At 38.4% G+C, this 72089-nt stretch overlaps 2 protein-coding genes, 1 long non-coding RNA gene and 1 other non-coding gene across 4 annotated transcripts; 1 reads left to right on the top strand and 3 right to left on the bottom strand.

Annotated features, from left to right (window-relative positions):
- Positions 1 to 39415: 39415 nt before the first annotated feature.
- LOC149800425 (B-cell lymphoma 3 protein homolog) lies at positions 39416 to 57796 on the bottom strand. Its single transcript, XM_089960061.1, has 4 exons — positions 57138 to 57796; positions 45143 to 45219; positions 42713 to 42823; positions 39416 to 42200 (listed from the first exon to the last, which is right to left on the bottom strand). Exons 1-4 carry the CDS (start codon positions 57228 to 57230, stop codon positions 41228 to 41230), a joined length of 1254 nt encoding a protein of 417 aa, XP_089816187.1. The 5' UTR covers positions 57231 to 57796; the 3' UTR covers positions 39416 to 41227.
- LOC149800427 (uncharacterized) lies at positions 42908 to 55198 on the top strand. The gene is made up of 2 exons (XR_016421379.1): positions 42908 to 43012; positions 54715 to 55198. It is a non-coding gene; the product is annotated as an uncharacterized LOC149800427 (long non-coding RNA).
- On the bottom strand, positions 55764 to 55835 carry Trnad-guc (transfer RNA aspartic acid (anticodon GUC)). Its single transcript has one exon. It is a non-coding gene; the product is annotated as a tRNA-Asp (tRNA).
- A 1568-nt stretch (positions 57797 to 59364) lies between the features above and the next one.
- Positions 59365 to 61534, bottom strand: LOC149800424 (uncharacterized). Its single transcript, XM_089960060.1, has one exon. The coding sequence runs from the start codon at positions 61334 to 61336 to the stop codon at positions 60092 to 60094; it is 1245 nt and encodes a 414-aa protein (XP_089816186.1). The 5' UTR covers positions 61337 to 61534; the 3' UTR covers positions 59365 to 60091.
- Between the last annotated feature and the right edge of the window lie 10555 nt (positions 61535 to 72089).

The following is a 72089-nucleotide window of genomic DNA, read 5'->3' as shown; positions in this document are numbered from 1 at the left end:
TTTCCTTTTTTCGTGTGGTTTTTTTTTTGTTGTTTGTCGGTTGATTTTTTTAATTGCTGTATGTTCTGGACTTGTGCTTGAGGTTGTTTATTAGTTGTCTGTTTGGAATAAATGGTTAATTCACTTATGTGGGTGTTCCCTTCTGTTCGTTCTTGTAATGTAGGTCATTTTATTTTTAGTGACTGTCCCACTTTCTCACAGTTTTTACACTTCCTTTGTAGATGCAGCCATTATACCAATATTTCTCCAGTTCCGAAAGTTATCTTTTGTGTGTCATTTCTGATTTCTATATATATATCAGTTAGGCATTCAGTCAACCCAATCGTAAAATAAGCTGAGATGATCCGAATATATTGTATTTCTTTTTCAGGCAAAAATATTCCGGCAAACAAAATGTATGATCTTTCTGTAAATTGCTACGCCGACATACTTCCCGATGGATATTTTTGTCTCACAGAGATAAGTCCGAATGGCGTCTGGTGAAATAAAAAAAAATTATTGGCATACGTGCGTCTGATAACACTGACACGTTTGCGATTAGGATCGATACCGACTAACATAGTCGAAGTCAGATATAATTTTTCAAAAAACTATGACAAGACACATGGTTAATCATCGTCTAGTCTGGACGACAATTTTGGGATAATACATGTTTGATTTCAAACGGGTCACAAAGTACGCAATCAACACTAAGCTCAAATCGAGCTAATGAAACTTTCGATCATTGTTACCGATACTAAAGATTCATCGATCAATGTTACCGATACTAAAGTTTCATCGATCATTGATACCGATACTAAAGCTTCATCGATCATTGTTACCGATACTAAAGATTCATCGATCATTGTTACCGATGCTAAAGCTTCATTGTAAATCAGGTCCTGCTCCATATTTATGTCTCCCATAAATATGTGCCGTCTAATGACAAAGTAATTGTTATAGTAAATATCAAATTGGCATGTGTTTGTTTCCGACTGAGAAGCTGATACGAATATGACAACTCATGGAATATGACAACCCCTGGAAAATACCGCTGCTGTTTCCTGTATTGCACTAGGGATAATGTTTAAACCGTAAATGTTTCAAAATACGTTAGACAAACCTGGGCTAATGCCTGATGCCTCTTTTGAAATTTAACTTTCTAGATAAATTTTAAACACTGCAGTCACGGTAATCTACCAAATGTCAATTATATATTATATTTGTGGTTTTCACATGTGTGCATATGTGCCCGGGATACATTGTGGCTGTAACACTTTCACACGTTATATGTGGTATGTTGTGGTTTTTACATTTGTACACGTGTGCCGGTATATTTTGTGGTTTTACACTTCCACACGCGTACCTGGGTTACAGTGATTTTTACACCCCAAACAGGTGTACCTGGATTACATGTTTCGTTTTGTTCGTTCATTTGAGCACATGTACCTTCGACAAGGAAGAATTAAAATGGAATCTAATTAAAATCATGTCTCACTTTAAATATAGAAATAACAAACACAGACCTCTTCCTAATGGTAGAGCAGACATGTAAAACGTACTATTTATAATTATTATTGAAGTCGTACTGCTCTTTACAAACGGCATTATCAACGTGTTTGAAATTACGCTGCATAATACATTTTACAGGTTACGTGTAGGATGCGATGCAAAACGGTCACACCACTAAAATAAATAGTTGCATCAACATCAGACATACGATTTAAGCATCTTGATTGTAAGTTATGATTCCGAGTTGACAAAAACCACATTGTAGGCAGAAACCTTATTTTGCGGAACTGTCGTAACATAACACTTACATTGTTGCTAGGACATGTGTCTATATTTGTGCTTTGGAATTATTGTAATTTTTATTCAATTCACTCTACGTCATTTTCTTGTCCAGAAGAAAAACAAAAGTGTAGATTATATTTTTTAAAAAATGCAAAAATGTAATGGAAATGCAAAACATTTCAGGGATACACCAATTCCGTAAAAGTTATACCAATCTCGGATCAATGTTCCCGATCTGACTGGTGTCTTTGCTCCCCATCCTCCCCATCAACTTTTCTCTATGATAGTTTTAGGTCCTGAAGGCTTCCAAACCACCATGAACTCCGGGAAACCTATGCAGATCACTCCGAACCTGTCTCTGTATTACAATTTATTTCAATTTAGCATTGCAACACGCACATACATATGCATCATTAAGATATGCTAAAGGTTGTATCAAACTAAGATGATTATTTTAAAATTTATCTTAGATCATATAGATATTACGTGTACAAGTTGCACATTTTGTCTTTATACTAAAAATTAAAGTAAATTAGCGGGAGTGATTTTCAATCTTTCATTCCTAAAAATATTTATCAGAGCAAATATGTTCATATAAAATAAAATTCATTGTCTTAAAAGGCATGCACTAACATAGACGCTGTTTAAAAGGGGAAGGGGGGGGGGTCTTATGTGAAAATTGAAAAATCAGAAAAACGTATACAAACTTAAACATTGGTAATAATATTTATGTACTAGTTGCCCTGGTAGCAATTCCAGTTACATCATTATATTTACGTACTAGTTGCCTTGGTAGCAAAATTCCAGTTACATAGTTATATTTTCGTAGTAGTTGCCCTGGTAGTAATTCCAGTTACATCATTATATTTACGTACTAGTTGCCCTGGTAGCAATTCCAGTTACATCATTATATACACAACGTTTAGGGACACAGAGAAAAATATTTAAACACGAAATGGACAAATGTTAACAAAGAAATATTTGTTAGTGATCTGACTTAAACAACAAGATATGACAGAAAACCTTTAATGGAAATGTTTTAATGGTTGAGTATTAACTGCATTGAAAACAATGTCATTTACATAAAATACTAACTGAATAGACTATACCAAGATGATTCTTACAAAACGGGATTTGAAATAGTAATACTGAAACAGCTCTAATCTTATGCATCGTACACGAAAACACACACACACACACACACACACATAAACGACATAAAAATAACGAGCTACTTGTAATATTACAGTACCAACTGCTCTTGAATAAATAACATTTACATAATATCTGGAAGTAATTACCGAATTGGGCGATGGAAACGGATGGCAAAAATAGCACAACATAAACATTTCGGAACATATTTGTTACTGAGCGTCAGTTGCACCGGAAGGAATACTAGTTACATAATATGAAAATTCGAGAGGACAGTACAGTAAACGAAATCTGCTTAAATTTTAGAGTACTGTACGCTAATATAGTTAAATATAAGAGTACAGTACAGATGGCATATGTTGTTTACATCTGAGATTACAGTAAACATAACATGCTTAAATCTTAGAGTACAGTTGGCATAATATACTTAGATACTAGAGTACAGTACAGTGAGTATTATATCTTTAAATCTGAGAGTACAGTATAGTAATAAAATGACAATAACAAAATCTTGCAGGAAGATCTCTCATAATATTGGTACTTCTTGTTATGAGTTCGAATGTTACTTCCATTTGACGTAATACCATTTACATAAAATGCATATAACTTTAGTATAGTAGATACCCCAAAATTATTTATAACTTTGGGACGTAAAAGTAGCACGTTATTGATAGTACATAAATTTCAACCTAAAAATGCCCTTTTTATCACCTCACGCTGAGATAGCGCTCATAACAAATGGATATTTAGCTTGTTTCATTTTACGAAAGATATCCAACGATATCTCTTGAAAATAAATTTAGATTGAAATACATTCTTATAAGCATTTGAATCATTTCGTAAACTGCAAACATTCTGAATCAAAATAACTGTAAAATATGTCCTGAGTAATACAAGTAAGAGATACAGGAAATAATGTAAATACGTCCATTTTTACATCTCAGTTTTCAGGTGTTGAGAGCTAAGGAAATCTTTAATCTGTGGTAGAGGTTGTTTGTTTTTTTTAGCGTGGTGAATCCGTTGAACTATACGTAGACTTGTTCCAAGAATAAAGGCTATCAGATTCATTAGGGAGGAACTTAAGAAAATATGAACTCATAATTCATTTTGAAACAATGGTGATGATTCCATCTCTGTGCTGGATAACGGTAATCGTGATGGGTGGGTGGGTGAACAAGAATCATCTAAACTCTTAACAAAGGGAATACAAAACAATGTGTTGTGTTGAAAAATAATGCATTTAATATGTTTATATGACTTGAAAAATATGTGTTTAAATAGTTTCTGAACTAGTGAATAAAAGTAAAGTGCCCTCTTTTTTAAGTGATTTGCACTTTTTTCATGTATCATGTTGCCATATTTTCAAATCAACAGGTGGCACATTACCACCACGTGATCGATTGTAGGCGTGGTCTTGTAACTCGTGGCTTCTTTAGAGTTGTCAGTTGTTAGCTCTTTTCGAGTCTACTCGAATCTAACGCCTAACGCTACTTCATGGTCCTTCCAAATAGTATATTCCACGACTGGAAATCACACACTCGATAGTTTGAGTTTCAGAATATTTTTTGCTTACCAGGGATAGCATTACTTTTAAAGGTTGCTTCTGATTGCTTGATAGTGAAAACTCAAAGTCAGATTGCCTAATAGTGGAAACTCAGTCAGATTGCCTAATAGTGAAAACTCAAAGTCAGGCTGCGTGATAGTGAAAACTCAGTCAGATTGCCTGATAGTGAAAACTCAAAGTCTGATTACCTGATAGTGAAAACTCAGAGTCAAATTGCCTGATAGGGAAAACTCAAAGTCTGATTGCCTGATAGTGAAAGCTCACAGTCTGATTGGCTGATAGTGAAAACTCAAAGTCAGATTGCCTAATAGTGAAAACTCAAAGTCAGGTTGCGTGATAGTGAAAACTCAAAGTCAGATTGCCTGATAGTGAAAACTCAAAGTCAGATTGCCTGATAGTGAAAACTCAAAGTCTGATTACCTGATAGTGAAAACTCAGAGTCAAATTGCCTGATAGTGAAAACTCAAAGTCAGATTGCCTGATAGTGAAAACTCAAAGTCAGATTGCCTAATAGTGAAAGCTCACAGTCTGATTGGCTGATAGTGAAAACTCAAAGTCATATTGCCTAATAGTGAAAACTCAAAGTCAGGTTGCGTGATAGTGAAAACTCAAAGTCAGATTGCCTGATAGTGAAAACTCAAAGTCTGATTGCGTGATAGTGAAAACTCAAAGTCAGATTGCCTGATAGTGAAAACTCAAAGTCGGATTGCGTGATAGTGAAAACTCAAAGTCAGATTGCCTGATAGTGAAAACTCAAAGTCAGATTGCCTAATAGTGAAAACTCAAAGTCAGGTTGCCTGATAGTGAAAACTCAAAGTCTGATTGCGTGATAGTGAAAACTCAAAGTCAGATTGCCTGATAGTGAAAACTCAAAGTCTGATTGCGTGATAGTGAAAACTGAAAGTCAAATTGCCTGATAGTGCAAACTGAAAGTCTGATTGCTTGATAGTGAAAACTCAGTCTGATGGCCTGATAGTGAAAACTCAAAGTCTGCTCAAAAAGTCAGATAGCCTGATAGTGAAAACTCAAAGTCTGATTGCCTGATAGTGAAAACTCAAAGTCAGATTGCCTAATAGTGACAATTCAAAGCCAGATTGCCTGATAGTGAAAACTCAAAGTCTGATTGCCTGATAGTGAAAACTCAAAGTCGGATTGACTGATAGTGAAAACTCAAAGTCAGGCACAAACTCAGTTAGCTAAGCTTCAAGCCCGATCTCAGTGTAATTTTCAAAGAAAAACACCTTATCAAAACATCTATTAAAAAAAACCCCGTTATTTCGCATTGTTCTGACCGATTGATAAGGAAACATTGATCATTGTCAGTCTCGTAACATTAGTTGAACCAAACTTCATGCAACGTATCCGTTGTGTTGGATCCCTTGTACACATTTCCATGAAAACATCTCCTAAACAATTTCCCCGTGCTTTGTCTAGCGCTGTATAACCTTCATACCTCACAGTTTTGCGGTTAAATGACTGAGATTCAGCCAAAACTTTTTCAATGCCGAGGTCCCCTTCTCCCCTAAACACAACATGAAGAACCGTATTTCTTCTTTGATCCTGATGGGTGACAGAGGTGCCTTTCTCCACAAGCCATTTAACAATTCATGTTTGCTGCGTTAAAACCGCCAAATGCAGCGCAGTCTGGAACAGACGGCTTTGTATGTCCAGTAGATTTGAAACTGTGGATGCGTCAATGAGACTCGTATGATAAATCTTGAAGAACAGTATCTCCGTCTTCGTCCTGGACAACGAATGCTATCCAAGCCATGTCTATCCATGATTAGTCATTCGGGTCAAAATTATATTTTGCAAATGTCCAGAAGGAAAAATTCAAAGTCATGGCAGAGATTATGGAAATGTAGGGCTTTGCTTTGCTCATAATGTTCAAACATTCCTTTTTGATTCATTTTGCCGGGACGAAGGCTGTTGCACGGTTACACATTACAGCGCACATTTTCATGGCGCTGATGAGTTTGATTTGTTGTGTGCAATACTGTGTTAGGTTTGATTGTCTTGTCAAGGCTCACTGCAATCAATAAGTTCCTGCCAAAGAACTTACATGTGAACTGTCTTGTATTTCGGGTTGAAATGATAACACTCGCTTGTCGATTGTGGGATTTATTACGAGATGAAATGGTATGAAATAAACCAGACTCGAAGGGTATAATTTGTCCAAATTATATTAAATCCCCGGTCTTTCACTTGCGTGAAAGACAAGTGCTCTACACCTTCAAAAGCCCGTGCTGTTCGAGATGTTGTCCGTTTCAAGAACTAGAGTAGAAATGCCAGAAGATGTTGTCCGTTTCAAGAACTAGAGTAGGAATACCAGAAGATGTTGTCCGTTTCAAGAACTAGAGTAGGAATGCCAGAAGATGTTGATCTAACGGGGAATGGATTTTAATACTCGTGCTGCATAGGAATCATGCGCCGCTATCAATCACTCACTCGCTCACTTACTCATGACAATCACGCACATTGGTACACGACACGAGTCTTTGGTCACACACAGATAATCATGTCAGAAAGTTGTTGTTGTTGTTGTTGTTCTGGAGTTTAACGCCATTTTTCAGCACACGATAGGCTATGTATGGCGGCCAGTATTAATGGTGGAGGAAGAACCCGGAAAACCCCCGGGAAGAACCACCGACCCACGAAAAGCTACTGGCAAGCTTTCTCACATACCCATATTGGCCCAATGATAGACTCAAACCCAAGCAAACAGAGGTGAGATGGCAGTGATCCGTAACGGAGAGCGCTTTAGACCACTCGGCCACTCGGAGCCCCACGTCAGAAAGTAATGTAATAATTGATTTTGTAGCAAGAAATGTATCAATTACAATAAACCAATTCTGCATGGAAATGTTCTCTTAGTTGGTCATTCTAATTATTATAATCAAATTTCCTATTATTTATATACAAACCATTACATCAGAAAATCAGCCAAAACTAATATAACTAACACTTCTTACCAAAACATGAACATTGGCAATATAAATATACAAGCAGCCTCTGGCTCATTTCATTTCGTGTTTATGAAAGCTTTGCACCTACCCACCCACCTATCTATTTATTTATTCTACGCACTCCCCACATCCTGCTGTTAGTATATTACATAACTCTTACTTGCGATTTCAGTAATCGGTTTATAAATTATCAGAATAATGAATTACTAATTGAAACCCACAGTTAATTCTTATTTTGCAGCCGGAAGCCTTCGCACATGTGTCATTAGCTCTTATGGTGTGATGTGGCAATCTGATTAAAATCAGACCTCCACTGACAGCCTTGAAAGACAGTAGAGATCTGATTTTAATCAGATTGCTTGATGTGGGAACGTATTATTGTAGTGAGAACAGAAATACGCAAGCGTATAGATAAGATGCTAAATAGGGTTTTCCCCGTAAAATTGAAATTACCCATTGAGGTACGTTTGCTGAAAAGGTCATAATAGCTCTTTAAGTCTAAAGGGCCCTTAGGGGTTTTCTCATACCAAAAGAAACTATGACATGTATTTTGCTTGCTAAAGGCAAGTTAACTAAACCTATTATGGCCACATTCATCACACAAGGGTAAGTGTGGATTGCCCGCACTGAAAGGGATTGGGTGGTGTCGGGTGAGGTCGTTAGCGACTGTCACATGTAATGTTGTGTTCGTCAGTCCGTACCATATTTTTAAAACAAATTTGGAATTTTCCGTTAAACTTCATTGTTAAACAAATAAATGAACGTGTCTTGCTGAGATAGTCAAGACTGGGCAAGAATCAAGCCCTGGACCATATTGGAACAAACCTTGTAAGTTTCGGGGGTGGGGGTGGGGTGTTTTTGAAAGAAACAAAAATTCTACCTCTCAAATATCTTGATAAACAATGTTCTTTCCCTGATTTCCAGCACACTATTATATCGATTATATTAATTGAAACACTTAAATTATCTTGATGAAAAATACATTCTGGCTAGAAAGAACATCCCGTTCCCCAACTCCGAAATTTAAATGGTCAATCCCAAACTCGTATATTCAAATCATATTAATGCCAGCATTTCTTGCGGGTGTGAATAGTTCTCGTGGTGTATACCTGGACTATCTATGTATGTAGTGAGGCACGGAGTGGTGGTGATGGGAGGCAACTGCACAATACTGGCAATACAGTGCCGAGCAAAGTGATGGGTTATAAAAATGTTTAAAGGCAAAAACCTCCAAATAAATGTAAACATTAAACATTCAAGGAAAAAAATATAAGGGGTAATTATTTTACAAAAACTTCAGGAACACACGAGTGTGAATAGGAGCGCTTTGAAATAAATCAAAGATAGCAAATAAACAAAAAGTAAGCAATATGTCATTAAGATAGTTTCCGTCGTACATGCCCTTCTGGGCGCACGCGACGTAAATCCAATCAATCAATCAAGATAGTTTTATAGATATGTCTTGTGGACGTACATGAGGTATGGGATGGGGTGGAGAAGGTGCATCTTGTGACTGTACGTTTACGTGTATGTGTTTCTATCGCTACAAACTGTGTAGCAGGCAGTCTTCACGGTCCTTTATACTGCAGTGATTCTGCTGATATCCTCATCGTTCCCATAACATGTCAGTGTCATAACGCACTTTTACATTTTTCTTGTAAATAGTCAGTATCACCATCATCTCTGATAGTTGTCGTGTAAACAGTCATTATTTGGCAACGGCAATCCTAATAAACTGTACAATGTAATCACTGCTGTGGATTTGACAATGTATTTAACATTTCAAATACATACTAAAAAAAAACAGAGATAGCTAACCTGAAGTATTCGTCCTTACGCTAAGGACTTCATCAGCAGACTGATGTGATCTCTACAGACTGTCAACATCACTGTTTATTGACATCATCATCATCATCATCATCATCGAAACTACGAACTAATTCGATCTTGTAAACGAAACTGCTTAAATTCCTTTCCTCAGTATCTGAAATGTCAAAATATATTCAAATATATTTGCATTGAATTTAAAATCTTCCTAAATCCCTTTAATCATATCATTTTTGTCCATATTATACAAATTAGTACACCAATTATTTCAACGTGTATGATTCTATGGATATGTTTCGTGGCTTCAAGTAAAGTTGATTAGTTGATTAATGGATTAATTGAACAAAGTCGTCTTTGTTGTAGTATTATTTACTTCCCTAATGGAGTAACACCAGAGGCAACTTTAGTAGTAATAGTGGTAGTAACTGAAATAGCATTATTAGTTGTTGCTTGGGGTGGGGGACCCTGTCCAAAAAGAATGTCAAAAAGTTCTACTCGAAAGTTATTTTGTGTTGGAATAGAAAGTATTTACAGCCCAACATCAACTAGATAGATATTTTTACAAAATTACTGTAAACCCCATGAGGATGATTTATAAAAGAAAGTAGATAAACCTCAAGACATTTCCTGGGCCGAAAAATTCCGTTTTTAATTTATCTTGATTGTCCGAGGTCAGGATTTACTTCCTGTTATATATGTATTCACGTTTAGCTAAGACAGAAAAATGGGTCTTTTGTGCAACATTGTTTCATTCTCTCTCTCTCTCTCTCTCTCTCTCTCTCTCTCTCTCTCAAATGTAACTACTCAGCACTAAGAAAGTACTCAAATGTAACTACTCAGCATGTTCAGCCCTTGAGAATTATTAAGCATCTAACGACATAATCGTTTTTGTTTTTGTCATTTAAGGATCTTTAATGAAATATGCGTAAATATTATGCACGAGTAATGTATATTTAAAGGGAAATAAAGAAATGACTCTGATATTGATTTTAAATGCAAAACGGTACAAACACAATTACACACTATACTATGGTATACGTTTTAATTATATCTTGACACAGATATTAATCCCACTTAAATTGTATTTTATTTCTCAGAATGATGGTCATATCAGACTGGTTTCTTAAAATCAGGTTCATAGTTGGTTCAAATGTTAAAATGGATAGCTGGTGTACCCACTGATAGAAGTAGAATAACGGGCAAACAATTAATGAGAATGTGCATTCTCTCTCTCTCGATCTCGATCTCGATCCATCGATCCATGGATCGACATAGTGGTCAGTTGTTTATTGTTCTGCACATAGCAAAGCACCAAATATCTCCAAAGGCGGACAAACAAAGCGAACGGCTGGATATCGTTTATCATCGGTTGCGCTAAGCAGTTGTTCGTGAAAACCCACAGGGAAATCCCCGGTCGCTAACTAGGTCAAGGCTGGGATTGTATAAAATATGGAAACTATTGCATGTCTCGATTAGAACTCCACTGGCAAAACAGTACTACGGAAATTTGGACACAATCTTCCGACAATGATTACCCCCATAGTTATATGACCGGTGACCGAATATTTATTGCAGCGTTACGCCAGGACCTTGAACGTGGGGACATCACATGTTTGCTGTAATACCGCAAAAACTTCCCACTTACCCAATGAGATTGAGAATGCTGCGTGTGCGTGTGTACGTGTGTGCCGATGCATGCATGGCTCCTTATCGAACGAAAATGCAAAGACCGATCCTGTCAGTCCCGTCATGACTGTGCTCATGCATATCATTGTTTTTATTTCGAGTTGCACGCAGATCATGATTTGGGGATGGGGTAGGCTGGGTGGGTGACGGGTGGGGTTTCTTTCGAGCCAGTATGTTTATTTTCTTTTACCGCAAGATAAATAATTTCCTAAATAATATAAAATATATAGTTAATTCTTTATTTTAAAAAATTAATGTGTCCTTATTGTTGTCAAAAGGAAAACAAAAGCAGGCCCCACCGCCACCACCATTCCTCTAAAAATTAAATGGCTGGCCCCTAAGACCGGAGCCCAGAGCCTTGCCCATTTCGCAAACTGTTTGAGACGGTAATGAGAAAATGAAGACATGAGCAATTAAATATTTTGGTATATCATGTTATAACACGTATTTAGTCTCCTTACTATATGACACAAATAAGTCACGTCACGTGACAAATAATGCTATTTTTTGTATATATTTGTTAGAATTATCTTTAATATACTTATCCTTAAAAAGCATGGATATGGTTCCATCCATACTGAGGAAACTACTTTCTTCAACACGTGGGGCCTTTCTTAGTAATACTATGCAGGCCGACAGTACCAAACATCTTACACGGGATATGATAGTACTCGAAATGCAGTAATTTTTTTTGCTATCATAAGCAACCTTATAAAACTTTCACTTTCCTTTAATGTACCATGTTTGCTTCGTAGTAGGAAATATCTGTTTATAAAACATGGTGACAAAAACTTAGGTTTTTCATGTTTTGTTTGTTTTTCTAATTCTATCGCAAGACAGCGTAGTCATTATCATATGGCATTTCTTTTTCTGATTTCACCGCAAGGCAACACGGTCATTATCCTGTTGATTTCCTTTTCCATTTCACCGCAAAATAGCATAGTCATTATCATATTGCATTTCCGTCCTGACTTTACCGCAAGACAGCATAGTCATTATCTTATTGCATTTCCTTCCTGACTTTACCGCAATATAACGTAATAGTAGTAAAGGGGGGCACATTACGTACAATGGGAATTAGCATTACATGGACCCCTGGGTCAGATTACGTACAATGGAAATTTAACATGGCGAAAAATCGTGGGTCAGATTACGTACAAGGGGAATTAACATGGGAATAAATCGTGGGTCACTTTACCCACAAGGGGAATTTAACATGGGGAATAGAGTTTGGGCTTGTTTAGGGACAAGGGGAATGGAACATGGGATTTTTTTTTTTTTTAATAAAAAGGGTAGGCAATGGAAAGGCTATCTCTTTTCGAGAAATATGGCCCTGAAAAGGGCCTTTGGGTTTATGTTAATGTATTCATTAACATAAAGGGCACCGCATTGGTCTTCTTCTTGTCCTTAGGCTGCGTCTCACTGTTGGCCCGTAAATCAGCACTCTTTTCAGGCATCCTTGTCTTTCAACGTAGATCCTAAGTATCCACAGACTGGTGTTTGTCCTGTGGACAACGGTCCACTTGGATCGGACATACATGAGCATGTCCGTCCTGAACATCATGGAAGACACAAGCGTAGAAGATTGCACATCGGTCCACATCTTGAAGCGACGAGAACAGGTGAATCAATCCAGTGAACTGCGCTTATTTATAGGTAGAGGTAGGATTGAAACGGATTGAGTTCATTCACCAATCCGAACACGCGTTACAAAATTCAGTCAGCCCGCATCCAATCCGAAGAGAGCAGTCTGTGACGTCACGTAGTCTATATAGATTCGCTAGCGCTTGTGTGCAGTTAATCTATGCGACAGTGATTCAACATGACGGAAATTCAGAAAACGATCCATTGGGGTGCACCAACAGGGGAGACTGCCCAAGGGAACTCGGACTTACTTTCAGAAGAGGTGAATTGGGATTTTGTGGATTTTCTTACCTCGCAAGAATTTGTTCCGGAACCTTCGTTACCTTCTTCATTACCGCAAGTGGAGAATTTTAGACAGAGACAGAAAGAAGAATTGGAGAAATTTATACAACGACAAAAGGAAGCGGAACAAGCTTTTCTCCTACAGCAACAGCAGCAAGAAGAAGAGGTAAGAAAAAAACAACAGCAAGAAGAAGTAGCAGCAAAGAAACAAGAGGGTGAAAATCAAACGGTCACGGTACTGTTGGACATTTTAGCGGAGTTAAGAAGTCTGAAACAAATGTATCAGACTTCTTTATTACGACCGAAGAGAATACGACCTTCCCGAGCTAAACACGTCAACCCTGTGACTAAGCCTACCGTACCACCCTTAGTGAATTCAACCCAATCATCATCATCAACATTACGCAGTCCAGAAGTAGGCTTTGGCCGTGGCAAAGGCTTAAGGCAGTTAAAGTTGACTGCTTAAACTCACCCCTACACCGTAAAAAAGGCCCTTTTCAGGGCCACCCACATTTCTCGAAAAGAAATACAATTTCAATTTGCCAATAACTCAAAAAAAACCCACCCATTTTACCCTTATATTACGTTTCTGTGTATGAGTGCGTGAGTGTACGTTCTTATTTTAAAATCAAAACTCAAAGACACTTACCTTATATCATTAATTTATTCTTTTATCCATTTTTACAATCCAATTCACAATTCACAACTCAACACTTTAATAAAAAGTTCATTAACTTCTTCTGTTTCCTTGATTAGTCTCTCTGTTTTTTGAATTTTTTCACCGTCACACTCCTTTCCTCTTCTTCCTCCTCCTCGCTTTCTTCCCTTCTTCTTTTTTTCTCCTGTTTCTTTTTCTTCACCTGTCTTCTTTCATCCTCAGAAGAATCCCTCTCTTCCTCTGAAGAATCCCTCTCTTCTTCTGAAGAATTCCTCTTTTCTTCTGATTCCTCTTGTTTCTTTTTTGGGCAATCTGGAGACCAATGTCCTTTTTCTTTACAATAATAACAGGTATCTTGACTTTTGTCCTTTTTAGCCCCTGTTTTTTTTCTTTTTTGACGGTCTGGACATTCTGAAGACCAATGCCCTTTCTTCTGACAGATATAGCAAGTATCTTGACTTTTATCTCGAAAGGAAGGAGAGTAGTCCGTGGGCTGATCTGAAGAGAATTTTCTAATGACCCCTCGCAAAGCTCTGACGAAACGTTCGATTTGGTTAGCCTCTTCCATCGTTGTGCTCGGCTTGAGAGTGAAATGAATAGTGAAAGGACAAGACACACACCCTTTTATATACGTTGGTCTGCCATGACTATAAATTAGTCTATGGTGTTTAAACTTGAGTCATTTGACGTTTTGCACTCAAGATGAAACGATCCCATTCATTCGAGAAGAAAGAAGAAGAAGAAGAAGAAAGTAAGAGGCAGAAACGTGATCTATCGCCTCGTACCAGAGCAGAAATCTTGGCACAAATTCATGCCAGTGATTTTGAAGAGGACATGAGTGAACCAGAATTTGAAACCTCTAAACCAAGTTCGTCACCCTTAGTCAACCCTGAAAAATACTATTCCAGTCGAGAGACGGAAAAGCGCTCCTCTAGAAAATTTAGAACCACGGCTTACACCTACACGGTGAAGTTTAAAGATTTCAAGGCCGACGTACCCTTGGAGAAAGCAGAAGGGTTTATCACCGAGATGTGGGATTCTTTGCTCACCGCACTCAAGCGACAATATCAACCCAAAGAAGACGATCGCTTGACACTATCCATAGATCACGACGGTTTGAAATCCCCTGTTTGGATCGAGTTTAGCAGACCCGCAGAACTAACCCCTTCCAAAATCATGGACAAGATTCAACACGTACAACAATCTAATGACAAGTTTGACATCACCGATGGTAAAGCCACACTGAAAATGGCCCACGTCTCTCTTCCTCAAGGGACAGGACGCAAAAAGATGTTATTGGTGGACGACCTTCGCAACACCAAAAAGAGTCTCGTCCGAATTAACAACCCTCATGACCAGATGTGTTTAGCCCGTGCCATCGTGGTGGGACGAACCTATGCCAACAAGAACGACACGGTAGAATGGAAAAGAACCTGGAACACTATTCAACGATCCGATCGAGCCAAACAACGAAACGAAGCAGAACTCCTGTTACAACAAGCCGGACTGTCCAAAGACACACCCTGTGGCATTCCTGAGATGCAAAAATTGCATGATGCCCTAGCTCCATTCTACACCTTGAAAGTGCACCCTCAAGAAATGCGTGGGTCTCTGTTGTTTCGAGGCCAAGATTTTAAGGACGGAAAATACATTCATGTCTATTATCACGATGACCATTTCGATACCATTACCAGTATCACTGGATTCCTGGGATACAGTTATTACTGTGAGAAATGTGACCATGGTTATAACAATCGAGAGCAACACAAGCATTGTGGATGGAAATGCCCAGGATGTTTGGCCTCTCCACCCTGTCTGAGCGAAGAACCAGTGCCTTATTCGACTTGTCAGCGCACGTTTGTCAGTCCTACCTGTTACCAACAACATCTGAAAACACAAGGTTCACAGAAGAAATTTGCTTGTCAACTGCTGAGATTGTGCCCTACGTGTGGACAAGGCATACTTACCAATAAGGCCAAGGCACACGTATGTCGAGGAAAGAAAAAATGTCACATTTGTCACCACATCGTGGACTTGGAACACCAATGCTACGTGCAAAAATACCAACCCCCACCAGAGAAAGAGGACGGTCACAAGAAGAAAGGCAATTTCATCTTTTTCGATTTCGAATGCATGCAAGAGACTGGCATTCACATTCCTAATTTCTGCGTGGCTCATCGAGCGTGCGAGAAGTGCATTCAAGAACCTATCTTCAGTCATTGCCCTCACTGCAGCAAAATTCCTGGAGGGCGTGAAAAAATCTTTCGAGGACCGAACACGTTAGCCGATTTTGCCCAATGGGTCTTAGATCCCATCGACAAGACGTGGAGCCAAGAGGACATCGAACGTTATGGAGATTGTCATCGTCATGCCACGGTGATGGCTCACAATTTCTCCGGATACGATGGACAGTTTCTTTTGAGGTACTATACGGAACAAGGCACCGAACGTCCTAAAGTCACTTTGAACGGAGCCAAAATCATTTTCATGCAAGTGGGACAAGTGCAGTTTAAAGATTCGATGAGCTATTTGGCCATGCCTTTGAGTCGAATGCCTAAAACGTTTGGAATGACAGAAATGGCTAAAGGGTACTTTCCTCACTTTTTCAATACGGAAGCCAATCAACACGCCGTTCTACCCCATTTGCCTGAGGCTCACTATTACGACCCCGACAACATGTGTACCGAACAACGAGAAGCTTTCTACGTTTGGTACCAAGCTCACGCCTCGGACCCTTTCGACTTTCAGGAAGAAATGTTAAAGTATTGTCGTTCCGACGTGGACATTTTACGACGTTGCTGTGGAAAATTTCGAGAACTGTTCATGGAACACGGAGGGGTCGATCCTTTGAAAGAAGCTTGCACCATTGCCAAAGCGTGTTCCTTAGTGTATCGACAACGATTCATGCCTGAAAACACCGTGGCTGTCATCAGCCCTCAAACGACCAACTTTGTCAAACGTCAATACTCGGTCAAAGCCCTACGTTGGTTACATTACTTGTGCGACAAGGAAAACAAATGGATTCAGCATGCCCGCAACGGAGGGGGTGAAAAGACCATCGGAACATATTCGGTAGATGGCTGGGACTTAGAAAACCCCAAGATCGTGTACGAGTTTAACGGTTGCTTATTTCACGGATGTCCCGTCTGTTACCCTGATCGTAGCACTAAAAATCAGTTTTTACAACGAACCATGGAAGACTTGTACCAGGACACTTGTCAGCGACGCCTAAAGTTGGAACAGGAAGGATACCAAGTGGTGGAAATGTGGGAACACGAATACGATCACCGCTTGAAAACCGATCCCGAGTTTAAACGCCTCGTGGAAAGTTACCAGTTCATGGACCCGCTGAACCCGAGGGATAGTTTGTACGGAGGAAGGACCAATGCCACCTGTTTGCTGTACCAAGCCGACGAAGAGAAAGGAGAAGAAATCAAATACTTGGACGTGTGTTCGCTGTATCCCTACGTGTGCAAATATTGTCGCTTTCCTGTAGGGCACCCGCAATTGTTAACGGAACACATCGACCTGAAAAACATTCGACAATACGAAGGCTTGATCAAGTGTAAAGTTTTGCCTCCCACGAACCTATACCATCCCGTCTTACCTCACCATTGTCAAGGCAAACTGATGTTTCCATTGTGCCGTACTTGTGCCGAAACGTGCAACCAAGACCAACCTTGTCAGCACACCCAGGAAGAACGGGCCTTGACGGGAACCTGGGTCAGCGTAGAATTGTTCAAAGCTCTGGACATGGGATACCAACTGTTAGAAGTGTACGAAATTTGCCACTTTCCCAAGACACAACAATGCCACAAGGGTGATCCCAGTCAGAAAGGTATTTTCGCTGACTACGTGTATGCCTTTTTGAAACTGAAACAAGAAGACAGCGGCTATCCTTCCTGGTGTCACACTCCCGAAGACCAAATACAGTTCAAAGAGAAATACTATGAACAAGAAGGCATCTCTTTAGACCACATCGAGAAAAACGAAGGCAGGCGATCGTTTGCCAAAGTGATGTTAAATTGCTTGTGGGGTAAAATGGCACAACGACCGTGTTTACCCAAGACGGAATATTTGACAGAACCTTCCCGCTACTTCCAGATGATTCACGACAAAACCAAATACATGAAACACGTGGACGTCGTTCGAGAGAATTTGATCTTGGTCAAATACGAAGAAGATCTGGACTTTGTACAAGACGACCCTTTTGGAAATGTCATCATTGCGGCTTACGTGACAGCTCATGCTCGCTTAAAATTGTACGAAGCTTTAGAACTGTTAGAAGAACGCGTCCTGTACTTTGACACGGACAGTTGCATTTACATCCATCACCCGATTCAACATCACCCTGACATCGAAGGAGACCGTTTAGGAGGCTGGACAGAGGAGCATCCCGACGACAAGATTCTAAGTTTCGTCAGTGGCGGTCCCAAAAATTACGGCTACGAATACCGGGACAAACAAGGAGAAGTGCACACGACGTGCAAAGTGAAAGGACTGACTCTGAATCATCGTACCAGTCGAGTGGTCAACTTTGGGGTATTGAAAGAAGCCTTGCAATCGGGAGAGGATGGAAACTTTAAAGTGACCACCTATCAACCGAACAAGATTGTACGTTTACCCACTCACCACATCGTCAGTCGGCCCTTGGAAAAAGTCTATCAAATCGTGTACCAGAAGCGAGTGCGACTTCCCAATCATTTCACCTTACCGTATGGACACGTCGGTATTGGTCTGTATATAAAAAGGAACCCTAGGCAAGATCGATAGTTCATTGTGACTACCAAAACCGAGCGAACAAGATGAATACTTTCAGAGAAACACAGAACAAGTTGTTTAGAAAGGCACAATTTAAGTGTGAGGCTGCGGAAGTGGAATGCGATTGTGAGCCTTGCGATGGGTACGATGCTGTACCTTGTGACCTGAGCGATGCCGTAAAGCATCATGGGAACTTTAGTGTCCCTACCCCTATCATGGAAAGTGATGCTGTGCGTGTCAAACCTGAGGGATGCGAAAGTGATGCCGCTCGTCCTCTTGGACATTTTACTGGGTTTCGTTTTAAAGGGAAATGTTCACCTTCACGTCTACCCCCCTATGGATGTCATCCAGCCCTGAGCAAACTCCTGCCCATGTCACTCAACCCTCATCGAAACGAACCTGTGAAAGACGAATATTCGTTTCCTGTGCGTTTGTCGGAGTACTGCGACTTTGAAAATTGTCTTCAATCGTTCAAAGGAAAATGGCCTAAGTATCTGGGAGGACCGACCCCCGAAGAATTAGCCAGATCCGGATTTTTCTACTTGAGCGAAGGAGATAAAGTCAAGTGCTTCAGTTGCGGTATGTCACTTCACCACTGGGAACCGCAAGATTCGGCCTACGTAGAACATGCTCGATGGTCACCGAATTGTCATTACTTACCCTTAGTGGGACCGAGACATTGAAGTAACTTCTTACCATCATCTGTTCATGGATACTTTACAAGAGAACATTCGTGCTTTGCCTGTGGAGTTGAGAGAACGCATTTACCGAGAACTGGTCAAAATACAAGTGAAACGTAAAGAACAATTGCATCCGTTACGTCACTGGTGTTTGAACCACTGGTACCTGAAGGCTATACAAGGATTGATTCAATTGAAAGTGTTCCATCGGACAGACATTGATCAACGATCCTCTAGTTTTAAAAAGGATTGGTTTGGTATGGACGATTCTACCTACATCATTGTAAACGTACTGCATCGAATTCCAGAGGAAGAGTTAACGAATTACCAACATCTTGAACACAATGTCAATTTAGTGAAAGAGGAAACTTCTGAACGAATTGTAATGTGTAGATTAGTGACTCAACGATTTAAATTCGACACCGAAGTAAAACCATGTTTGTGCAAAGAGTACATTTCTTGTGCCAGACCAAAGAGGATTTAGTATGACCTATTCATGGATACTTTGCTAGAGAACATTCGTGGTTTGCCTGTGGAGTTGAGAGAACGCATTTACCGAGAACTGATCAAAATACAAGTGAAACGCAAACTCAAAGTGATTCATCCGTTTTTAAATTATGCTATGTTCCAAAGTACAAGAAGACTGATTATGAGTGGATATTACATTAGGCACAAAGTTAAACGAGGCTATTGGCCACCACCCAACGATTCCAAAAACAGTGTATATACTTATGGATACTTTACAAGAGAACATGTTGGGCTTGCCTGAGGAGTTGAGAGAAAGGATTTACCGAGAGCTGGTCAAAATACAAGTGAAACGTAAAGAACAATTGCATCCGTTACGTCACCAGATCTTTAACCACTGGTACCTGAATGGTATAAGAGGACTGATTCGTCAGAAATTTTTTCACTGGTCAGACCTTGTTAAACACTTTCAGTGTATGAATGATGATGATGATGGACCAGACGTTCGTAATTTTGGTTACTTCGAGATTCACTTACTGCAACGTATTGAGGAAGACGAGTTAAAGGATTACCAACATTTGTTACATGGAATCTGCTTAGAAAAAGACGAAACATCTAGACAAACTCTGACGTTTCAGTTACAGTATGTAACATTTAAATTCCCTACTGGAGAACGAACGTGTTTGGTTAGAAATTACCTTTATTGCTTCCGAAACAAAGACACTATAAAATCAAGTTGCCATGCCAAGGATTATGTCACATATCATTGAACAGATTCCGTGGAAGGAACTCAATGACCATATTCAAACCGTGGATCATTACCATCAATTATTACAAGAATTTTATCCATTCAATTTGGGACGACAAGTGGTGTGTGTCTTAGTGACTTGTTTTCTGGGATTTCGTTTAACAGCCGATTCTTTGTGGACTCTTTACGATCAGTACTTACCACCTCAATGGCCTTAAATGGTCACGAAAAACTCCTTTTGCTCAAAGCCTTGCGTTTTCATCTGGATACTTCTCGACCTCAACAGGAAAAAAAGATTCGTCAACTTTTAGCTACCCAAGACGTGTATGACGATGTGTGTGTAGCTTGTGACTTACATCCCCATTGGACAGATGTCCGTGCCTGGAAAGAATGGGGTTTTGAGGCTTGGACCCAAGAAGTGGCCCAGTATGCACGAGAGTTGTTCAAGGAAAAAAGTTACTTTTCAACCCGTGTTAGTGACGGTGCCAGAAGAACCCGTCACCCAGGACAGGACTGTCGTGGACAGACCTGAAAGACCCTTTCGGGAGGACACTTGTGTGACCTTACCCCCTACTATAGAACTGGTTAGAACATTACCCAAAACATGTTGTAAAGACACTTGTGTTTATTCCACGTTCATAGTTATCATGTGTCTTTTATCCTTGTACTTAAGCCTTTGGCTTTTATGTATTTTTGTCTTTCGTATTCATGTTTGAAAAAAAAAACATTTAATAAACGTGTTCTGAAAAAGTATATAAACTCTTGTCTTGTTTGTTTTCGTGTCACAAGTGACATTTCTCACACCATGGCTACCTCTACTGTCTCTGCTCCCTCTTCCTTCACTGTCAAAGTCATCGAAGAACACTTAGATCGTGCCAGTTGGGAGGCTTTGTATCTTCGCCATCCCTTTAACATGCTCATTGCTGGACCTAGCGGTTCAGGCAAAACCGAATTCGTCAAACGTTTGATCGAACATAAACATCATTTGATCGATCGGTCACCTCAACGGATCGTGTGGTGTTACAAAGAGTGGCAATCGGCGTACAACCTCTTGCGAGAAAGTCAAGGCGATTCCATCGTGTTTGTGGAAGGCATTCCTAAAGAAGACGACGGCATCGTCTCTGACTCCCGTCAAACCCATTTGGTCATTTTCGACGACATGTTAGGAGAAGACGAAAAAGAAATTAAACTGTGGTTCACGCGCAAAGGGCATCACCGTAATGCCAGTGTCGTTTACATCACCCAAAATTTGTTTCAACAAAGTAAAGCCCATCGTACCATCAGTCTCAATGCGCATTACGTGGTCTTGTTTAAAAGCCCTTGAGATAAATCGCAAGTGCAAGTCTTAGCCAAACAGTTAGGAACGCCTTGGCTGACTCAGGCGTACGACGATGCCACTCAAATGCCACACGCCTATTTACTCTTCGATTTGAAACCTACGACTCCCGAGGATTTGCGATTTCGTACCCACTTGTTTCACCACTGGTGCCAAGACGGAGGGCCTGTCCTGTACACGTCTCCGTCCTCGACTTCATTTCACTCCCCATGAAAAAATCTATAAAAACCTCAGACCCTTTTTCGTCTGTCTCACACAGTGTGAACATGACGTCCCTTCAGTCTCATCTTCCCGTCAAATTGATTCGTGCCTTGTATGGCATCAGTCGAGAAAAAGATCCACAAACACGAGCTCGTGTCTTAGAAGCTAGTCTCAAAGAAGTCTTACGATGGTTCACGGTGACGGCACGTCAATTACTCCAAGGAATCATTCAGATTCCTCATCAAACCAAACGCTTTTTCGATCGAAACAAAGTCGCTTTGGTCCAACTGGCCGATCCCCGCATCGACACTCAAACCAAAAAACAAATCATTTTGAAACCTGGAGGGAGCGGTACTCTAGGAGGGGTCATCATTCGCTCACTCTTAAGATGGGATCCTAATGCCCCCAAAGTTATCCCCAAGACAAAAGTCCAACGAAGCCCCAAGAAGAAAAAGAAAAAGACCAGGTCCCCAAGAAGAATAACTTCTCCAGTGGCAGGACCCTCCTCTGACCAGACACCACCACCCCGGAAAAAGAAAAGAAGCCCACAGAAAAAGAAACAGAGAAAAAGCCCCCAGAAAAAGAAAAGTCCACAGAAGAAAACTAGTCGCAAGAGAGGCACCTCGGCCAGGAGGCAACATTACACTCGCAAACCACGACCTGCCACGGCAGTGACTGCGTCTCCGGCAGCCTCACGTTTGTTCACTTCTCCGTTGATGTCACCAGGAACTGAAGAGTACTTGGAGACGTTGATCACACCAAGAACTTCTCCGTTGATGACCCCCAAAAGAACTTCCCCAGTAGCAGGACCCTCCAATTTAGCGGCAGTGGCTGCTGCTCACAAAGTACCTTCTCCCAAAATCAAAGTCCATGAAAGATCGGGCATGTTACAAAGTTTACTGGATTTGTCCAAGCAAGAACTGGCTCGATTTAGTCCGTTGCGTACCCCTGCACGACGTGTCATGCCTGTCCTCAAACTAATACGACGTAAAGACAATCAGTGGCGACGCGTTCCAGTATAAAAAAAGACCTGTGACCAAGTAGGATATCAGTGTTTTTTGGTGCTCCTGAAGACTCAAAGATGTCACCCTCCAGAAAACCCCAAGGAAAGAAAAGGAAAGGACTACCACCACGTATAGCCAAACATGGGGACATGTTATCTGTCCTGTCCAAAGCTTCTCCACCCCTACGAAAAAAACTCATTCAAACGGCCTCCAAAGAGGTCATCGATACCGTGTGCGAATGTTGTTTGAACGTTTTGAAAGGCACGATCCCTTTGTCCAAACACCAGAAAAAATGCTTAAGCAAGCATCGTCACGTTCTTCGCCAAATGGTTCGAAAGAAAGTTCCCATTCGTCAAAAAAGAAGATGTTGGTCCAACGTGGAGGCATTTTACCTCTCTTGTTAGGCCCCATACTGAAAGGAGTCTTGGGAACCATGTTGGGAGGACTGGTGGGAGCAAGATAAAAAGGCCCTCGGAAGTCCCAAGATCTCAGAATCGACCCCTGACAACCCCATGGAAAGACGAAAACTAGCTTTAGTGCCTTACAAACGATGGATGGAATACCATCGGTGGCAAGAACAACGCACCCCGCATTTACCTCCCAATCCCAATTTGAGCGAAATGTCCCAGTTACAACACGAATTGCAGTCCTTGATGGATCGCCAAGATTTGTCCTAAACAGAAAAATCGCAAAAGTACGGTCAACTCTTGCAACGACTGCAACTCTTTCACCAGAAAGCTTTAGACGAAACAGCTCTACCCACTTTGAAAGATTTTAAGACCTTGATGAAAAGTCCAACACCAGTACCAGTACCACCAGTACCAGTACCACCACTACCAGTGACCAAGACAGGAAAAGGAAAAGAAGAAGAAGAAGAAGGGTTTCAAACTCCACCAGAAAAAGTACGCAAGTTAACAACACCACCTACCTCCAGAATTGGATGGATTAAACAGATGATGGCCACCCCTTCTTCATCACAAGAGAAAAAGAAAGTGAAGACAGAAGTGAAGACAGAAGTGAAACAAGAACCGATATCCGCCGCTTAGACATCCTCCTCCTCCTCTTCAACACCTATTGCCGGTCGCACACGCAAAGCATTCCAATCCAAGAAAATACCCCAAGAGAAAAAAGTAGCCTTCTCCAACAGTGGGTGTCTTATTAACACACAAACACAAAAAATGGAAAAAGTCTTAGCCAGCATTTACTACGATCCCTCCCATCCTGCAGGTTACGCAGGAGTTCAAAAATTGTATCGTGCTGCCAAAACTCGACTGAAACGTCTCCGTTTACCTCAAGTGCAACGATGGTTACAAGAACAAGCTACCTACACTTTGCACAAACCCATTCGACGCAAGTTTGCCAAAAGTCGCACCCGAGTGGAAGGCATCGATCATCAATGGCAAGCCGATTTAGCCGATGTCTCTCATTTGGCCAGCTACAATCGTGGCTACAAATATTTGTTTTGTGTCATCGACGTCTTTTCCAAATTTGCCTGGGTCGTGCCCTTGACTTCCAAATCGAGTAGCGAGTTAGTGCGAGCCTTGCAACGGGTGTTGAAACAAAGCGGTCGTCACCCTCTTCGATGGCAAACGGACAAAGGCACCGAATTTCTGAACCAAGCTTTCCAAAAAGAATTAAAGAAACGTGACATTCATTTTTTTACCACCGAGAATCCCGAAACCAAAGCCAGCATCGTGGAACGTTTTCAACGCACTTTGAAAGAACGCATGTGGAAATATTTTACGCATCACCACACTCTGAAGTACATCGACATCTTACCGCACCTGGTGCAAGCGTACAACCAATCTTACCATCGAAGCAAGACGTGACTCCCGACAACGAAGTGTTGGTGTTTGAGCGCCTGTTTGGTACGTCCCCGACGAGGGCTGTCCCCAAGAAAAGTGGAGTGTTGGCCGTAGGAGATTGGGTGCGCATTGGCAAAACCAAACGCACTTTCGACAAAGGTTACTTACCTAACTGGACGACCGAATTGTTTCGCGTCACTGGACGAGTGCATGGCCGTCATCCTGCCGTCTATAAATTGGAAGACATGAACGGAGAAGTGCTCAAAGGAACGTTTCATTTGCCCGAGTTACAACGTGTCACCAAAAAAGAAGACGACGTGTACGACATCGAAAGCATTCTCGAACGCAGAACCCGTAAAGTGGGCAAACGACGTGTCAAAGAAGTCAAAGTACGTTGGAAAGGATATCCGCCCAGTTTTGATTCTTGGATCGACGCTTCGCAAGTCATCGACTATAAAAAGAAGTGACCATCATGCCCTTTCACACAGCAGACGCAGCTACGTCGATCACTCCTTCTTCACCTAGTTCTTCTGTGCAAGATTTACAAAAACAACCCTTGTGGGTGTGGTGTGGAGAACGTGTGCCTAAAACGCAAATCGTCTTTTTCTGCCAAATCTTCGTCTTGTATTGTGTCATCGGGGCAGCCATCGCCAATTTGAGTTTGCAACAAGGAGACAAACAATTGTGGACCATTTTATTGAGCAGTTGCATCGGTTACCTGCTTCCCAATCCCTCCCTGAAATTCTCCTCGAACGGAAACCTTGTGTCCAGTGCCAGTGTCAGTCACCACTCCAACAACCACAACCAGAACCCCATTTTAGACGGAGACACGCCTCTGACGTCCAGTAATATCCCCTCGGACAGCCACAGAACTCTGGAATTATGAGTCACGAAAGCCAATTTTACTTAACCTTACCCAGTGACAGTTCCATGGAGGTGTTTCCCCACAACACGTTGTGCTGTTACACGGCCAAATTACCTCAAGCCATCCCCTTAGATCACGAAGCCCATTGGGAAGTGGCTTTAGTAGAAATGATTCACCCGACCCAAGTCCTCAATGTCCTTCCCAATCAAAATTCTTTTACGGTGCAAGTTCATGACGAGCAATTGCAACAGTGGATGGATACCCATAGCAAATATGACAAGAAAACCCGTAACAAAGAAAATCCAAACTGGACCGACTATCAGTTGCTCATTCCCCCACGTTATTATTTTAGTGGTCAAGATTTGGTCAACACCATAGCCACCAGGTTTAATGGTGTGTTTCTGAAAGCTTTGGAAAGTACCAAAAAAAGTGTCACCCTGGAGTACCACAAAACAGCTCGTCGCTTCCTGATAAAATTTCCTGAGTGGCCTAAAATCATGTCTTTCTTATTTTGTCATGAATTGTTTGACATGTTGGGCGGTGACATGGAGATGAGGAAGAAAGTAGAACAACAAAAAAAACGAATCGTCAGTCATTTCTGACAACGACACTTTTGCCAAGTTTTTTCGTACCCCGGTAGAACTGAACCAAGGACTGAATTTGATGTTTGTGTACTCCGATGTGGTGGAGTACAACGTGGTGAGACACACCTCCGTGCCGTTACTGCGTGTCATTCCTTTCAAAGTGGATTCTGCCACGAACGCTGACGAAGAAGGTGGAAACACTTACCACGTTCACCGCGAATTTGTCCATCCTCACTATTTACCGGTCAGCAAGTCGTATTTGGACACGGTCAACATTACTATAAAAGGAGATTTGGGACAAAATATTCCATTCACCAAAGGAAAAGTCACGGTGAAACTCCATTTTCGAAAACGGTTCTCTCACGACTCGTAAGTAAGTCATGTATCCAGTGTACCGAGGGGTTGCTCGACAGCGAGGACACGGTTTAGGAGACATGTTAAAATCAGCCTTTCGTTCGGTGGCCCCGGTGTTGAAACCGATGGTGACACGCGGATTGCACGCCTTGAAAGATGCGGCACTGACGCAAGGCAAAGAATTTCTCCAAAATGTCATCATCGACAAACAAAACCCTAAAGAAGCCTTCATGAGGGCAGGCAAAAATGTCTTGCTGCAAACGGGCAAAGACATTTTAGGCCGACGAGACACACCTATAAATGCCCTGCACACTACCGAGTCAGGCATTCAGCAAGGACAAGGCAGAAAGAGACGACGACGAAGAAAACACCCTTTCACCAGACTTCAAGCGAGAAAGGCCAAGAAAAGAAGAACCGTTCGAGACTTAGACGTTTTCGATTATTGAGAGAGAACAGAACAAAAAAATGATGCACCGAGAGTCTTGCGCTTGTTCCAAGACGGAACTGGATCTGTTTGCCATGCCCCCTACCATGATGACCATGCAAGAATCCCAATGGGTGGAATTTCATCCCGTCTCCTCATTGACCGATTCCGCTCCCATCGAGTTTGAAATCAAAGGACAGCCCGAAGATTACATCGATCTGAATAGCAGTTACTTGTACCTGAAAGTTAAAGTTCTAGATAAGGAAAATAAAACAGTAGAAGACAGTGATATTATAGCTCCCGTCAACAATTTCATGCATTCCTTGTTCAGCTCAGTGGATTTGTACTTGAATAACAAACTAGTCAGCAGCAGCATGGATACATACCCTTACAGTGCCTACCTGGAAAATCTCTTGAAGTACGGAATAGATGCCAAGGACACTCATCTCAATGCTTGTGTGCTATGGGAACCTGACGAAGCGACCAAGTTTAAGATAAGTGACGAAGATGCCAATGACGGCTTTGGGGAAAGACGAAAGAAAATCACAGATGGAAAGAGTTTAGAACTGATGGATCGTTTGCATTTGGACATGTGGTTGCAAGAGAAATATTTGCTGAACGGGGTCAATGTCCGCTTGAGACTGAATCGCAGCAGTGCCGCTTTCCATTTGTTGGCTGATGCTGATGCTACTAAGACTGGCAATCCTAAAAGTCAAATCGAGGAGGCCAAACTCTACGTACGACGCGTGGAAGTGTTACCCAAAGTGGGAAACGACATCAGTCAGACGTTGAGCAGAACGACCGTCAAGTATCCCATACGACGTGTGGAAGAGAAAACGTTCACCATTCCCGTTGGACATCATTCCATGATCGAAGATCATCTGTTCCAAGGACAGTTACCCAAACGTTTAATCCTTGGTATGGTCGAGAATTCAGCCTTCAACGGAACCTTCGCTGAAAATCCTTTCCACTTTCAGCACTTCGACGTGAAGAAAATCGAAGTCAGTCGCGATGGCAAGACCTTGTGTACCCGACCTTTCGAGCCTGACTTTGCCAAGAAGAATTACTTGAGATCGTACTTGTCCCTGTACGAAGCCACCGGCCAGTTAGGAACCAACACCAGTCACGGCATTACGTACGACGATTACGCAGGAGGCTATGCTTTGTGGGCTTTCGATTTCACTCCAGACCAAAGCAGCGACGAGGGACATTTCCACCCTATAAAATCAGGCCAGATTCGTGTGGAACTTCAGTTTGCAAATCCTGTGCCAGAGACAGTGAACGTCATCCTGTATGCAGAATCCGATAATACAATAGAAATCAACAGTTTGAGAGAAGTCATTCTAGATTATTAGAAGCCATGGAAGACTGTTCTCCCTCTTTACCTAGTGGAGAAACATTGGAGATGGAATGTGAGGAGACCGTGGAAGGAGAATCCCAAGACAAAGACGAAGAAGATATCATGATGAAGTCGAGATGGCCAGAACAAGAAGCCCATTTAGTCTCCTGTTTTGCCAAACACTTGGTCGAAAAAATGACGGAATTGATCAAGAAAGATTGCTATGGATGTCAAAACGATCATCCCAGTCAAATTCAACACGATAAATGCCTGATGTTGAGTCAAGAAGAAAAATTGGACGAGTATCTGGACGAAGCTTGGAGTCTCATCTCAAACAAAGACGTGTTGCACCAGTGGTATAAAGACTTGCGTGAACATTCTTGTCCACCATTAACCACTCAAGAGATCCATCGTATCGAAGCTCTCCTGAATCAGAGTGAGGAGACGAAACGAAGAAACGGTTATTTGTCAGACATTTTCAAGCAAAAAGTCAGGATCGAATTGACGACTTATTATTACCTGTGAAGAAAAAAAGAACCACACAAATGGATACCTGGGAACTTTATTACCTTTTGAACCACAGTTCGTATACGGCTTCTTGGAATCCTGTCGTCTGTGCTAAAGATGAACTTCCTCATCGCAAACCTAAAGACCATCAAGCTTACGTGATCAACACGGACGACAGTCATCTCCCAGGAACCCACTGGGTAGCCGTTTACTTTCCTCAAGAAGGATGTGTGGAATATTTCGATTCGTACGGATTGCCCCCTTTGGAAGACGATATCATTGACTTTATGAGAAGAAATGCTCAAACCACCCGATTCAATAATGTGAAATTACAAGGCACAGATTCCTTGGTGTGCGGACAGTACTGTGTGTATTTTCTGCATCATCGCAGCCTGGGCTATTCCTTAGAACATTTAGTGACTCATTTTGATCCTCGTTCTTCTGCTAGAAACGATGTGAAAGTAGATCGATGGTTTTGTGACCATTATGCTTATCTTTTGTCTCAAGCTAGGAAACGTAGTGTCCATCAATGGCCTAATGATTTCCAACAGTGGAAATCACAACGTTGTCAGCCCTGTTTAAAGTAGATGGTCAATTGAGAAAAAATGTTAGTGATTTGAAAAAATTGTTTGATGTTATAGTGTTGGATTATTGTTAAAAAATGTTAGAGTTGTTGTTGGTTAGTGTTAAGTGATTTTTGAATAAAAAATGTTGTGTTATGAAAAAATGACTTTGTCTTTTGTTTAGCTATAAGAATGTTGGATTGATGCTCTTTGATATCTTACTATCCCTCTCATGACACTCACTGAACGTTGCGACTCGAAAACCGTGTGGGGGATGTTTTCCTTCACGTCCGTGCTTTGACTTTAAGAACCGGGGTTGCTTCCAGTCTAACCATCCATTGTCGACTCATCCTCCTAAGAAGATGTGCTCCAAACTAGCTAAACTCAACGAAGCCTACGTGAATTTGCATAGGGTCAGACACAGTCTGATACCGAAGCCAGAAGAAATAGAAAATGTGAGAATGTTAAAAATCACTGAAGACCTGATAGAAGAGCTCTTCAGAGAAGAAATGAACAGGGAGAAAGAAGAATGGACAGAGAAGTACAGACTTCAGAGACAGCAACAGCAGCAACAACAGCAACAACAACAACAACAACAGCAGCAACCTGAAGCTGACAGAGGCTTTGTCGATTGTCGTATCGACACCAAAGGGTTCTTCTTCTCTTTCCGAAGAAGCAGACCTATCGCCAGAAAGTCTATCCTCAGAGGACATCGCATTCTTAGAAACTAAAAAAGAATGCCATAGCAAACAAAAAAAAAACAGCCCTTTTCAGGGCTACCCAATACTCTAGAAAAGAAATAACGATTAATTTGCCATTGTGTGTAGGTAGAGTAGTGTAAATATAAACACTAACTCTTTATTGATAGTGAGAGTGTATGTGTTTGTGTGTGTTTGTAAGTGCTCACGTACGTTGGTATGGATAGTAGATTAAAATCATGTTTTTTTGGTGTTTGAGGTGTATAATTGGGGTTAGATTGGATTGCTTTGCGTATGTGGATAGTCTATTGAAGTGATTTATAAAAAATTTTAAAATAGTGATGGGTAGCATAAAAAAGTGAGTGAGTGTTTCTTTTAGGTCCGCGCATTGTTGTTTTTGGTTATGATCTAGGTAAGATCAATTTTATGTTTTTAAGGGGATGTTTTCCATCACGTCCGCGCTTTCACTATAAATTGAAACTCGTTCGGCAGACCAGCTACCCTAACCTTAACCTCCTTACAACCCTTAAAGGAACCACCTGGGGATCCAATCAAGAAACCTTACTAGCTTTATATAAATCGTTAATTAGATCTAAACTAGATTACGGATGCCAAATTTACAACTCGGCACCGCAAAATAACCTTAAAAAACTAGATAGCATACAAAGAAAGGCCCTAATTATTTGCACTGGTGCACTACCATCCACATCACTAGTGGAACTTCAAATCTTAACTGGAGAACTGCCGCTCCACCTTAGAAGACAAGAACTCACCCTCAGATATGCAGCCAGGCTAACAACACACCCCGACACACACACCACCCGGCTAGCTATAAATAAATGCAACATACCTTTTAGAACTAAATTATCACAAAACATACCAGCAGGGAAATTAGTCCATCAATTAGTTGAACAACTTCCTATAGACAAACTCCAAGCAGAAATTGCAAATCACTATGACAAAGAACCATGGATAAATATCAACCCCACAGTTAACACCCTCATTACGAAATATGGCAATAAAAACGAACAGGAACTCAAACTAAACACAATCTGTACAGAAGAAATCAACTCAAAATATTGCAACTACATTAAGATTTACACTGATGGATCAAAAATTACAGAACCACCCAGAACAGCAGCAGCTTACGTAATCCCCGAACTTAACATTAAAGTAGGAAGAAGACTACCTAACCTCTGCTCTATATATACAGCTGAATTCTGGGCCATACTTGAAGCACTCAAATGGATCAAAGAGAACAAAATACCCCAAGCGGTAATAATAAGTGACTCGCTAAGCGTCATAAACTCAATACTTAATAACAACACCAAATCAAGAGAAAACTATCTTAGGCAAACCAATTTATTGTTAAAAATACTGAACAATAATAACTTACAAGTAGAATTTATGTGGATACCATCCCATATTAACATACCAGGTAACGATATGGCAGATATAACAGCTAAACAAAAACTAAACGAAACCACTCACATCAACCTAGATTATAGCATATGCGAACTCAATAGCATATCTAAAACCCTCATTGATAATAAATGGCAGGAATTATGGAACACAAGCACTCAAGGCAGGAAACTAAAAACCATCATTAAAGAAGTATGTAGAAATAGGAAACCACCCAAAACAAAAGGCAGTGAACAAAAATTCATAAATAGAATACTCACGGGCAAAACCAAGCTGGCTAACAGCTTCGGACAGTACATAGGACCACAACCACATAACCCTAACTGCTACCACTGCAGGGTCCCAGAAGACATAGAGCATATTTTTAACAACTGCCATACACTTGAAAAAGAAAGGGCTAAGTTTAAAGTTAAACAGCATAAAATTGGATCCCCTACAACATACCCAGAATTCTTGATGAACACAAACCCCAATATTAATCTAACATTCAAAAATATCATAAGTTTTATACACGAATCCAATCTACTCAAAAAAATCTAAGAAAGTAAATCAAAGACCAGTTAAAAATATAACAAATCACTGTTTGGGAATTATGACGGCCGGCTCGGTCTCGTGGGTTCACAGACTGACACAGCCGTTCATAGCCCGAATAATAAAATCCAGTTAAGGACGAATATTACAAAATCACTGTTTGGGAATTATGACGGCCTGCTAGGTCTCGTAGGTTCACAAACTGACACAGCCGTTCATACCCCGAATAATAAAAACCAATTAAGGCCAAAAAAAATTAAAATAGGAAAATAGGAATTAATTAAAACAGGACTCCATAATAACATACAAACAACCATAAAAACAAGTTTTCATTCCAAACCAATAAGATAGGGAATCAAAATAAATAAGGAATTGATGAAAAAAAAAAAAAAAAAAAAAAAAAAAAACCCTCCTAACCGTCTCCTTGTCTCTTAAACAACATCTGGCTGAACTTTTAAATCAAGCTTCCACAGCTATTTCTACTAACATACTCAGCCAAATCCAGGCAATGTTGGCAGACGACACTGAAGAATTTGAAACTTCCACGCTGGCAGCGGCCCTGGAAGTATCATCATCCAGCGGCGATGAAGCTGATGAACCTGCACCACCTAAACAGAGTGGAAAAAAGGAAGGCTCTGTCTACCGGAATATCGGACTGGGAAAGGCAATTGATGATATCAAAAAAGCGGGCCACTTCGTCAATGCCACAAGACCGGGTGTCCTAATGTGACCTCATCGCTGCCGACCAATCGTGGCGGGAGTCACATACTGCTTGGTTTGACACCTGGGGCATTTCAATCCAACTAAGAAACACGAGTGTGTGGTGTGACTATTCCCACTCATGTCTATTAGCCTTTCAGTCAGGTTGTTAAGGACTAGTTAGTCCTACACCTGAGTGGCTAAATTAAAAAGTACTCTTTGAGTACATAAAAGCCTGGGGGATGAGGCTCCTTTTCCTTCCCCCATGAGTAATTAAAAATCACGCAGTGCGTGAATAAAAAAGTGGTACATGTTCAAAAGAACGAAAACCACTATAATCCAACTAACTAACTAACTTGTTGATTGATCAACACCAAAAATGAACACGAGACTGGAGAAACTGTTGGAACTTCATGTGCATCTGGAATATGCCAGGCGCATATTAAATGAACTGGCCGCGGAAGCCATTGTCGAGGAGGGAAGGATAAGAGAGGAGGAGGAGGAAAGAAGAAACAAAGAAGAGGTGGAGAGAAGATATAAAGAAGAAGAGGAAAGAAGATACAAAGAGGAGAGAAGAAACAAAGAAGAGGAGGAGGAAAAGGAGAGAAGAAGAAATTTCAGAATCCCAGAGAGCGAAAATTGGGATTCTGAAGCGACATATCCTGCCTCTGCTCTCTTCCCCCAAAAGGTAAAAAGTAACTGGGGGATAAGATGTGTATGTGGCGCCAGGCCTGGAAGGTGCCACCATTAACCAGGTGTCCATGAAGTTCCAAACAAAAAAACAGCCCTTTTCAGGGCTACCCAATACTCTAGAAAAGAAATAACTATTAATTTGCCAATGTGTAGGTAGAGTAGTGTGAATATAAACACTAACTCTTTTTTAAGATAGTGTGAGGGTATGTGTTTGTGTGTTTGAGTTCAGGTATGTTTGTGCGAATAGTAGATTATGGGTTTCTTTATTGTTTCTTAGCAAATGTGGAGAGTATAGTTTGGGTTATATTATATGAAATGAAAAAGTAGGGGGATGTTTTCCTTCACGTCCGCGCGTTGTTTGGTCATGATCTAGGTAAGATCAATTTTATGTTTTTAGGGGGATGTTTTCCTTCACGTACACGCTTTTCGTATAAGAACCCACAGTATTCGTCGTTCAAACCATTCTACAAAGAATAATCTAGACAAGATGACGCAAGTGACTGATTTATTTAATCAATTGAGGCATATCTATTTCTGGATAATAGATGCAGAATATGCTATAGAAAGGATACAAAACGAATGGGAGTATGAAGATAAAGAACACTTGGTAACCAGTCAAGTCGAACGTATAAAGACAGCCAGACATATAATAGAAGGAATGATAGAAGATGAAGTCAGCAAATCAATAGGATTAATTGACCCACCTTATGTAAGAGTGGGGGGTTTGAAGGAAGCACTGGATTATGTCATCCAAGTCCGGTGCTTCCTAGAACATATAGTGTATTGGACGGAGTTGTCATATATGAAGAGGGGACTGAACAGGTTGAAAAAAGGAGAAGAAATAATGAAACAAAGTGATGACCCAAGAAGTAGAAAACATAAAGGAAAGGTGGACTAAAGAAAGAAAGGAAGAACAGAATAAGAAGAAGAAATTAGAATTCGACCAACTGAATAACAACTGGATGAAAATACAAGCCAAGTTCCGAGCCATGGGTCACCCGGACTGGATACCAGAAACAGAAAAGAAAAAGAAGAAAGGAATGATGGACAAAATAAGAGGATGGTGGAAAAAGTTAAGAAGTTAAAAGAAGAAGAAGAAAAACCCAAAGGCCCTTTTCAGGGCCAGCCATATTTCTCGAAAAGAGATAGCCTTTCCATTGCCTACCCCTTTTTTTTTTTAAAAAAAAAAATCCCATGTTCCATTCCCCTTGTCCCTAAACAAGCCCAAACTCTATTCCCCATGTTAAATTCCCCTTGTCGGTAAAGTGACCCACGATTTATTCCCATGTTAATTCCCCTTGTACGTAATCTGACCCACGATTTTTCGCCATGTTAAATTTCCATTGTACGTAATCTGACCCAGGGGTCCCTGTAATGCTAATTCCCATTGTACGTAATGTGCCCCCCTTTACTACTCGTAATCATCATCATACTGCATTTCCTTCCTGACTTTACCGCAATATAACATAATCATCATCATACTGCATTTCCTTCCTGACTTTGTCGCAAGACAGCATAGTCACTAGGCCTATCATATTGCATTTCAGTCCTGACTTTACCGTAAGATAATACAATCATCATACTGCATTTCCTTCCTGACTTTACCGCAAGACAGCAAAATCATTATGATATTGCATTTCCTTCCTGACTTTACCGCAAGATTATATAATCATCATCATACTGCATTTCCTTCCTGATTTTACCGCAAGACAGTCTAGCCATTATCATACTGCATTTCTTTTTCTAAATTTACTGTTCTTTTTGCCGCTTTTTTTGTGTGCAACAGATAATGTTATGCTGTCTATTAATCTATTGGATGCGCGTTTGATATAAAACATTGACGTGCCTTGCTTTGGTATACCATTGATCTTGATCGTATAAGAAGTTAACCCCACGAACTTTCCTTTACTCCTTCTCACGTTTTTATTTGTTTCACATGCCTGCTTACAGTATTTCAGCTGTTTATTGTGACTTGCCGATATCCCCGAAATGATAAAACATACTGTCGCAAAATTAAACTGCCGACCTGAGAGAATAATCTGTACATAATATTTAAATACTGAAGATGAAGATAGAGCTGGTAAACTGAAGATTTATAAGATGATTTACCTAAATAAAATGTATCTAACTGGCATAATGGACCCACCATTTAACAGGAACGTCATTTCAACCATTTTTCTTTTTTTTTTGGGGGGGGGGGTAAAACTTGATGGGGGGGAACTTGATTGGGGGGTAAAACTTGATGAGGTGGCAGGTGGGCAACACTTGACGGGCTTGTTAATTTTCGTATATAGGCTACAGCAATTTTAGATTTTACAGCACATGAAAATGCGGGGTGGGGGTGGGCAAATGCCGTCTCTGTCATTTAATGGTTGCAAGGAGTGGGAGAGGGCTGGGACTTTTTTTAAAATTGTCCTGCCCTTACAAAGCGTGGATATTCTTCTTCTAATTTATGAGGGGGACGGGGGTGGGGTGGGGCAATTTGTTCATTATAATAGCTGAAAGAATTATCCTAACTTAAAAAAGAAAATATACGGTTTGAAAGAGAATGCCAGGTTAGAAACGTAGGACAAATCTATGTCTCGTCGCCATGGTTCTTTTCCCCATGCATGATTTTGTACTATTTGATCCTTCTTTACATCACTCAATAGTTTTCTTACCAATACACCTCTGAGATACAGTGTTGTACCTAAAATATCAAGAACAGGGGATATGTCCCCCACCCTCCAATTTTGGCGGACACATATTCACATAATTATTATGATCATGGTCTTGTATTTTTATTTTATGTAATATATATATATATATATATATATATATATATAAAATCATAGCCCATTGCAAAAACTGAGGACCACGTGTCAAATGGGTCAGCCATGTCTTAATGCGTCCTCCTCGTTAAAGATAGTTTATTATTATTATTATTATTATTATTATTATAGGAAACGTGCATTATATAATGCACCAGTAATGTTAACACTGGGTCAAAACAGCCCATCATAATCGAGGTTAGATAGAATTTGTCGAAAACTCTCTGGAAAGACGTATAGTTCATCTTCGTCCAGATGAGACAATATTGTTTCGTGATAAATTCTAGATCTCCGCAAACGGGTCACAAAGTTCGCAATCTACAGTAAATTCCTACTGAGCTAATGAACATTTCGAAGATTGCCTCCAATTTTGCATCTTCAACGTAATTTAGGTATGTCTCCGTTTCAGAGGCGTAGCTGGGGGGGGGGGAGGGGGGCAGGGGGGTACATATGTCCCCGGGCGCCAAGGTACAGGGGCGCCAAAATAAGGCTTACAACGTTACATTATAATAAGTAAACAAGGGTAATATTCAAAAAATGTGATTAAACGGGGAGGGGGCTGGGGCGCCAATTTTATAGTTCGTCCCCGGGCGCAAAATATCATAGCTACGCCTCTGCTCCGTTTTCATTACTGGGCAACATAGGACTTTCAATGATAAGTAATTTGTAAAGATAAAGTCAAATTAACATGTAATAGTTTCTATCTGTTAAGCTTAAACCCATATGACAGCCCATTCGTAAACACTGGAAAGTGCTGCTATGGTGTCTTGTACAGTGTCACCAGGGATAACCTTTAAATCTTAAATGTTGCATGAAACGCTCACATTATGTGGTTTACGTTCCAAACACGTGGCCAAATGCCAGCTAGTGATAAGTTTTGAATACTTCCTCTTTTGAACTCTATACGTTGTAGAAAAATTGTAGCTAGTGAAACACTGCAGTCTTTATAATTTACCAAACATTAATTATTTATTATAAATAGTGTGTGTTTTTTACACTTATACACGTGTGTTTGAGATACGTTGTGGTTTTGACACCTCGACATGCTTACCTGGGTGTAGGTTGTGGTTTCTACACTTGTACACGCACGTGTGGCTTCGATACTTTGTCGGTTTTACGCTTCTTATATCCACTGCACTGAAAACGTGTCAGTATTTGTGTTTGGAATTATTGTAATTTGTATTTCAATATACTCTGCGTCTTATTTTGGTGGCGGAAAGCAAACACAAGTGTCGACGATTTTTTGAAGAAGAAAAGAAAAACCACGACATAAATGTAATCAACGGTCGCAACATTGCAACATTTATATGAATATGCCGTTTAAAATATCAAAAACGATGTATCAAACTCGCATTAATGATTAGGGTCAAATAGGCGTCTTTGCTCCCCTCTTTCCAATCTGCTTCCCTCGCGAGGGAAATCAATGATAATTTCAGGTCTCTGGGCTCCTAGACCTCGTGCACTCTGGGAAATCTTCCTTCATCTGTTCTAATATTTGTTTCGGATTATATATAGATGAATCGTGTAGCAGACTGCAAATTTTTATTTAAACAAAACATGAATTGAAGAAGATTTTGTCGGTATTGTCTATATTCTGTGCTTACAACTATTTAGCAGAGAAAATATACTCATGTAAAACAGCTGATTTGTTTATAATGTTTCAAAAGGCATGCAGCAAAATGGATACCTTTTTATTTGAAAAAGGGGGTTAATGTGATGTATGGAAAAAGGAAAAGGCAAATAAATTTGTGAAAATACATCTTATAACAATAATATTGAGATATTAGTTGTCTTGATGGCAACGCCTCTACATCATATGTACAAAACGTTTGAGAATTGACACCAACCGTTTTTTTTTTTTAATCGTAAATTCCCTACTTTACTTGGTGTATTTTGCCAAAACAAATACTCGCGCATTTTAATAATTCTTTCTTTATCTTTCATTCTTCTTTTCCTTCCATCTCATTGGTGTTATTGAAAGCTTTATCTTACATGCTTACTAATATTTACCAGAGAAAACATGTCCATAAAAGATAGATAGAATACATTATTATGTATGCGAAGGCATGCATAGACGCTATTCAATCAGGACTTGCGTGACGTAATAAAAAAGGCAGTAAAACTTGTAAAACTTATACTAGTAATAATAACACTACTAATAATGATACGCGTAATAATAACACTACTAACACTGATACTAGTAATAATAACACCACTAATACTGATATTAGTAATAATAACACAAATAGACTGATGCTAGTAATAATAACACAACTAATACTTATACTAGTACTAATAACACAACTAATACTGATAATAGTAATAATAACACTACTAATACTGATACTAGTAATAATAACACAACTAATACTGATACTAGTAATAATAACACTACTAATACTGATACTAGTAATAATAACACAACTAATACTGATACTAGTAATAATAACACTACTAATAATGATACTAGTAATAATAACACAACTAATACTGATACTAGTAATAATAACACAACTAATACTGATACTAGTAATAATAACACTACTAATACTGATACTAGTAATAATAACACTACTAATACTGATACTAGTAATAATAACACTACTAATAATGATACGCGTATTAATAACACTACTAATACTGATACTAGTAATAATAACACTACTAATAATGATACGCGTAATAATAACACTACTAATACTGATACTAGTAATAATAACACTACTAATACTGATACTAGTAATAATAACACAACTAATACTGATACTAGTAATAATAACACTACTAATACTGATACTAGTAATGATAACACAATTAATACTGATACTAGTAATAATAACACTACTAATACTGATACTAGTAATAATAACACAACTAATACTGATGCTAGTAATAATAACACTACTAATACTGATGCTAGTAATAATAACACAACTAATACTAGTAATAATAACACAACTAATACTGATAATAGTAATAATAACACTACTAATACTGATACTAGTAATAATAACACATCTAATACTGATACTAGTAATAATAACACTACTAATACTGATACTAGTAATAATAACACAACTAATACTGATACTAGTAATAATAACACTACTAATAATGATACTAGTTATAATAACACTACTAATACTGATACTAGTAATAATAACACTAATAATACTGATACTAGTAATAATAACACTACTAATACTGATAATAGTAATAACAACACTACTAATACTGATACTAATAGTATTTGCGTACTAGTTTTCATGGCAGCAATTCTGCACACAGAAAATTGGTTTATGCACAAAATAGACAAATTTTGGCAACGAATTTTTTGAAACTGATGTGAAGTAAAGAAAAAGAAAAGTCAGAAAACCCTGAAAGAAAATCTTTAATATTTGATCATTAGCTGAACTGAAAACATTGTCATTTACATGAAATACTGTAATTTAAGAGAACATAACAACGTTATTCTTACAAAATGGGATAGACACACATACATACACATTCACACGACAGAAAAATAATAGCATAATAATACATATGTGTCATAGTGTGGTACTAGTTGCCCTGGAATAAATGTCATTTACATAATATCATGAAGTAATTACCGAGTGGGTCGATAAAAACGTAGAGAAAAATAGTACAACATAAATATTTATGAACATAATTTTGTCCCATTGTTATGAACAGCAGCTGCACCGGAAATTACATATTAAATATAAATCCTAGAGAATAGTACAGCAAGCAAATAACAAAGACACAAATCTGCATATAAAACCTTCATAATAATGGTACTTGCCGCCACGAGTTCGAATGTTAGTTGTACTGTAACTAATTCCATTTACATAATATGCATAAATCTGAGAGTACATTATATATCCAAAACTATTTCATAACATTGTACGCAAAAGTAGCCCCATACAAATATGTATGATAATTCAACCTAACTGCCCTTTTTATCACCTCACACTGAGATAACGCTAAAAACAAATCGTGTTTAACATAAGAGTGGTTTTGACATTACGAAACATGTCCAGCGATATATTTTGAAATAGTGTTTGCCTTACAGTGTCAATGTGCATTATGATATTAATTTCATACAAACAATCTGCATCAAAATAATTGCAAAATATCTCCTGAAAATAGGATAATAAAAGTAGAGAAAAAGGAGTTGATGAGAATACAGCAATTATAAATGTTACTATTTTCAGGTGTTAAGAGCGAAGGAAATTTTTAATCTGTGGTAGAGGTTTAATTTTAATCTGTGGTAGAGGTTTAATTTTAATCTTCTAGTGAATCTGATTATCTTTACGTAGACTTGTTCCAGGACTATGTAATTAATTAGACAGGTATACGATTATCTCTACGTAGACTTGTTCCAGGACTATGTAATTAATTAGACAGGTATACGATTATCTCTACGTAGACTTGTTCCAGGACTATGTAATTAATTAGACAGGTAGACGAGAAAAACAGGAACTCATGTCTCATTGTGAAATAATGGTGACAATTCCCATCTCTATGTAGGTTGACTGAATAATTATCATGATGAGTGTATGCAAGAATCAACTCGACTCTTAAGAAAAGGAATAAAAAACAGTATGTACAAAAGGGCCGTATGCTGTATTGCAAAATAATGCAATGTCTATGTTTATACAAATTGAAAAACTATTTTAATTAGTTTCAGAACACGTGAATACAACTAATGCGCGCTCTTTTAACTAACTTGTACCTTTTCAGGTATCATATTACCATAACTTCAATTCAGCATCATAACGTGATTCATTCTTGGCACAGTCTTTTACGCTGTGCAACGTTCAGTTGTTAGCTCATTTCGTGTACTTCGGTCTCCTCGAATCTAACGAAAACCCGACTACTTCATGGTCCTCGCAGAGCCTTATGTCTCACGACTGGAAATCATAAAGTCGACAGTTTGAGCTTCATATGTTTTGTTACCAGTCAGAGATATAGTTATTTTTAAAGGTAGATTCTGACTGGCTGATAGTGAAAACTCAAAATCACGCTCAAGCTCAGTTATTTGACCTTCAAGCCTGATCTCAAAATGAACTTTGGAAAGAGAAACATCTTTTTTAAATTCTTGAACAAGAAGTCATTATTTCGCATTTTCCTGACAAATTGAAACAGGAAAATTGATCATAGCCAGTCTTATAACAATAGACTAGCTAAACGTCATTTAACGTATCCATTGCTTTGGATCCCTTGTACAACATTTCCATGAAAACATCCTCTAAACAATTTCCTCGTGCTGTTTCTAGCGCTGTATTACCATCATACGTCACAGCGTTGATGTCTACTCCTGGAAGAGTAAACAGAAAATTGAGTACCTTCGCGTTTCCAGTTTCTGCAGCCCTGTGAAGCACGGTTTGTCCAGTCTTAAGCTCTCTGGCGTTAACATCGGCGTTCTTTTCCACAAGGAATTGCATCAACTTAAGATTTTCACTCATTGCGCAAAGATGAAGGCAGGTTAGACCCTCACAGTTTCTCACTTCTAGACTTCGGTTAAATGTCTGAGATTCAGCCAAAACCTTTGCAATGCTGAGGTCCCCTTCTGCCCTGCACACAATGTGAAGAACCGTATCTCCTCTGTGATCCTGATGGGTGACCGAGGCGCCTCTCTCCACAAGTCGTTTAACAACTGTTGTCTGCTGCGTTAAAACCGCCAAATGCAGCGCCGTCTGAAACAGACGGTTTTGTATGTCCAGTAGGTTTGAATCCGGACACGCGTCGATGACACGAAGTACAGCTTCCTCCTTGCCTTGTATGATACATCTGTGAAGAACAGTATCCCCGTCTTCGTCCTGGACAACACATGCTATACAAGCCATGTCTATCCATGAGGAGTGACTTGGGTCAAAATTACTTTGCAAATGTCCAGAAGGCAAACCTACTAAACTGGACTCCTGCAACGTGATCAATCCAAAGTCATGGCAGAGATTATAGAAATGTAGGGCTTTGTTTTGCTCATCAAACAATCCCTTTTGATTTAACGAACGCATGCTTGATTTTTCCGGGGCAAAGGCTGTTGGACGGTTGCACATTACATCACACATTTTCATAGCATTGATGAGTTTGATCAACTGTGTGCAATGTGTCAGGTTGAGTGCCTTGTCAAACCTTTGCGCAATCAAAGAGTTCCTGTGAAAAAGAAATTAAAAATGATCACTTGGAAAATTAATGCAATCATTGATTTTCTAACAAAAAATATGTTTAAATTACGAAAAAAGTATTACCTCATTAAATATATCTTTAATTGGTCATTTTAAATTATTATAACTCATGAATTGCTCCTATTTTAATTTCAAAAAATGTGCAAATCGTTATAAAAGCTATCAACCGAAACGATTATAACCAACATTCCTTGCCATAGATTAAATATTGTCAATATAAATATACAACCAGTCTCCGTCTCAATTTACGTCCTGCATCCTGAACGTTGATTCAATAAAGTGCATTAAAGAAAACGAGTTTTGTAATACGTTTAGTGATCAATGAGACTAATCATTTTAGACACACGTACAACCCTATCTATTTATTTTTCTATGTATCCTACGCAGTTCCCACATCCTTCTACTGTTTATAGTACTTAACTCTTACTTGTGATACGAGTCGTGAGTTTGCAAATTATAAAGTATGCGTAATTAACTTACTTGTTGAAAACCGCACAAGATGTATATCTGTGTAAATATATCTCGAAGCGTGATATACTGTAGTGAGAACTGAACTCTGCAGTCGCATATGTATATGCTTCGTGGATTTTCCTAAAGATAAAAATAACTCTCAAGTACAAACACACTTGTAATAGTGCTGAAAATATCACAATAACTTTTCAAGTGTAAGAAACCGTTACGGCTTTCCTCGTAGTAAGAAAAACTCAGATACTTCAGGAAATATATGAATGTGAGCTGGAGTGCTTTTGGAATTGAAAAACCTTGTCAAGAGACACAAAAGTAAGAGAATATATAATTACAATAATTTAATGAATACGTATTGTGGGGGTCTGTTGTGACTGTGCGTATCTCTCTCTCTCTCTCTCTCTCTCTCTCTCTCTCTGTTATGGCTCCAAACTGTACAGCAGACAGTCCTCACGGTTCTTTATAATGTAGCGAGTCTGTTGCTATCTTTATCGTTCGCAAAACGTGTGAAGTCAGTGTTTTCAGCACTTTGACATTTTTGCGTAAATAGTCAGTATAACCACCATTGTCGACATTTTACGAATAAATACTATCACTGACATTTTTCCAGTAAATAATCAGTGTTAATACCATATTTAACATTATTCGTGTAAACAGTCACTATTTAAGTAACTATTACAAACAAATTGCGTTTTTTAAAAAGTTCGTAAATCAATAATTTCTTCGTTAACTGAAATGTAGAAATATATTCGGATGTATTTGTTTGATCGTGATTCTTCCTGAAACCTTTTAATCGTTTCATTCTCGTAATTTTTTAATTTTTTTTAAAAATTATTCCACGAATCGTGTACGATTATGTGGGTATGCTTCGCGGCGTATTAAAGTTAGATATCAGACGGAAATAAATCTGACTGATGAAGTATTTTAACTGATCAAAGTCGATTTAGTAGTAGTAGTAGTAGTAGTTGCAGCTGAAGTAGCAGCAGTAGTAGTAGTCGTTGTTGTTGCTGGAGTGGGTGGCTCTATACCTAATAAAAATGTTTAAAAAATAGAATCGAAAACAGTCTTACTGAAAGAGAAAGTCGTTAATCTAATCCAAGATAATCCGCCTAGATATTACTATAAGATTACTCTAACCCACTGATAATCATCTGACAGCAGATAAACCACAAGTCATTTCCTGGGCCGAGAAATTCCAGTTTTAATTTATCTTTATTGGCAGAGCTGAGATTTTATTTCTGTTATACGTATTCAGTTTTAGCAAAGATAGATTAATGACCATATGCTGAAATTTTTTTTGTTGTGCTGAAACATATTTTCATTTTAAAGTACTCAAACATAATTACTCAGTGCATGTATGTTTGGTCCTTGGGAATTATTAAAAGTCGTAACTCGTAATACCTTTTTAGGGGTCATTCTTTTAGTGCGTACGCAAAAATCTGGCAAAGCTTGACACCCCGTACACATGCATACTTTTGTATAACCCCCACCTGCGTATGTACGCTTGACGCCACCCACCCACCCCAATTCTATAGAACGGCCTATATTTAATCCACGCAGAAACCATAAAGGATTAATAACATTAAAGTTTTTAATAAAACTGATAGTCCTCCGACGTTGAATATCTGGCTGCATCAAAGAAATAAGCTGCGTAACTCTAAACAATTTGTCTAGTGTCCGCTAAAATTTTAACACCGACTGAGTCGAACAAGTAATGTATTAGATAAATTAATATCGAGGTTTCACCCCCACCCACCCCTGTTTCCTATGCGTACTACCTTATCCTTAGACCCAACCCCCATCCGCAAGCGTATGCATTTGGGTTACCCCCTCCACCTCCATGTGTACGTACTAAATGGACGGCTCCGTACCACCTTTAATCAGACATATAGTTAAATATTATAGAATATACTATATCTAACGAGCAGTAAAGGACGGACTCTAGGACTTGTACATTTAAATGCAACTCTAAGACTTGTACATGTAAATGCAACTCAGTTTTTTTTAATAAAAAAGAGGATTAGAAGAAAACGTTTTTCTTATTCATATTAAAAATAGTCTACTCACTGTATATGAATGTAAAACGCTATAAATACATATTATTCAATGATATGCCTAAATTACATTTTAACACAAATGTTAATTAGATTTCAGTTGCTGATTGTTTTTGTAAATATTATCAAACAATGTTTTTTGAGGAGGTGAAACGTATCAAGTTTCAACGTTCACAGCTGACTAAAATTTTAATAGATTGCTGGTGCACCCGTTTCTCCTTTTCTGACTGAACTACTCTTTCTCTCTCTCTCTCTCTCTCTCTCTCTCTCTCTCTCTCTCTCTCTCTCTATATATATATATATATATATATATATATATATATATATATATATATATATATATATATGTATATATTCCAAGTGCACAAGGAAATTATGTCGGTTTACTTACTTTCCGGTACATATCTCGCAGCAAACATCTGCAAAAACCACACAGGAAATTCTTGGTTTCATGTGAATTTTCTTGACCTGGATTCAAAGTTAAATTACATTATACCAAAGACTTAAAAAAAATGTCACTAACATCTACCTCACTTGGTGCTCAGCATTAAGAGGTTAGTGTTAAGACTGGTCGGCCTGATGTCAGGATAATGTGACTGGGTGGGACATCATGCTAAATGTCTGCGGCATTATGCCGCCCCAGTGCTAGAAAGTCACTATAAACTGTAACACTGCAGGCATCGTAGCGATATGACTAAATTTTTTTTAAAGCTACGTTAAAAATCCAGTTCACACACACACACACACAAACACACACACACACACACATAAGCACACATTTTAAGTTTTCTAGTACTAGCAGTGTGTTCTATCTTTGCGCGGCTGGCTCGGCCTTCACCTATACCTGTACATAATAGGCTGTTGGTAGAAACCGTGGGAAATCCCCGGTCATTATCTAGGACAATAGCCGAGTTAGTATAAAAACATCGAATCGATTGCACGTGCCGCATTTAGCATTTCGTAGCAGTATTAAGTACGGAAATTTGGACAGAATCTTTTACGTACATTGCTATATGACCGATAACCGAATTTTTATGACCTAGATACGTCAAGACCCTGAACTTGTAGCAAAACATTCTTGCTTATCCAGTCAGTGTAAGAACGGTGTGTGTGTGCCTGTGTGTCTATATGCGCAGTCGTGTGTGTGTGTGTGTGTTAGACCAACAAGTTATGTGTTGTTTTTTTTATTTTCGGGCATAAAAAGGCAGATAACACCTTACTGGTTCCTACTTTACTGAAGACGCAAAGACAGATCATGTCCGTCCTTTCGTATGCACGCTCCTTCGTGCAATCTTTTTTTTTTTTCTTTCAGAGCCCCTGCCCCCAACTTGTTCAGCTGGGACTATTTTTCGAGCAAGGATTTTCTTCTTGTACCTTAAGATAAATGAAAATTCCCAAATAATATAATGGACATAACTTCTTTATTTCTATAAACAGAGATTAAATATTTTTTCATTTGATACTGATGACAATGTTTTTTTCTATACATGCAACTAGATGACAGAATTTTAGGGTTTTAAACATGATTTCTTTGTGTATCCTACCGTAAGCAACCTAGTCATTATCACAGTGCAACCTAGTCATTATCACAGTGCATTTCATTAAACGTTTTATTATAAAACGGACTGTCGTACATTCTTTACAAGGATAAAACGACGGTGAAAGACATTTAAGCAATGATATAAGGTAAAGTTGTAAATATGAGGAAAACCCAATTACCGCACACGCATGTAAATTGTTTACTGTTGATGTTTCTTTTACAACATATAATGCTATCTTATGTTTCCTATTAATCGGATGTGTGTTAGTTATAAAAATTTTGAAGTTCCTTGCTTTGGTACACAATTAATCTTGATTTTATAAGAAATTAACCTCACGAGCCTGTCTTTACTTCTTCTCACACTTTGGGGGGCCCCGAGTGGCCGAGTGGTCTAAAGTGCTCTCCCTTACGGATCACTGTCATCTCAATTCTGTCTGCGTGGGTTCGAGTCTAGGATTCGGCCAATGTGGGTATGTGAGAAAGCTTGCCAGTACCTTCTCGTGGGTCGGTGGTTATTCCCGGTTCTTCCTCCACCATTAATACTGGCCGCCATGCATAGCCTATCGTGTGCTGAAAAATGGCGTTAAACCCCACAACAACAACAACAACCTTCTCACGCTTTCATTTATTTTTTCTTTCATGCATGCTGAGTAAAATTTCAACTGTTTATGACAACGCAAAATTAACTGACAATTTTTAAGGTTGCAAGCAATTGTTAACCTCAGAACAATATTGGTCATCACGAAAGACTAGAAGTTCTACATGGACCCTTTTTAAAGTTCTAGGTTATCAACAAGTACAGACGTACTAGATGCGACGAACATGAGGAATTGAAAGAAGGTATTCGGCATGCTTTGGATAACTACCTGAATATGATGTAAGATAAAATGTCATCACTAGAACTGATCAGACAGGCAAGATAGGGAACTGAACTGTTGTTGTTGATGTTCTTTTTTTTTTCAAGATAATGTAAGAGTCTTTTGGAAAATTTAAAATAGAATTCAGCTATGTAGAATATTCTACTCATAATATTTAAATACCGTGAAGACGAATATAGAACTGGTGAACTGATGAGTTACAATATAGCAATGAAGTACAAAAATGCTTTTAACCGGCATATTGGGCACACGATTTAATTTCTGGGGTGGGTGAGGGAGAAGGAAGGGATTTATTAAAATATAATTTCAGGCATTCACATAACGTGAAAACATACTGCTCTAATTTATGGGAAAAAAGAACCAATGTACTCACTATAATAACTTAATAATCTGTCTTGGCGCAAAAAAAGAATATAATCACCTTTGAAAGATAACGTCTAGACTCCACAGCATGAAAAAATTAAATGGTTGGTCCGTAAGAGCGTTATAAGAAGAAAAACATGGTGAGAATAGTAAATGAACTGCTTGTCTCTTGTCACTCTTCATTCTTTTCCCATTGCATAATTTTGTACTGTTGGACCATTTTTGATATCTGTGAATGGTTTCCTTACTAATACATATATGAAATGCAGCGTTGCATCTAGGATACCAAGAGCATTGGACACTATGTCCGCCACCCTCTAAATTTTGGAGGTCATAACATTTTAAAGGGACAAAGGCAAACTGAAGCATGTAATGCACTAATGCTTTAAACTGAGACGATCTTGTTTGTTTGGACAGTTTTGCCACCATAACTTTTACGTCTGCACTTAACCATCAATTTTCTTTGGAAGCTTACAGGATTGCAAGGAAGACGGTTATCGTGCACTAAAGTAATTCGTAAATCATTAACATGTCCGTATATCTGGTTAACCGGAAATTAGCTGTACCATTGGAATTTTCCTTTAGGGATGCTGCTCTCATTTCACTTCAGTTTTGAATAACTAATACCAGCATTTATTATAAACATCCCGTGTTTTCCTAATTGTCTTGTCAAATTAATAAATCACGGGTTGTTACCCTGGAAATACATTAAAGAAGCAGCTGACAAAAGACTTAAAAACCACAGACCTTGAATATTTTAAATGCAAGACGTATTACTTAAAATTGAAATTAATTGTCACCTTGCAGTTTTCATCGCCTTAAGTGACGTAGACCATTGCTAACGCCATCGTAGTTCGCCGCGGAAGTACATTCACTAAAGAAATGTCGATTTTATTATTATATTATTTTTTTTTACATTCTTTTGTTACGTGTTTAGGCTTTAATTAGCAGTAACAAAGAAAGAGTGAAAACAACAAGCTTTATAAAATGTAACAAATAATTTATTTTCTTGGAAAAAAAATGTAAAAATATTTTTTTAAAATTAAGAACTTATGGTTTTAAGACCCAAATCCAAAAGTGATCCTTGAATAATCCACGAATTAAACTTTAGAAGTCCTAGTAATGAAATGTTCTAATGAATTCAAGTTTGAATCCCGACAAAAATCCAAAATGGAAGGCGATAACGTATACTGTGGCCTTTATATTACGGATTTGTCTACAGTTCTTTGTTTATCCACAAACATCATTCCGGTGTTTGAATTTCTAAACAAAATTTAAACAAGTGTGTTTGTCCAATAATTGTGTATGAGCACTTAAATATTCACAGAGAAACGAATTAATCTTTTAGAATCAAAATAGTTTGAAGAAAATTTAAAATATACCGTAACTGGTCACAACAGAAAAAAACAAAACACCTTACGTCCAAGTGTTTAGAAGCCCGACTTACTAATTTCTCTATAGACAAAGGTTATACAGTAACTTGAGACGCAAAACAGATTCGCAGATGAGAGTCAATCCTCCAGAATTTCCAGAACAGCTTAAAAGTATTAACGTCTAAAGTCACGTAGTCCCAGTCAGCCTCGATTTCACTATTATTATTCACACATTAAGAATGAATTATAAAAGTTATTTACTTGGTTCTCAATCAAGGTCAGAAACTAGGTCAGCAAAATAATACAATGTTCTATTTTTAGGTTTTACGACTAAACAGTCAGGTCAAACTAATTTCTGGAAAATATCAAATTCCTAGTAAACAAAATTATATTACTTTGGCATGCAATGAAATTAAAATAAAAAGATTTTCAAACTTACAAATAATTAAATTAAATCAAATATAAATTAAATCAAATATACATAACAACCTAACAAAACAGGCGCGTGGATAGGGACACACGATCAAAATCTCGTGGACATAGGACAAAATATCCTGAAATATGCCAGTGTCAGTGCTTACCTACACCATCCTTTCCTACTCCTACCTGCTCGGCCTATACTATCTCCTTAGTAACCAAGCCGGTGGACTATCATCTTCGCTAGCCAAGGTTCAGATGTGTTAACTTTATCTACAACTTGGCGAATCGGTCAGATTTTGTAATTATTCGTGTCTCTGAATTTCATTAGATGCGACAGCAAAGCTTATTTCATCCATCTTCGTTAGCCAAGTGACAAGCATATCTAGACCTTCGCAGATCGAACAAATATATTGATGCATCGTCCTAGCGACATCTGTTGAATTTCATGATTTGCATCCTATAGTCTATAATGTCAACTAACCAATAGTGTGGCGCATTCTACATCAGCCGAAAATAGTGGAGACGACATAAAAATGATGCTTTGATAGTTTAACACTGAAGGCTATGTACATATATACATACATACATACATACATACATACATACATACAGGGGCCCCGAGTGGCCGAGTGGTTCCTACTTTACTGAAAACGCAACAACAGATCCTGTCCGTCCTTGCGTATGCACGCTCCTTCGTGCAATCTTTTTTTTTTTTTATTTAGAGCACAATTAATCTTGATTTTATAAAAAATTAACCTCACGAGCCTGTCTTTACTCCTTCTCACACTTTGGGGGGCCCCAGGTGGCCTAAAGCGCTCTCCGTTACAGATCACTGCTATCTCACCTCTGTCTGCGTGGGTTCGAGTCTAGGATTCGGCCAATGTAGGTACGTAAGAAAGCTTGCCGGTACCTTCTCGTGTGTCGGTGGCTCTTCCCAGGTTTTTCCTCCACCATTAATACTGGCCGCCATGTATAGCCTATCGTGTGCTGAAAAATGGCGTTAAACCCCACAAGAACAATGACAACAACTAGAGGGACACCATTACAGGTGTATTTTAGCGGAAGGTATTTGTGCAAACACGGACCGTCACTGGAAAATTGCTTATTTATCAGTCCATTCAAGTTGTGTGCTCCCCTTGTCTCGATCATGTAGGAACAGTGTTCAAATTTAAACAATTTAATTTTGATTGGACGGGCCACCACATCCAATGAAATTCACAGACCCGACGCACAGCAGAACTATATGCCATATACGCCAAGGTGTAGATAGGGTTTTCACATCGGAACCTTGACTAGCGAACATGCAGTTTATCGTACGTCTCTGGTAGTGAGAAATTTCTCAAATATTACATTCGTAAGTTTCTTTGTGCCAATGTTTAACGTACGTTTGATCTTGAGCCTCCAAACTTTCCTCTTTGAAATGGTAGTATTTGTATTTCATGATATATGATTGCATTGCTACAACGGACAGTTAGAGTTGTACTACATCATTGCGCTGCTACAACAGAGAGTTAGAGTAGTTCTGCATCATTGCGTTGCTACAACGGACAAATAGATTTGTACTATATCACTGCGTAATTACAACAGAGTTGTACTATATTTTTGAGTTGCTACAACGGACAGTTAGAGTTGTATTACATCAATGCGTTGCTACAACGGACAGTTAGAGCTGTACTCCATCATTGCGTAACTACAACATATAGTAGAATTGTTCTCTTCTGAGATAAATGTACTTTGCTATTTTAGTCGCTGTCTGGTACAACATTGAGATAGAGAGAGCCAGTGAGACAGAGCCAGAGTGAGAGACAGAGATAGATACAGTAATAAAGTGACTAAAATCGTTAAAAACATTATGCTACTACTTTTAATTGAACCAAAAAATAAATAGTTTTAAGGAAAGGACTGGAAAAGTGAAGCTGACTATTCAATCAAAAAATGAAATCGATGACTTAGACATAATTTTAAAAGAAATTCTTTTACATTATGTTACGAAAGCTTACTTTGCAAGTGCAACAAGTGCGACTGAAGAATTATTTTCGGTGTGGGGTGGAAGGGGGAAATATGTAGTGGTCAGTTATTAAGTTCTACAGATATAGGCCAAAACACGTTTAGAGATGAAACCCTTGCCCACGAAATGCCATTTACTTATTTCAGAGTTACTCGTAAGTTCACTCAAATCTATACAGTTGACTGTCAAATGATTGCTGTAACTGTACATAAACAAGAGCATTTTAGCATGTACACTCTGTCAAATGATTGCTGTAACTGTACATAAACAAGAGCCTTTTAGCATGTACACTGTCAAATGATTGATGTAACTGTACATAAACAAGAGCAATTTAGCATGTACACTCTGTCAAGTGATTGCTGTAACTGTACATGAACAAGAGCCTTTTAACATGTACACTCTGTCAAGTGATTCCTTTAACTGTACATAAGCAAGAGCCTTTTAGCATGTACACTCTGTCAAATGATTGCTGTAACTGTACATAAACAAGATCCTTTTCGAATGTACACTCCTTCAGTGATTGCTGTAACTGCACATGAACAAGAGCCTTTTAGCATGTACACTCTGCCAAGTGATTGCTGTAAATGTGCATAAACAAGATCCTTTTAGCATGTACACTCTGTCAAGTGATTGCTGTAACTGTACATAAACAAGATCCTTTTAGCATGTACACTCTGTCAAGTGATTGCTGTAACTGTACATGAGCAAGAGCTTTTCATCATGTGCACTCAGTCAAAATGATTGCTGTAACTGTACACAAACAAGAGCCTTTTAGCATGTACACTGTCAAATGATTGCTATAACTGTACATGAACAAAAGCAATTTCGCATGTACGCTTTGTCAAGTGATTGCTGTAACTGTACATAAAAACGAGCAATTTAGCATGTACAATCAGTCATGCGTTTGCTGTAACTGTACATAAACAAAAGCAATTTAGCATGTACACACTGTCAAGTGATTGCTGTAACTGTACATAAACAAGAGCAATTTAGCATGTACGCTGTCAAGTGATTGCTGTAACTATACATGAAGAAGAGCAATTTAGCATGTACACTCTGTCAAGTGACTGCTGTAACTGTACATAAACAAGACCAATTTAGCATGTACATTCTGTCAAGTGACTGCTGGAAATGTACATAAACAAGAGCAATTTAGCTTGTTCACTCTGCCAAGTGATTGCTGTAACTGTACATAAACAAGAGCAATTGAGCATGTACACTCAGTCAAATGATTGCTGTAACTGTACATAAACAAGAGCCTTTTAGCATGTACGCTCTGTCAAGTAATTGCTAAAACTGTACATAAACAAGAGCAATTTAGAATGTACACTGGCAAATGATTGTTGTATGTGTACATAAACAATAGACTTTTAGCATGTACACTCAGTCAAATGATTGCTGTAACTGTACATGAACAAGAGCAATTTAGCATGCACTCAGTCAAATGATTGATGTAACTGTACATAAACAAGAGCAATTTAGCATGCACACTCAGTCAAATGATTGATGTAACTGTACATGAACAAGAGCAATTTAGCATGTGCACTCTGTCAAATGATTGCTGTAACTTTACATAAACAAGAGCCTTGTAGCATGTACACTCTTTCAAGTGATTGCTGTAACTGTACATGCCTTTTAGCATGTACACTCTGTCAAATGATTGCATCAGACTTAACACAACACTGCAGTGATATAAATACTCATGAGGGAATACATCCAACATAGAATGGGCCATTGTCTTTTAAGGAAAGTAAGGACTGATGCAATTCAAAATATTTGAGTTCTTCTGTTACTACAAAGTAACACTTTTAAACATTTGTTAATAAAATTATGTGGGTTAAAATTACATTTATCCATCTTTTTGTACCTGTATGGAGAAATGCTTCTGCAGCTGAGCTTTAGTCCAATTTTGAAGCTCTCATTAAGTAGTTTTAACAATAATGTAAAAAAAAAGATCACCCGAGGGAAGAAGGGACGCGTACTGTGTTGCGATCAATATGAATCAGTCAGTACACAACCAATGCTTGTAAAGGCACACAACTATTAAAGGGAATTAAATCCATAGGCTGAAGATAATATTTGTGCTACTTATTTCCCTTTAAACCATGAACCGTACAGCAGCGTTCCAATGGTAGATCGTTGATCACACATAATAATATTAAGTAGAGATAGATATATATTGTCAATAATATTATATACACGCATAAATATACACATGTATACATACATACACATAAAAATATACATGTATACATACATACACATAAACATACATACATACTTACACTGCATACATACATGTATGCATACATACATACATACATACATACGCACACTGACATACATACATGCATACATGCATAGATACATGCATACATACATACATACATACATACATACTAAAAGCAAAGACCGTCCATGTGGAATGCCTTTGTGTTAAGAAACCATATCATCCACATATTTATTTTGTCCAATCTATATGTGCCTGTAACAATTGCCACTTCAGTACTGCCGTTCCTAAATCTAGCAATAAAAATTTAAAACAAACACCAACAAGATGAAAGCGGATAAATACAGTCTTTTCTTTATTTTAGTTCAGGACAGAATGAACTTTTCAAAATACAGTGTTATTCACTTTAGTGATCATAGGTAGAACTTATGTACAGGTCCAGACCAAGGGATTTTGGCCCCACAGGCGAACTATAACTTTAACGTCCCACCACCCAAAGAGAAATAAAAGTTAACTTCTATCTAATTTGACGTCCCTTAAAACCTGACGCCCTAGCTGGCCTGTAAAGTCGGGCGGGTCCTTCCTATGTGATTGTCTGTTGTCTGCCATCCGTCGTCTGTCAGTCTCTTAGCATAAGTTTGTTATCGCTACTCCTATTAAAATACTTAGAAAAGTGCCTTAAAATTGTACATGTATATTGTTCACATAATCTAATTGGTTCTATTCAAACGGTGCTGGCATGGCATCCAATATGGCCGACACAGTTGCCATCTTGAAAATATTGTTCTTGCTACCCACATTACAGGGATGGTCATATCAATATTGGTTTTACACAAACATACTTCTTACGATGTCTAGTTTGTCTAAATGGACGTGGTGCCCATCTGATATCCAGCTATCTTTAAAGAAAATCTCGTTATAACAACCCCACTTAAACATAAAGTTGTATTGACGTTGCTTTTCAGCAGAAGCATTCTTATGATGGTCTTATTTGGAATAGGTGTCGATATGACATCCAAACTGAAAATCTTGTTATTGCTACTCCTTCTGAATAAAATACATATTTTGAAAATATATCTATCTCTACTTATCTCCAAATGAATGGATATATCAACATGGGTTTTCACCAACCTTCTTTTTATTATACCTAGGTGGTCATACATGGAAATAGTGCTAGCCGTACATCCATCCAATATGGCTGCCACGACGACTGTCTTAGCAATTTTGTTGTCATGACACCCGCTGAATGGATGATCATTATGAGATTAGGTTTCCACCAAAAAAAAGCTTTCTGATGAAAACAGTCCAAGCCAGCTTCCAGTGTGTTCACAAAAGTAGCTAATTTGAAAATCTTGTAATCACTGCAGAATATCAGAGATATTTTGGACACTATGCAGATTAAAGGAGGAAGTGGTCTCGTCTCGGATTTCTAGAAAATGAGAATTCTTTTCGCCCAGTAGAGCATCAGTCCCTTCGAGGGACTCTTGTCTAACTCATAAATCTCATCATCATTCAGTGATGCTTCGCCAATTAGTTTTAATGTGTTTTTTTATATGTACTGGTTCTAGTCCTACTATATTATTATGAACAGTCTTATAAATTCACTGTTTAAATTTAATAAAAACTGGGCGCATGTTTTTGTTTGTTTATTTGTAAAATTGCTATGACTAAACTGTCAATTTATAATATATCCGATAGGGCTTCGTGTTTCACATGATAACATAGACACTATAACAAGTATTTGAAACGGAGTGCATGAATTCGATATTCCTCTCCTCAATTTAATATTCCCCTGTTCCGTTTATAAAACATTTTCAAATGCTGTACATTGACCCTGGTTCAGAGTATAGCCAATGAAATGGAAGAATAAATATGGTAAATAAATAGGTAGAAATAAATAGAAAGTTTACAATAATCCGTCTAGAGACAGTTTTATGATTTGTATGCTTATATTCAGTTTATGACATTGTACGTTATATGATGGAGTAGGCCCCATTTTTCACTGAAAGAGCAAACCTACAAGATCAACCTTTCCATTTTCTATTTCTCCCGATTGCTACGAAGTATAGAGTGAATTGACGTTAATACTAATAGGAAGGGGCAAAAAAGGAGTTTTAGATGACAAGGGAAGCCAGTGATTCGTGCATATTCCTGATCACCAACGGTGCTATATAGCAAATAGGTACCAAAAATATTAGGTCTCCCCGGCGGGGAATTGAACCCCGGTCTCCCGCGTGACAGGCGGGGATACTTGCCACTATACTACCGAGGAGTTGCGAATGATATACAAGCTTGTCCTATGTAAATGTTCTCTATAACTCCTATTGTACCTCGTAGGTATACGCGCTAAATGGTTCATTTATACGATGGATGGAAAGACCACATGCAAAGACTTAGTCTAAAATGGCCGATGTTTTGTTTGTTTTCGAATTTAACGTAAACATGAATTTTGCGCAATTTATGAGATGCTTTATACTATCTGCATAGTGGGCTGAGTTGGGTATATCTTTCGACTATCTGAAAATCATAATTAAAACAGCCGATTTAGTGTTGTATTCCTCTTCACATGGCCAGAGACAAGCAGAACATTAAGGACTTAGCAAGGTGGGATTTTCTATTATCAAGTAGGATACACAAGGAAAGGAGAAGGAAATAATTGTTGTAGCGTGATACTATGCAAAAAATTATGCCAAGTAATTCCATTTTTTTGTCTTACGAGATATATATAACAATAATTATAACTAGTTTTTTTCATATAACGATAGAGACCATTTTTATTTTATAATAAGAGACCATATCATTACTTTATTGTGGGACTAGCACATGGCAGGCAATTCAACTGTGTTACATGCTAATATGCTCTCCTGGTACTTCTGGTGCTCACAGTCACGTGCTCCTGTATGCACTGCACCTCAACCTCTGACGTCACTATGGCGTCTTCAGCGTGCTCTTTGCGCCTTTTCCCACGTTCCCGCTCTTTGGGTGTCAAGCCTCCACTTCCACCCGGAAGGCTTCATGTAGAGTGTAGAATCAGAGGGGACCTATAATCTGGTCTCTCTACTGTACTCTAAGGAAAATTCATCACGCTGTCACGGACCATTCATCAGAATAATGGAAAATAAATTAACAGGCCAACTCATGCAACTCTAAGTATTGCATACACGCTTTGTTCCGTAATAATTGTGCTATAATAGTATTATTAATGAGTTCCAATACCTGCATACACATCCCTAATTGTTAACTTCCAGACATAGTAAAATATCATCATCAATAGCAATCATATGCATTTTCCACCCTAACAGACATACAAATATATAACTGACCATATATACCTGTATATAAATGACCATATGTACCTGTGCATAAGTCCAACAATGACTATATGTTCTTATACCGATAAGCAAGTACAGTTCTAACACAAATCTCTATAAATTCAGTTATGCATTAACCTGTAACATAGTAAAAAAAATGACACAATACATTAAAATTTGGGTTCAACAATCGTAACAATGTATCAATCTTACAAATTCCTTTTAACGAAAGTAGTACGAATATTCGGGCGAGGATATGTTACCTTAAGAAGCCTTCGTTCGCCGATCCCAACCTCGAATTCCACGAGAATTTCTTCTCTTTTACGAGGGGCAAGTTTCCCACTCAAGACTACCATCTAAACGTTCTGTGATCCTCCCATGGTTGGGTTCATCCATGTCCTAATTTCAAAACGAATTTAGCAAGAAAATAATGGCGTACTTGCGTAGAAAATCCGCCCTAAATATTAATATCTTAATTTTAATTGAATATGGTCGGGTCTCTTTGAAACTGCTTTGCTGGTTACTCTGTTTCCTATTTTCCACACAGTCTGAGTTCTTTCTTTCATGTCGGTAGGGAGTCAACAAACATCCTGGCTACGTACACCAGCTCTTTTGACTACGGTCTAACAAAGAGACAAAACGAATTAACTATACAAGATATATGTATACACGGAGGCATTGGCAAACTTTCCCAGAACGTGACAAACTGATGGATGCGACTTTTGTTCAACGGGAAGTGTGAAGTGGTTCTTTCTGTCTCATGCTGACGTGCATGTTTTGACGATGGACCATTTCAACATGCTTTCATTATATTTAAGTATTACAGACAGGGCCGGCGCTACCATATAGGCAAACTAAGCAGCCGCCTAGAGCGCTGATTTCAAGGGGGCGCATTTTAAAAAAAAAAATGTATTGTTTATAAATTTTGAAATTGATATTTCGGGGGGGGGGGGGGCAGAATCTAACCTTGCCTAGGGCGCCAGATAGTCTGGCCGGGTCTGGCGCCGGCCCTGATTACAGAACATACGTTTGTCTTGTTATTCTATTTGTCCATAAAAATATAAAAGTCAAGGTGCATTAAAGATTTTGAAATGTTTGTTCTGGTCTATATTATGAAATATTTGAAAACTTAGTCTTAAACTAGTTGAGCGAGATCTGTAATTGGGATTGCTGTGCATAACACAAGTGGTCTCCTTCGTACATAAACTGCGTACATGTATTGCATGCATACCTCATAATAATTACGGTTAGTGACAAATTCTTCCAAAACAGACTTCTTTTTAAAAAAAATTTAAAAAATCCAATCGAACTAAGATTCATCATACATTATACATTTTGAAATTCAACGTAGATTCACATCACGTGGTTTCACCTAAATAACAGCATAGAAGCTTCAGTGAAAAGTACATGTGCTGTACAAAATGAACACCAGTAGCAATTTGATTCTTAAGTTGCCCGCGATTCCCACCTTCTCAGCCAACTAAAACTACTGGAAGAGAAATACCGCATGCCGCGCCTGCACCGACAGCTCTGGCGTATGGATCATTATTCGTCTTATGACGAAATTTTTTATTATATTATATACAAACCTCTTTGTATGATGTTCTTTTGTGTTTGTATTATGTATAAACATCTTCATATGCTGTCATTTTGGCCTTTTATGATATGCCATCTTCTTTATATAATCTACTTTCATTCTTATATGATGTACAAACTTCTTTATATGATGTACTTTTGTCCTTATATGGTGTACAAAACTTCTTTATATTGTGTCCTTTTGTCCTTTTATGAACAAACTTTTTTATATGATGTACTATTGTCCTTATATAACGTGCAAACTTCTTTATTTGATGAACTTTTGACCTTTTATGATGTACAAATGTCTTTATATGTGGTGCTATTATCCTTATATCGTTTAGTAAAACGGAGAACTTTATATTCGGCGGAAACTTCCTTATATGGGGAGCAAACTTCTTTATGATGATGAGCAAAGACAGAACTTTTGCAGATGTGCGCACTCTGCGCTGTCGTCCCAAGATAAGCGATCTCTGCTATCTGGCGAGTTACTATCCAGTTTTAGATATTATTCCTACGCCGATCAACTCTAAGGTCAAGTTTGTATGATAAGAGCAACAAATTAATTCCAAACACGTGATCCGATTATTAACTTAATTTTCATGACTTAGTGAACTCAATCTAAAGGGTAAAATTGTCGATGCTTATTGGAGCATTTCCGTTGTCAAATCTTCATTTTCAGAGGTGCATAGTCTTGCACGTTGAAAGCTCTTCAATTTCGGAGGTAAGTAAATCTTGCCTGTAGTTCGCAATCCCACAATGCCTAAATAAAAGCGATCGGTTTTAAAAAAAAAGGAACTTGTGAAGTTTCAGGTGCGCGAAGGAGCCTATGGGGGATATATAGGCTCACTACACCGTTATACCACGCGCTGTAGCAAGACGTAATGGGTGAAATTCTGAACCAAATTCTGGACGATCTTTCGTGAAGTCCTTTATTGCGCATTTTTTAAAATTAAAATAAACAGAATATAATTTTTAAGAATTTTACTGAAACAGAGCTTACAAGACTCGGACTCAGTACTTTGGAGATAGAGTACACTTTAGAGATGTAAATCCAATTTACACATCTCATGGTATGCCAATGATACACGTACATTGCAGTCTAAGGCAGCAATGGACAACAACCGACTATATGAATATCGTTAAAATAACTAGGGCATTTCACTTGCTATACTCGAGATCATGTTCTCACGGATCCAATCAACTTTTAACGATTACAGACAAGGCAGAGGCCCAATAGAAAATCATGATACTTGTAGTCTCGTATTCGACACAGAAGGAGTATGACACCACATCAAAATTTGAAACGAAAAGATCAGAATATATAAATATAAAAAATCCAGTTTAGCGATGGCTGCAAAGAGTAATCAGCCAATGATATCGTACTTAATCTATTATAGTTTATACTAGTTTAAAATCCAGCCAGGTGATGGCTACATAAGGGAACCAGCCACCTATATCGTAGTAAATCTATTATACTAATTTAAATCCAGCCTAGCGATGGCTGCAGAAGGGAGCCAGTCATCTATATCGTACTAAATCTATTATACTAGTTTAAATCTAGCCTAGCGATGGCTGCAGAAGGGAACCAGTCATCTATATCGTACTAAATCAATGAAACTAATATAGCATATTACTAAGATTAAAGTTCGTCCCTTATTTCTAACTGAAATCCATATTTGTCTTTGAGACCTTCTAGAACTCGAAATGGACGACTAGTAAAATGTACCTGTAATATTCTTATCACATCTTTTTGGGCTTTAGAGAATTCAGGCAAGGGTGTTTTAAAAACATCCTCGTAGAATTTCACCGTCTTGGAGAAAGCTTGATTCCATGGTGTCGGCTCCCAATCTAGGATTTTCCGAACTTTAGACGTGTCGATTGGTCCTAGTTTAACAGATGGATACAAATGTAGAGCATCCGGACTAAAATCTCTTTTAATCTCAACATCATCAACACCAAACTCATGAAGGAGTTGATGAATGAATTCGGATAATGTGGGCATGTCAACAAAAGCTAGATTGTACGCTTGATTGTAGATCTTGTCATCTGATTCAAGACATTTCAGAACAACATCAGCTACATCGTCAGCGTACACGAAACTTAAGGGCTTGTCCCATAAGTGATCTGGGACGGAAATGGGTCTCTCCAGATACTCTCTCAGCTTTATCCATAATTGATAAAGCCACCATCTTCGAGTGTTGTCACGTGGTCCAACTACATCTGAAAGCCTGAGTGAAATATACAAGACGCCTGTTTTGGCACATTGCCTCTGTAATTCTTCTTCAGCCTCTAATTTGCCGTGTCCATAGGAGTCCTGGCTGTTGAGTTTTTGTTGGACATCAAGATCGTGTGGTCTAACTGCATCCTCCTCTCTTGTGAGTTTACTGTGCGTTTTGTTACAAACTTCGTACACAGAGTCACTACTTATGTAGATATATCGCCTAATTCGTGATCCAAACATGTCAAATGCGTCCGATATTTGAAATCCTTGGTAAGCACTGAAGTCAATAATGGCGTCGAATTTAATAGATTCCTCTTCCCAGACGAAATTTTGCAAATCAGAACATCTCTGGAGAGACTGCATTCTGTCACATTTTAGATGTTTTACAAACGGTTTGATAGTTGTAGCCGAGTCCCAGTACCAATTGCCACGGTTTACTATCACCACATTATAATTGTTGCGTAGTAGCTTCTCAACAGTTGCACTTCCCATAAACCCGTTCCCACCGAATATCAGAATGTTGTGCTTGGTTTCACGGAGCTTTTCTCTTGTACCTCTCTCGGGAACATTGGAACACACTTTATCGATCTCAGAAAACATGTACATACACAAAAGCAAAATTCTATTCAACATACCCCACTTAACTTCTGTCATAGTTAACATTATTACAATCAAATGCAGAAAGACTGTCGGATGTTAGCGTCTTGATAAAGATAACTGCACCTAACATGAAGTGGTCTGCATCACTGATACAGTTTCGGAGGAATTCCTAATCACTTACAGCTGGTATCACATTTCTTTCGCCTGGTTCACCGTGTACAGTCAAGAGTAGAGTACGTCTGAATACGTTACGGTATGACTTAGCATCTTTTGGGATTTACTATGAAAGGAATCGGCGGCGTCTGCCTCATCTTGACCTTGCAATATGTTATGACGGTTAAGCTTCATCGCACTTTACATAAAACTTCATATGTATAATAAACATCGTATACCTAGAGACATTTATACCATTTGCTTGTAGACTGTACGTGCATTCAAAAAGGGAACTATTTTACAAATGTGCTACATGTCGCAAAACGAATTCCGAGAACCAGTTTTGGGAATATGACTATAGTATTGCGTGTATATTCCCAACTTACCCATGAGTAAGTGAGTTTAACCATGGCAACCGAACTGTTTAAATCAGTTCTTTTGCTCGCTCTTTTATCAGGTAAGATGTACATTAATCCAATCACATCGGCATGAAACCGTAATTGTATTACTCCAAACCAACTGAAATCGAAGTACGTATTATTATGACTATCTGTGCCGAGATGGGTATAAAAGCTAACCACTATGTATGGGTCAGCATGTATAAAAAATATGCCTTAATTGTCCATATGTTACTTGAAGCTGAACTGCTTAAGGTAATGGTGCACATTAGAGTAGAAATAATTAAAAAGAACCTTGTTAATCACCAATACTGCCATAAGTGTTGATATTATCGAATGTACTTTTAAATTGTGTACTCTCATTAAATTCAGCATATTTGTACCGTACAATTTTCGCGATTAGCAGATCAGAATGTAAATGTTTAACAACATTTCGCCAACTGCCGCTTCCGTGATAATATGCACATTTTAGATAAATCTTCTGATTAATGGTTTATACATGTGTCAACCGACCTGGACCAGTGTAATGTGTCAGCCGATCGGGATCAATGTAGTGTCAGCCGATCATGTTCAGTGTAATGTGTCAACCGTTCTGCATCAGGATAATGTGTCAGCCGGCCGCGATCAGTTTAATGTGTCAGCTGATCGTGATCAGTGTTACGTGTCTGACAATCGAGACCAGTTTAATTTGTCAGCTGATTGGGATTAGTGTAATGTGTCAGACGATCGAGATCAGTGTAATGTCCGATGTGAAGAATAAAATGCCTTTTAGAGTATGGACTATAACATAATAAAGATAGCCACGCTCGAGCAGTCATGTGTATACAATTTTACATGATATCAAGTTTCTCTTTTAACAATGGCAATACGCACCTTAATGAATTGTCTTGTAGATATTTTGTTAAATTTAATTGAAACTTGAAAGTTACGTGTTCAATTTCTCAAATGACTGATACATTAATCTTGGTGTCGGACTTTGAGATCTAATATTTTGTCACAGGCGTTCGTGGAATCAGGCAATCGTTCACACTGGGCAGCTATACGACTGTCCGCAGAAAATAGGAATTAATAAATGTACGATATAAAATATGACTGACAGGTGGTCGGTCAGTAAGCCATCAATTAACCTAGTAAAAAGATCACGTGACCTTTGAAAATTGTCACATTATTTCATAAAGATATTGCTGCATTCTATATGTAATTAGCCTAACCATGTGTATGTTTATCTAATCGGAGTCCACAAGTTTTAGGTAATAACATGTCGTCTCAAACATTTATGGTGCGAGTGTACCAAGTTTGCTAGGAAAATCTTTATATAAGTTAGGGTACTTCTGCTAAGTGGGACAATATTAGGTTTGCGTGCATTATATATGCAGTAGAATGAACAAAACTGCTGCTTTCAAATACACGAGCTTATACTTGACCATACTTGAAATTAGAATATATTTTTTTACAACTTCTGTAATTCTGATTTCCTGAGAACGGACGCTCGTTCATGGCAGAGTCATTAATGGTATTCGATAACAGATTTTTATCAAAAGGTCATACTGTTAAACTTCAGATGTCTACTGGAGGTGTAGTCAATGTTTATTGAGAGTGGTGACGTAACTGAAACTGACAATGCATTGGAATTCGACCACGCCCCCAGTTCTGCTTCACAGGATATATCTCATTGACGTAAAATTATGGGATACCTTTCCGTGCAAAACAATATGCCCCCCCCCATTTCTGAGCAACTCCCCCAGTAAGTAGCGTTCACTCCGTCATCGACAGTATCAAAACACCGTACTTAAAGCCGTCATTACCAGTCAAATTAAAACGATTTAACTCAATTCCGATCTTCAACTCTTTTCGTACACTATGCATGATAAATCAGTAATATAATGACACGAGAAAAGAAACACTTCATTCTCTGTAAGATTAAAATTTAAAATCATGTGTCACAGTTTAAAAAACAAAATAAGTTCATAGCATTATATATATATATATATATATATATATATATATATATATATATATATATATATATATATATATATATATATATATATATTTGTTGGTTCTAAATGGAATATAAAAGCCCGAAACGTAACAACCTGTTTCAGTGTCAGTTGTTTGCAGATCCCATGCACACGTTGTAAAATAACCTTTATTTGAATCATGTCATCTTTGTAATCATTAGTGATGCAATGTTGCTCATTTATGTTTGTATTGACTGGAAATGATTATAGCCAGTAAACGCAACTCATTCGATGCATTTTAAGGAAGTGATTTTTAAGGTTGTAAAAGGTACCAAAGTACCATAAAAACGTGCACTGCATTTATTATCATTTCAATTTGTTTGTAGTCACATACATTTGTGCAAGAGAGAGAGAGAGAGAGAGAGAGAGAGAGAGACTAATATATGTGTGTTTGAGAAAAACTAATATGATTGTGTTTGAGAGGGGGTTATACAATACCAATACTATCTCCGTAATCTTTGGAGTCCGTAAGGTAAACGAAAAAGTGAACACAACTAACATGAGTAATTCAAAGGTGCATCTAAGTTCATTTTGATTGTGAGATGTGTCTTTTGGAAATACACGTGAAATCGAAAATAGGAAAGGAAGATGCCACACAGGATGATTTCATAAAATTCTAAAAAGGATAAAGATGAAAAGAAACCGTTTGATAACGAAAATAATATTTGGAAAAGATTGAATACTTTTCATTTAATCAGCAAAATTTCCGATAACATCAAGCCTTAAGCAAAAAAATTTAATGCATATGCTTCAATAATTTAGTGAAAAGGAGTAGATGAAAAAAGCGACGCCTAAGCATAGCTCGAGGGCAGTCTTACATAATACGGCTTTGGATTACCCCCAGACACGGAAACAAGTACTGGCGTCAGAGGTGGAAAAGGTCATGCAACAGGCGCAACAACATAGGATAGGCCCCAAGCCAGTATTAAAGGCACGCCTATTTATGTGTTCATACAGAGATGACATGTATGGGATAGTTACTATTGTTAAAGCAGCATTATTACCCCAGTTTATTTATTAAATTACAAATTTACCATGGAATTTTTAAAAGAGATGACATACTTAATTCTAATATTTACATGAGAGGTGAGGCAAAACCAGACTGCAATGTACACCATAAGGTATCACGGTACCAATTGTTTTTCCATATACCTCAATGCTAATGTTTTGTGAAATAAATATACTTTCTGTCCTACTTGGGCATGCATGTCACACACTGTCATATAGAACAATGCTAGATTGTCAATTTGACAATGACATAACCAGGTACTCCATTGCATTTAAGAGAGATAACTCTACTGGAACTAGACAGGGGTAAAAGTTATCTAGTCACAACAAGCACATTTTCAGCCATGTGTACCATATTTTAAAAAAATCATAAAAAATACAAAATATGATCTAGATAGAAATTAACACAAACTCACATGTTGCCAAGAGGCTCAACATTTTTTTAAAGCCAAACAGAAAGTACAACTCTTACATAATGCACCAATCACAGCTAGTGTTGTTCTTTAATTCTGAATACAATGTTCCATACACCTTAAGCTCCGCCCACCTGGACTTGTGCAATTGGTACCGTTATACCATAAAGCAAGCACATAAAACTGGTGGCTTACCTGTTCCAAATATTATTTTACACGAAAATTATGTAAAACACAATGGGTCAAATAAATAGAGAACATTATTTAGGACGCTGACTGGAAACGAATATTCTTGATATAAGTGTAAGTACGTTTAAAAAAAGTAGTTGTAGTAGTAGTTGTTGTAGTTGTACTAGTTGAAGTAGTAGTAGTGCAACATTAGCAATCGCGGCGGTAGATCTCATTATTATTGCTGGAACAGTAATACGATTTACCGGGTAATTTGCAAATATAGCCCTCAGGTTGTTCAAAAAATGTAAATGTTTTATGAACATGTTGGTTTTTTTCTGTGCAGTTTTTGGTAATAATTAATATTCATATAAGTAATCTCTCTATTACACACACACACACACACACACACACGTTTTATATGTAAGTATTCTTAAAGTAAATATGTAAATTATTTCATTTGATGAGGTGGTCTGCACTCGATAATTTTATAACGTTTTTGACGCTCCCCACATCAGTGTTTGAACACATCATTTTAAAAATCATAACACTTTACAGGAATATTATTTTCGGATAATAAAAGAAACTTTTAATTTGCATGTTACTCCATCAGATATCCAAAATCACAGAGGTTTAAAATGGTTACATTTTAATACTCCGAAGGTTCATTGGTCAGATGGTCCTATGATATTGTTATGCATATTTACTTTATTTTGTGTGCTTGTCTTTTCTCTGTGATTGAAATCAGGGTAGTATAAGTTGTTTTTTAAAAATTAATTATTAAATAATATTTGAGTCCAAGTTCTTATAAACCAGCTTAGAATAATCTGGAATAAAACTTTGATCCATATTCTGTTTGTTTTTTATTGTGTCTAATTTTTATGTTAGTTTGAGATAAACAAAATTATTTCAGTCCTGTCTAGAGATCAGTGTGTGCAATCAATTTCAGTCGGGTTCATGCATACTTTGATAGGAGTCAATTATTTAAAATGATTAATTTAAATTACAAAGTGCTCTTAGGCATTTTGGATATAAACACTGCTTTGTGATTATTTTGAAGTCATTCAAGGACATTGTTGATTATATCATTGTGATACATCAAGACTGTTGGTACATTAACCTCTATTGGCACATCTGCTCATTCAGTATTGGAATTCATTCGGGTCGCTCTTTACTTTTGGATTTGTGATATAACTTAAAAGATTATTTGGGATTTAATTCACAATTCGGTAAGTTCCTCTTAAATTTCGCTTTGCAACTTAGTGAAATAAATGTATTTGAGTATTTTATTAAACCTGATGGTTTCACTTCTTTGTGTTACTTAATTTAAGACAATAGAGTCGTAATAGTATGAAAGAAAAGTTAATTGATTCGAAATGTCAACAATCTGAAGGATGGGTTGAGTGGTTCTAAGAATGAATTATACGAAAGAACATTAGTCCGAAGGTTCTTTGAGTCCGAAAGAAGGAATCAGTGTTACGAGGGTTCGGTGCTCCGAAAATCCGTTAGTCGGAAGGTGCATTGGTCAGAATGAAGGGTTCAGTGTTCCGAAGGTTCAGTGGTCTGAAGGTTCATTGGTCCAAAGGAAGAGTTCGATAATTCCAATATGCTTTTGTCCGAAGATTGTAATGCAATGAAAAATGGAAATATTGAAGTCTGGAACCAATGAATTCATGTTAAAATAATTTAAGACAAAAGACCGTCTGATTAGGTAACTCTTTTCGGAATTGTTCTGGACTGGAGTAATAAACCTTCGGACCAATGAACCCTTGTTGTCTAAAACCTTTGGACAAACGAAACCTCGAACATGTGAACCTTTCAACATTTTCCTTCAAAGTTGCGGGCACTCGGATCAACAAACCTTCGGACTACTGACCCGCGTACCCATATAACGTGATAAAAGAAAGGCTTGGCTAAAATATTCGTAAAATAGAGCCCTTGGACAAAAATGTTTCATACTTATGAACCTTCCGTTAGATGATACTTCGGAACATCAAGCAGTTACCACTTAAAATAGCTCTGTCAGTTATTAAACTGTTTGTTAGTAGTGAATGGGGTCGGTCTAGGGACTAGGGGACTTTCATGTTAAAAAGGGGTAGGGTCACTCTGGGGACTACGTAAATTTAACATGGGAGGAAAAAAAGCAATTCTGGGGACTATGGAATTTAACATGGGAGAAAAAAATAGCAATTCTAGGGACAAAGGGAATTTAACATGGGAGAAAAAAAACTACTCTAGGGACAAGGGGAAATTTAACCTGGGGAATAGATCGTGGGACTGTCTAGGGACAATGGGAATTTAACATGGGGAATAGATCGTGGGACTGTCTAGGGACAATGGAAAATTTAACATGGGGAATAGATCGTGGGACTGTCTAGGGACAATGGGAAATTTAACAGGGGGAATAAATCGTTGGACTGTCTAGGGACAATGGGAAATTTAACATTACGGAAACCCCTGGGGGGATATAGCCTCAAAGGAATTTAACATCGGAAAAAATCTTGGGCAACTCTAGCCTCAAGGGGAATTTAGCATATGGAAATATGACAATGATGGTAGAGGGTCAAACACAATAGAGACAGAGACATATATACACTAGTACAAGCGTGAGATTTATATATAAAGCATTACCAAGACCTGAAATCTTGCTGGGGTGTTCAAAAATTTGCATAATTGTAATGATGCTATAAATAGCTATAATCAAGGAAATGCTCAACGACAAAATGGATGTGACTAAAAGTAACGCTAAAATGACGAAATTGTCCCAGAATTTAAAGGAAAATAAACATATCCCCAAAAATTAAGTTACAATGGTTTAGACAAAAATGGATAAAAGTAGTAACTACTTACAATATCAACTTGTGTGACGATCGTGGATAAACACCCATGTATCTATTTATAGCAATAATCAGCTGAAATTCCTATGAAATCTCACTATCTATTTATAGCTACAACTTGTGGGTTATTGCTTTGGGAAACCCCACTATCTTTTTATAGCCTCAGCTTGAGTGACGTTCCTTGTTTATGAACTCTAGTACATATGTATAGCTACAACCTGTGGAAAACCCCAAGTCCATATTTATAGTCTCAAAATTTCCAGCGTCAGTGACGTCACTGTACTGGAAACTAGGGGATAAATGGCAACAGTGTTGCAAGTGGCTGACCTGAATACACACTACTGTAGGTTGGTAGAATGTATTTGATAGGGATAAAGAGAGATTTAGAGGGACAAACATAGACCAATACATACACACACACACACGCACACCACAGAGGGAAGAAATTAAACAAACCCAAAATATACTATTCACACAGGGAAGAGGGAAAAAACCAACAAATATACTATCCAGACGTTCTTACACTAACACACACACACTCACACACACACACACACACAGAGATCGAAGAATAAAACCAAAATTAAAATATACTATCCATACAAACGTACGCTAACGCATACAAACCCCAAATATACTATCCATATAAACGTACGCTAACGCATACAAACCCCAAATATACTATCCATACAAACGTACGCGAACGCATACAAGCCCCAAATATACTATCCATACAAACGTACGCGAACACATACAAACCCCAAATATACTATCCACACAACGTCGCTAACGCGTACAAACCCCAAAAATACTATCCACACAACGTCGCTAACGCATACAAACCCCAAATATACTATCCACACTCGGGAGGAAGAAGAAAAAAAAAAACAAGCAAATATACGATCTACACAACGTACGCAAACACACACACACACACACACACACACACACACACACACACACACACACACACAGGGAAGAGGAAAAACAAACCCCAAATATACGATCAACACAGAAGGGAAATAATACAGACCCCAAATATACTATCTACACATGGAAGAGGAAGAATACAAATCCCATACCTACTATCCACACGGAGGTGAGATGTAGAAAAATAAACCCCATATCTACAATCCACGCAGAGGGAAGAATAAATAAATAGCCCAATATACACTATCCTCAAAGAGGGAAGAGGAAAAAGCCATAATATACTAACCACACAGAGGGAAGAAGAAAACCATTATACACTATCCACACGGAGTGAAGAAATAACCCTTTATATATACTATCAACAGAGAGTGAAGAAAATAACCCATTATATTCCATCAACACAGAGTGAAGAAGAAAAAGTTTTTTGAAATCACCTAAGCCCTCACCTGCAATGACCAACTCTGGCAAACACCTACACCCCACCCCCACCCCCACCCCCCAACACTACAAAACCCATTTCACCCGTTATTTTATGGCATCAGTGTGTGATTTAGGAAACATCAAGACACAAAATGATGGATGAAATAGACTGACTATTGTTTACCAACTTGCATGCCTAAAGAGCGTGCGTGAAGGAAAAGATCCTTCCTTTTCAATTCTAACTAAAACATGATCCAGAGGGATAGAGAGAGGTGAAAGAGCACAATTTCATAAAGTGTGAGTAAAAACAAAGCACGCCATCCTTATTATACAATGTCAAGACCATGAGACACTTACGTTTTTTTTCTGGTCTATTCTCTTTTAGAAGGTAGTATGAAATTTCACATCAGGGCCAACGCATCGGCTCACATTGTCAATTTTTCCATTTCCATGTCTTCACTGGCACAAGTTCTTCCTCATCTTCAATTTCTTCTTCTTCTGAATCCCTCTTCTCTTTTTCGTCTTGTTTCTGTTCCTTCTCTTTTCTCTTAGGGCACTCTGAATTCCAGTGTCCTTTCTCCTGACAACGATATTAGGTATCTTGACTTTTGTCTCTCTTTCTTAGACGAAGCAGGTATTCTGGAGACAAATACCCGTTTACCTTTGCAGATATAGGAAACTTCATCAGCGCTTATTTATAGGTAGAGGAAGGATTGAAACGGATTGAGTTCATTGACCAATCCAAACACGCATTACAAAATTCAGTCATCCCACGTCCAATCGGAAGAGAGCAGTCTGTGACGTCACGTGGTCTATATAGATTCGCTAGCGCCCGTGTGTAGTCAGTCCATGCGACAGTTTTTTCAACATGATGGAAACTCAGAAAGCGATTAACTGGGGTGCAACAGCCGTTGAGACTACACAAGGGAACCCGGACTTACTTTCAGAAGAGGTGAATTGGGATTTTGTGGATTTTATTACCTCGCAAGAATTTGTTCCGGAACCTTCGTCACCTTCATTACCACGCGTCTAGAATTTTAGACAGAGACAGAAAGAAGAACTGGAGAAATTTATACAGCGGCAAAAGGAAGCAGAACAAACTTTTCTCCTACAGCAACAGCAACAAGAAGAAGAGGTAAAAAAAAAACAACAAGAAGAAGCAGCAAAGAAACATGAGGGTGAAAGTCAAACCGTCACGGCACTGTTGGACATTTTAGCCGAGTTAAGAAGTCCGAAACAAATGTATCAGACTTCTTTATTACTACCGAAGAGAATACGACCATCCCGAGCTAAACACGCCAACCCTGTGACTAAGCCTACCGTGCCACCCTTAGTGATTTCAACCAAATCATCATCATCAGAAGTAGGCCTCGGCCGTGGCAAAGGCTTAAGGCAGTAAAAGTTGATTGCTTAAACTCACCCCTACACCAAATGAAAGGCCCTTTTCAGGGCCACCCACGTCTCTTGAAAAGAGATACACTTTCAGTTGCCAATAACTCAAACAAAAAAAAACAACAACCCATTTTACCCCTATAGTACGTGTCTGTGTATGAGTGCGTGAGTGTAGCTTCTTATTTTAAAATCAAAACCCAAAGACACTTACGTTATATAATTAATTTATTCTTTTATCAATATTTACAATTCAATTCACAATTCAGAACCAAACACTCTAAAAAGTTCATAGACTTCTTCTGTTTTCTTTTGTTTACTCTCTCTGTTTTTTCAATTTCTTCACCGTCACAGTCTTTTCCTCTTCTTCCTCCTCACTTTCTTCCCTTCTTCTTTTCTTCTCCTGTTTCTTTTTCTTCACCTGTCTGCTTTCTTCCTCCTCTTCTTCCTCTTCTTCTTTCTCTGAAGAATCCCTCTCTTCTTCTGACTCCTCTTGTTTCTTTTTTGGGCAATCTGGAGACCAATGTTCTTTTTCTTGACAATAATAACAGGTATCTTGACTTTTGTCTTTTCTAGCCCCTTTTTTTCTTTTTTGATGGTCTGGACACTCTGAAGACCAATGCCCTTTCTTCTCACAGATATAGCAAGTATCTTGACTTTTATCTCGAAAGGAAGGAGAGTAGTCCCTGGGCTGGTCTGAAGGGAATTTTCTAATGACCCCTCGCAAAGCTCTGATGAAACGTTCCATCTGGGTAGTCTCTTCCATCGTTGTGCTCGGTTAGAGAGTGAAATGAATAGTGAAAGGACAAGACACACACCCTTTTATATACGCTGGTCTGCCATGACCATAAATTAGTCTATGGTGTTTAAACTTGAGTCATTTGACGTTTTTCACTCAAGATGAAACGATCCTATTCATTCGAAAAGAAAGAATAAGAAAGTAAGAGGCAGAAACGTGATCTATCGCCTCGTACCAGGGCTGAAGTCTTGGCACAAATTCATGCCAGTGATTTTGAAGAGGATATAAGTGAACCAGAATCCGAACCCTCTAAACAAAGTTCACCACCCTTAGTCAACCC

The sequence above is a fragment of the Sinohyriopsis cumingii genome, chromosome 5 (assembly GCF_028554795.1).
Source record: "Sinohyriopsis cumingii isolate HCF-2022 chromosome 5, ASM2855479v2, whole genome shotgun sequence".
Classification (NCBI taxonomy): Eukaryota; Metazoa; Mollusca; class Bivalvia; order Unionida; family Unionidae; genus Sinohyriopsis; species Sinohyriopsis cumingii.
The sequence above is the reverse complement of the archived record's forward strand: the minus strand, read 5'-3'. Positions and strand labels throughout refer to the sequence as shown.

Bases quoted from the DNA above. Each gene is read 5' to 3' on its own strand.
- LOC149800425 (XM_089960061.1), bottom strand. From the start codon at position 57,230: ATGGTAGTCTTGAGTGGGAAACTTGCCCCTCGTAAAAGAGAAGAAATT. The intron at 42,824-45,142 runs GTAAGTAAACCG...TTTTATCTTTAG, and splicing joins TGCGAGATATGTACCGGAAA to GAAAATCCACGAAGCATATA. The intron at 42,201-42,712 runs GTAAGTTAATTA...TCTTTTTCACAG, and splicing joins TCTTGTGCGGTTTTCAACAA to GAACTCTTTGATTGCGCAAA.
- LOC149800424 (XM_089960060.1), bottom strand. From the start codon at position 61,336: ATGTTAACTATGACAGAAGTTAAGTGGGGTATGTTGAATAGAATTTTG.